The sequence below is a fragment of the Leuresthes tenuis genome, unplaced genomic scaffold, assembly GCF_036924035.1.
Source record: "Leuresthes tenuis unplaced genomic scaffold, fLeuTen1.0.hap1 SCAF_12, whole genome shotgun sequence".
NCBI lineage: Eukaryota > Metazoa > Chordata > Actinopteri > Atheriniformes > Atherinopsidae > Leuresthes > Leuresthes tenuis.
In genome coordinates this window covers 25369190-25441278 of record NW_027325366.1, presented here as the reverse complement: position 1 = coordinate 25441278, position 72089 = coordinate 25369190, and the positions used below count along the sequence as shown (strand labels likewise).

Here is a 72089-nt window from a genome sequence, read left to right as displayed (position 1 = left end):
CCCTCTACTTACTGGTATAATATAGCTGGTGTGACTGACAGGGAAACACACGGGCAAGAATAATGCTTAGAGAATGCATTCAGAAACAACTCATTCTTCCACTGAATTTCTTGCTGTGTTGTTCCAGCTCTATTCAGCATCAATCAAAGTCTGGTAAAGTATTGCTTTCCCAGCTTTCAGGTGGTTGAAAGCTTAACTTTCACTTTTAATTTCTAGGACTAAATGGAATAAGAATGATATTTTATTTTATATGTAGAAAAGTAGGCCATTACAGTTCAGCACTGACAGATTGTGCAACAGTGTTTGTATAATCAGCACCAACAACCTCTGTTGACATTTCCTTTAGTCTTGGTAAAAGCCCAGTTCTGATCTGCTTCCTTATCCCTTCTGGTCTCCTCATCCACACCCTCAGCTGACACCCTCAGCTGAGCAAGACGTTTCACTTCTCATCCGAAAGGTTTCTTTAGTTCTGAACTAGATGGTGGGGAGTGTCAGCTTATAAGCAGAGAGGGTAGTTGCAGCCACGTGTGTCATTGAACCCCCTGACCAATGCATGTTGTTAGAGTTATTATCACCTATAAGTTGTCTACCTGCCTGAAAAGGTGCCAAATCAACTTCAGCATTGGTGGGTGTATTGCTAGGAAGTCAAGGAACTGCAGTTTCTAGCTCAGTATCTTTCCAGTGAGAAAATGTTTTGTGTTGCCGGGCAACATTATCAAATACACTGTGAACTAGACAATGTCACAATTCAGGCTTTAATTCCTGACTTGTGAACTCATAATAATGTCAGTAGTTCATATACCATGTTCATGCTCTAGAATTGAAGATTTAGAATTCTTCTTAAAATACACCCCTGTGCTTGCTCACTTTCATAACACAGACTATATAAAATTATCTTCCAGAAATGTACCCTTGAGGTAAAGTAAACACAGATCCAAAGAAGTGAGCTGGAGTTCACCATCCTGTCCACAGTAAGGTGGAGATCAAAGGCAGTTGTTCCTCCTCAGCGCCTGGGAGCACATGCTTTGATCCTCTATTGGCTTGACCTCCATTCGACCTCATGATTTCAAATAAAGGCCTTTGTTCTCTCTCTCAGACCTCAGGAAGGACTGAGGCGAGTACAAACTGGAAAAGTTTGAAGAGTAGGAAAGATGAGTAGAATCCAGTTTTGCGCCAAAGTGAAACATTAGGTTTGGACTGGAACAGGAATACTTAAACTCTGTACAGATGCATTACATTTAGTGTAAGACTAGACAATGCCTTTTCTTTTCTTTTTTTCTTTTGATGTCATAAACTAGTGAGTTTCCCTGATTCTCTTCACAATACATCCTTTAGGCCTGAATCCACAGTACTGTGCTAAAATGATTTTTGAAAAGCAATATTCTAAAAATCAACTAGCATTCGTGTATCTAATTCCCAAATTAACATGCATTTTTATGGATTTTAATGGTATTTCAAACAATGGCATCCATGTCAATAGCTGAGTGTGTAAGTGAAGACTATGAGACATGACATTCAGGCTGAGGCTGTCTACATTTCTGAAAGTAATAATCATTCTAATTTTCTAATCTCTTCCATCAGTAGTTGTTCTTACCACCCCATAATGGTTATAATGACAAGTCATGTTACCTCGTGCTGGCTAGCTAGCTAAACTCGAGTGGTCATTTGGGATTTCAGTCTGATCGGGGTAAATGTTCTAGATTCTTTGTTTCTCTGAATTGGTGCTTTAACTCTTGCAATCACATCAAACTCAGCTCTCACCACAACACAGCAATCATTCTGTAGACTTTCTTCAGTAACCTGCTTTTTCTTACACATTTGCTTTTCAAAATATGCAGTTAGAAAAGGTGTTGCATTGTTAATTAAAATCTAAGTTTAGAGGTTACAATATGTTGATAGATTATTTTCTTCTTTTTGATGAATTCCTCTGTCTTCTAAGTGAGATTTCATGTAAATTATTCACTTCTCCAGATATACTGGACATCAGTGAGCCCCTAAAAACAACACTCTTTAGGGAATTGCAAAAGCATATTTTTTTTTTTTATCAACTGCCCATCATGTCAGAAACACTAATGTAATGGCGCCATGGAAACAAGCAGTGAGTACATTTCGCAATGACAACTTCCAGTTACACTCACACCCCTCCCTCTACTCTACATATATTGTAGTACATAATATCACAAACTTAATATGAAACCAACTCCACAATTATGCTTAGTCATGTAACAAATTCCATATACAATCATTACTGCCCCCTTATGCCAAACAGTGTCAGGGACTCTGTGGAATGACTCTGGCCTTGTGTCATACCACTTAAGTAAAAATGGAAGAGAAATATTTATACCTCCCAGACAGACAGACTGATAGACTGATCTTTAATTCATTGGTTTTAGACTTTGGCCCTGCTGACCCTGGACTGTGAGAAACAGAAGTGTTTCTGGGTTCATAACCCCTCATTAAAGTCCAATGGGGACACACTCCTTAAATTGGTTAATTTAAGTGCATGTGTATGTCTGACTGTTTGTTTAAGCAAAATTATAATAGTTTGTGTTGTGTGTATTGCTATTCTTGTTTGAGTTTCTGCATGTCTGTTTACTGTATGTATAGAAGGCTGAGTGCCATAAAAAGGAGCAACTGGAAAAGTATCTATTTGCCTTCTTACCAAGCTTCTGGCTTCCTCGTCAGTTGGTACATACCCTATTACTCACCAAACTATATATAGTAAAAACCTCACCATTTTAAGTCATATTCTGTGAAAAAAAAAGCATGATAAATGCTTTCAGTGATATTTTGTATTGGATTATGAGAGTGAGATGCACTAAGGGTAACCAGAGTAAATAGATGTAAAATCCACTTCAGCTGATGATGTTCTCTCTTACGCTCAGGTTCACACTATTGTTGGAAAGCCATTCTTTATCAGATCAAACTAAGCAGGCTTGAGCAATGTTTTCTTTTTCTTAAAAACATTTTTTATTTAGGTCTCTTCTGTTTGCAAGACGATTTTCCCATAGCATTCTTGCTTGTGCATGTAATCTTGTAAAAGAAGAATCGAACACCCTGTCAAGTGTCTTCTATCAAAAGTATATATATAAAAAAAACAAATGGAGGAACTAAGCTGGCACCCTAAGATTGCCTAGAACAGATGACCGCCGGTTTGGTTTGGCAGAAGTAGAAGTAAAGTCCCTAAAAAAGTGTTTAAAATTGGATTCTTTTGTTGCAGATCAATAATCTTTGACTAAAACCTTTTTATAATCAATAAATGAAAACATTTTTTAAATGATTTTATTAATGTAACTTGTAAGAGTGTGGTTGAATAAAATTAGATTTACAGCACCAGAGAAAAGCTGACTAACACGTTTCACCATGTTCTCATTTAAATGTTGCTGTGTCTGCTAGATATCATGGAAAACATTGATAAACACAAATTGTATCTGTATATCTATATCCTGTCCACTTAAAAGTCTTTTTGATATGTTGCTGATAGTTTGATAGTCTCGGACAAAACAAACATACTTTTTGAACGAAAAAAATATTGTTTGAAGCTTTAGCCCACAAAAATGACAATAATCAAAAGTGGTGGTTATAATGTACACAACACATTCTCACACAAGCACACATGCATGGCAAGGACTGTGTCATTTATAGTGGGTATAGATATGAATAGCAGCATAGATATGAATTCAGCAAGACAAATGTAAAGGTTCAATAGTGGAACAACTGCTTGATTTGCACGAACTGCTATTTGCTTGTCAGTCACTAAGATGTGCTAAAATTCATAGTACTCTGGCAGCTGAAAAAGTCACAACACAGTCATGGCCATGTATCAAAGATAAAAAAAAAAAAGAAAATGTGAGAGCAGTATGTTTGTCATGGCTTTATGAATATGTAAGGCTATATTGCACCATGATAAGACTGAGACAGCATTGTCAAGGTGCAATTCAAGATAAAGAACGACAATGCTGCTTGTTCAGCCACAAAAGTCACTCAAGTGGATATTTTAATTTCCGCTTGTTTATGAGAGTAATGTGCAAGTTCATTCATGCTAACTCTAAGGGGCTAATTTGTCCATATAATCCAGACATTCTTAGTCTTAATTTAATGACTTTAGTGCATTACTCTACATTTATCTGTACACATGCACCATTAATTTCTATAACATTTTACTGGCTCTTGCTTGGTTAAGAAAGTGAAGATATCTATCTATCTATCTATCTTCTGGTTGGAAATTACATTGCTATGATTGACAGGCAGAATGATACTATTATAATAACATTTAGTGTAATAACACTGAAAACTTATGGTGGCTGTCAAATCCAGGATGCAATGACAGAAAATGTGTAAGAAAAGAAAATTCAATAAAGGAAGACAATCCAGAATATGTGAAGGAGAAAAAAGGAAGAGAGACAAACTGGTAAAGGGGAAGAGGAAAACAGATAGGACAGACAGATAACCCATTAATCTTTGTACATAGTTAGGCAGCTCAGAAAAATATCAACTTTAGTCGTCAGCTCTGAAAGTTTTACAAGTATTACGCGACATGCATAAGAAGGAATTGGGGCTGCACGGTGGTGTGGTGGTTAGCAGCTGTTAGGACTTTTCAGTAATGCCATTTTTTTTAGCTTTATTGTATGTGGTACCAAATAACTGATACGGATACTTTTTTTTTATGACATCAATCCAGGGCCCAAGCTTGCCTCACTCACTTACTGAAACTCACCCAGTGCAATAATCTTGCACTTTATAGTCCTCTGTAGTCATCACTTGTACTTTCTATGGATAAAAATGTCCACTAAAAGTATCTCTACAGTATGATGGAACAAACACACAAAAAAGCCTTTAAGAAATGTGTCGAGTTGAACTGTACTGTGTACCATGTTGAGGGGAAAAGAATAACATAACTAATTGAAGCAAATTACCTATGAAACAAGTCTTGTTCATGTTTTTTCTGTTTCTTTAGACAGATGCTGAAACAAGTCTGAAACTGTGACTGAAAAGCTGGACAATAAGACTTTCTATCTTTGCAATTAATTTTAAGCTGTATTTATGCTACTGTTCTCCTCTGACTAAATCCTGATTTTTTTAACTGCATAATTTGACATTATCATCTAAATACAGCGGCTGTGTTGTGATTTCAGTCCTATTTAGATATACGGCGATCACTCAAAGAGACATTTAGAAATGTTAAAACGCCTTTGACATACTGAGCCATAGCAATGTGTTTTTCTGTAGCAGAAGAGAAACCTCTCTCTGTCACAAGGTGCTTTTTAAAAATAAAAGGCCAGATGTGGTGATAAAAGTTGGCAGTTGGCAACACTACAGCTAATTGCAAGGAGAAAAGTGGAATGAAACTGACTGTAATTAAAGTGGCAGGAGTTACATAAGACAATAATACTTTCAACATAAAATCAGAAATGAAGAATAGATGAAATGCAAATGTTGTCAGACATGTGACTCTATCTGGTAGAAAAGATGGCGAGCTCAATGGCCATGGACGGTGTGAATGGCGGAGAAAGCACGACTATGACTGTACCCAACAGATTTTGGAGAGAAGTTGGGTTTTTCTATTTATAATTTTTTTCTAAAACGTATTGAGAAGAGAGCCACATAGATTTCTGTTACTGAGACAACTGGAACTGCAATAAATGTAATAGACTATTTAGCACCTCCAATAGCTCGTGTATGTTTGAGCATTAGATAGAAAAAGTATTTCTCAATGTCCATGTGAACCTTTGCAAAGGTAAAAGTTTATTTGAACATGGAATCATGTTATTTTCTTGATGATGTTTCCTATCAAAATGCGATAAACTAGGTTCTAGCCTAACCATAATACTTACGCAGAACAGAAGAATAAGACCAAAATAGGACTCCAAAAATAAGACAAACATTGTGCTGGATGATTTCAAACTAAACACTATACTCAAGTCCTAAGCAACACATCTCCCATGTCTGAAGAACAAAATTTGTAAAGATAGCTAAAGAACAGACAGAAATAACGGTACTCCATGATAAAATTACTGAGATTAAAGCAATATCCAACACACACACACACACACACACACACACAGAGAGACACACACAGCAATCCTCTATTAATTTTCTTTACATCCATAGGCCATTCATGCATCTGCTTTAGTGTCTGAGTTGATTATTGCTCATTTGAGCATTAATGTCAGAGCTGGTGAGACTAATAGTTTGTTCATATTATCTGAGTTAGGATAATGGGGCTATAAAACTATGTGGCTCCCTGCACTTATCACATGCATGGCTTCAGCTTCCTAAACGGCCAAGTGGGCACAAACCTGCACACAAGTATAAAACTGTGCATGAAAACATACAAAAAAAAGTCCCAAAAAACCCAACTAAATTCTGAAATAGATTTCAAAAATAGTTTATGTCTACAAACAATAATCTACAAGAACATCACTTTTATTACAAAACAAATCCTATTTAAAACAACTGATCAACAGTGTATTGAGATGAAGAAGATGATTAGTTGAAGAAAGTGATTTAATTACGCAAGAAGTTTTAATGAAAATCCATTTCGTTTGAAAAGATAGACCCTTCTTCCACACTTTTTAGGGTGCAAATGGTTTTGAAAGCAAAAATGCATGGGACTGATCAATTTTTTAGCCACAACAATACAACAGTAAACTGCAAAATGGCTGCAATGTAATCCAGAGAGGGGCAGTTGGCTCAGTAAGAGTACTTATTTTTGTCCTTGGCTAGCTAAGATTATTATATAACTGAAGGTAAACAATTAAGTAAGCTCCCTCAAATTGCCATTTGTCTAACTATAATGGGGATTTGAATACAGAGTACTTGAGAGCTGATGACAAACACTTTCTTAAACCTCTGCACATTCCCTGCCAGGCAGGTCATTGCTGTGTTTACCTTTTATTACATAACGATCCGTTAAGGACAAAAGCAGACACTTATTACTTGAACTCAGATAATTACTGGTTGACACAACTGGTTGCTGTGGTCAGATATGGCTTTCTCTCTTAATATCAGAACACTAGGCTACAGCCAAACATTTTTTCTTATTATCCACAACCTTTCACCCCTTTAAGAAGCTGCCTCACACTATGGAACTTGAAATGAATATATATGCAACATAAAGATGGCAGTGATGCCTGAAGCTTCAGAAGCAGGTCTCAGTCATGTCATAAACTTTGGCAGAAATTTCTTCACCAACAATCAGAATTTTCTCATGCAATTGATATTTTTAGCTGGATTATATTTAATGTGCTGAACAAAATGGTTTGTTCTTCATAATAGAGAATGCCACGGTGTCCCTACTCACAATGTGGTACAGTATTAACCAGATCAATTTCTGAAGTTATTGCATGACTAATGCAAAAGTGGCAACCATTCAAACACTGCTCCTGAAACGAGATCTCTGTCTTAATGTTCAGGGATTTCTTTTTTCTCTAATGATGAAAACACGCATGACCTGACAGTGAGTGAACACTTTGAAAAAAAAGTAATCTAAACTTAATTTTATCAATGTCTATGATCATCTGGACCTCTTTCATACATTTGTGTTGATCATCATCTTGAACCAATTGAGTTAATTTCTTCTTGGTCTGGATCAGTTTCCTTGAAAGGGTTCACCGATCTGCCAACTTCAGCTCCAATTCACGATCTGCTCCCAGTGTATTGTGGTCTATTTTCATTTATTGATTTGTTTAATTTATGCTGGAATGTAATCTCATAGACTAGTTTTTGTTAGTAACCCTTTTAGTGGTTGTTTTTTAAAATTCATCCCTCTTGATGTGATCAAAGTAATTTGAATAAAATTTTAAAAATGCAAAAAAAACAAACTGCTGATATGTTTTTTAACATTTTCTCAAAATGTTTTACACTCTGTGATAGTGACTTTTCCTTCAACTCTTGCACTTTAATAATTCATTGACCTTTAATAAAATTTTGCCTTCGCATTGTTAGCTGTAGCTTCCCTTGTGTTCAGCTGTAGTAAATAATGCAGAATGTCCAACAATATGTGAGGAGAAAGTTACATTTATTGCTGACAAAAATGTCAGCAATACATACAAAATGTTTTCGTTATTCTTGTCATAACAACAAATGAAGGCGCTTTTAAACAGTATGCTGTTGGCACTGTGCCATAACCCATTCATGTCTGTGTGTTTTATACAAAGAAAGATTTGTGGTGTAAACATTGGAAATGTGCATGGATTGTTCATGAGCACTTTGCTGAAGTTAAAATAAGTCCATTTAGATGCAGTACTTTGTGACATCAATTTGACCTGTCCTATCAGAGGACCTCCTGGATAAGCTTAAACTCTCTGAACACCTGTCTTCCCTTGAGGATATTATGAATGCACACCTTCTTAGCTGCTGCTAGTCTTTTCGTCATCATCAAAAGTAATGTTAGCGATTTCCTCTTACTGCTTCACAGACACAACCTGCACCCAAACAAAAAAAACAAAAAAAGTAGCTTTACTTTTGGTCCCCACATAACTGGTGCCAAACTCTGACGCAATTTGGGCGCCCTCACCTACTGCTCTGCGTCTTAAGGCCAGTGCACATCATAGCCTATGCAAAAGCAGCCTTATGCTTTAAAGGAGATTTCCTGAACAATTTCCTGGGATCTGAATGACATTTATGTCTGTGACATATTTGTTCAAAATAACAAAGAGATACTGCAGCAGCTCAAATTTTCCATTAATTTACAACTCTATTCAAGCAGGAAATTTTAGGGCATGGCGTGTCCCACCCCTCTCTTCCTCAGGGTCTGCCTCTTTTGAGATCTGTTGTACTTAATAACCCTTAGAGCATGTTAATACAGCATGAGAGAGCATACAGTAAATAGCCAGAGTGCTCAGACACACCAAAAAATACTGTACTTTCATGATACATGTCAGTGTGCCATCTTTTGCAGTTACAGCCTGACTAATATATTGTCGAAAACAGTGTCGCCCAAATTTTCACCTAAGAACCAGTGATTTCATCTCATATTCATCCTCACCTCAAATATACTCAGGCTTTGTGTTCATCTTCACGCTGAGGACACTGTTATTCACACCTCTAAGTCTGATAAAGTACCAGTCTAAAATTTCACAGTCTGATATTACTCTGCTCCACATTGATTTCTCAACAGCAAATTCAAAAGGAAAACAGTCCTGCAGCATTGTACTCAGTATGCAACACAGTCGCTCATACTAGTTTGTTTTGTTTATCAATTTGATGACAGTTCAGCCCTTAAGAAAGTTGAATTGAGAATGTGAAAGAAGGGTAGCAATGAGTATGGTAGGAAATGTTTCTTTGTTTTTCATTTCCTAAATACATCTAGTGCATGTATAAGGGATTTTATCTCTACAGCTGAAATCATGAGGTGACAGAGTTGTGCGATATTATCTTTGAGGTCACAAACCAAGCATAAAAGTTGGGGTGAGCATCTCTTATTTAGAAGATGATCTCACACATTTAGAGTGATAAGGGGTACGGTATTATTTGAGTATATAATAAAGGAACAATATCCCAAAGGTCCAGCAACTGGTCTTCTCATGTTCCAGGTGTTTGTTGTGAAAAGAAGAGCTGATGCCACACAGTGGTCAACATGGCCCTGTCCTAATTTTTATAATATGTTTTGCTGCTATAAAAATGAGCTAATGTAGATCATTAGCTAATTGATCGACATTAGCAAAATGTCTGTGTTTCAGCATCTGATGTGTTGTCTGTGCTCTATTGTCAACAACATACAGGTTTATAAAATTAGCAAACCATTTTAATCTGTTTTTACTTCATTTTACATAGCTTCCCAACCTTTGGGGAATTGAGGTTGTCCTTAAATCAATGCGCTACAGACTTTTGTGCAATATCTTTTTCCAATTTCCCGTCCTTTTTATTAAACCATGTCAGCATTAGTCACCAGCCACTGATAGATCTTAGAGGGATATCTGGTATGTGGACCAATATTTATAATGGTGTGGAATCTGCTTATCTGTAGAGACCCATGTTTACATTTCACTCTTGCATTGATGCAGAAATCTCAACCTGAATCTGTAGAACCTGCAGATCAAACTTATTAAAAAGACTTCATACTGTAGATACAGGCCATTATATATTTCATGGAACATTTTTAACACTTTTATCCAGGGATTAATGTATTTATGTCTCTGATATTAAAATTGTGTTCTGATTTGTGTCAGTTTATTCTTTCATCCATGATAAGGGCCTTAACTGTGACAGTGTCAAAGGAATAAGTAGTTGGCTAAACAGACAGATTCCATCATTCATTAAAAAGATATGCCCACTAATGATGCCACCACACTTAGTGCTCCCTGCCAGGTAAGTACCGTGAGTAACCAGTTTTTCAGGCTTCCAGATTTCTTTCCCTCTCTGTTTCTTTGGTAGAAGGTGGAGAATGGCTCAGTAATAGATTTGCAAATCAGAACAGAACCAGTAATGTGCTGGTGAAAAAAAAACTTTAAATAAAATTATAGGTTTAACCATAGCTAGCCGTGTGAGACAACATATCGTGTCCTCATTTTTGTTCTATATCACAGCTTTCAATAATGTTGTAAAATTCCAAAGATATCACTGACTTGAAAAAATACTATAGTGAAATTTTGAAATGGTTTATTCTTACTTATTCGATGGAGGTCATTAGGCACCTAGCAGCTCTTACAAGCTTGTAAATCCCAGTTTAGCCTACCCAATAAATAAGGTTCTGTATCCTGGGCCCACAAACTTTCACAGCAGCTCCTCTGAGACTTTCTTATTGCAATATCTACATTTAGAAAGGTGACCCTTAGTCAGATTACGTCTAGGGTTAGCACAATACTCTGTCTCTCCAGCTCTCTAAAGCAAACTGCAAGAATACAGGAGACAGCTGAAAAAGCAATGCAGAGGACCAGTGGGGGTGGAGGATGTTTGAGATATGTGATACCAGGGATGATGGGATGCAAATGAAGGCATAAAATGTTTACATATGGCTAATTGCCACCTGTCAATCAGGAAGGAGATTCAGGAGGTGGTAAAACCTATAAAAACATGAAAGGGATGAAAAATAGATGGATGAGAGGAAAAAAATCAAGATGCAGTCATGTGAAACAGAAATTGCACCCTTTTTTCACAAGGTTTTATGTATAAGAACATCCGAAAAATATATCTGGTTTGTGCCAAGTCTTAACATGCGCTGGGTACAACCTCAAATGAACAAAAACACATTACACTACGTCATCCGTTTCACAAATACATGTCAAAATGGAAAAGTGTGTGAAAATGTAATTACATCCCATTATTCAACAGTACGATGTTACCACTTTATCACGTCAGTGTGGCAGATTTCTGAACCACTCTTCTTTAAGAAGTTGCTCCATTTCATTGAGGTGTCCAGGCATTCACACACACAGAGTTCCTACAACATAGCATTTTAATCTGAATTAGGTCTTTTCATGTTCAGTCCTTTTCTAATGTCACTGTTACAAACTTTACTTTGCTATCTAGGACTGTAATGTCAGAAATGTAGCTCTTAGGTTTTTTTGCAGTTTCTCTGTGCACATCACAGTCTGACCTCGGTGTGAATTGTTGCAACATCCACTCCTGGGAAGATTAGCTATCTTGAATAATTCTGCTTAATTTTCTTTATCCATCCATCCATCCATCCATTTCCCATACCACCTTCATCATATTCAGGGTCGCTGGAACCTATTCCAGCTGCCATCTGGGAAGAGGCACACCCTTGACAGACTGCCAGTCCATCACAGAACCCGTTTTTAAATATTCAACCCTCGTAAATTGTTTTTCTCACTGTACAAAGATAGACTCAAAATTGTTTGGAAATTACTGTAAAACCCTTCACATATTGATGGACAATGTGTGCTATGTTAAGATATTTGCTGATGCTTTCCCCCTTGGTATTGCGTTAATACAAGTACTGTTTCAGGTGAGCAAACTGCCAAAACATCTGCTTTCGTAGAGTTGCTCAACTTGCTGATGATTAGTTAATCAAATGCATTTAATTAGCATCACTTATCTATTATTTACCATCTGAATTTCCATAGAATTGGTTTAACACAAATGGCTTTTGCCTGCTGGTATAGTTTTTGGCAAATAAACAATGAGATAGTGTAATCTGTCATGTGTTGTTATTTATCTCAAGTTTTAATCACTTGATTTTAAGGACCAGATTATTAATGTATTTATACCTAAGAATTAAAAGTTGATGTACATAATTTTTTACATAATTAAGTTAGAGGAAACAAAAGTTTGTCATGGCAGGGATAGGATTCTTAGAAATCCAGGAACTACTGTTGTTAAGCTGGTAAATCTACTATTATTGTAAATACACATTGCAATGAGTAATATTGACCAAGCACTGCCAAATGACTAAAGGCTAATAGAACAAAAAACAAAAACAAAAAAAAAATTCTAAATCCTGATGGTTACGTAACATTGCTTGCCCGATGAACCGACATTTATTCTTATTTCCCCTTTAATGAGCATGGGTACCCTTTGCTTAAAAGACACCAGCCACTAAAATTCACTGTTTTCTGGAGGCTGCTCAGTTCAACCCAAGTCTGATGCATTGGCTGCAGAACAACCTTTCACTTCAAAGCTCATGTAGTAATCGATCTTGCTATCACTCATATCGGCCTGGCTCCAACCTTTGTGTCACTGCTGCATCTGTTTTTTTTTTTTTTTTTTAACCTTTATTTTTCCAGGTTGGGTTTGCTGTCATGGATAATTATTTTCAAAAGATACATATTTCTTCGGGGAAAACAATTATTTCTCAAAATCAATTTTTTGGGGTGAAATTGAATTAAAAATAAAATTGGAATGTTTAGGAGAAGACAGCATTCGTATGTGTTGAATTAAAAAATTCACAAAACTTAAGGAGATTTCACTGGTTAGCAAGCTTTTTTTTATATTTCCCCAGAAAAAAGCTCATTAGATTTAATTGAAATATTTTTTCTTTGCTGGTTTGGATGCTGTACTGCTGGAATGAGTTATGTTGCTAATTCTGGTACTTTTGTACATCTGTGCAACTTTCCATTCCAACTGAAAAGTTGTGGGAGCAGCTGACTTAGCTTTCAAAAACCCAAGCAATGTCTGGAATAAGACCCCAAATCCAAAGTTGACGAGAAAACATTTAGGATGCAGAGTAGGAGGAAAACAGAGTAAAAGGAGGAGGAAGCTGAGCTTATTTCTTCTTTTGATCATCATGGGAAAAGTGATATCACTGTGTAATGTTATCAGCTAGGTAGCTGCCAAGCTAAGAAAAAAAAAACCCCACCCCAATCCATTCATGGGGATCTCTAAAGATTTAGACCACACCTCTCTCTGCAGCATTTTCAAATTGATTTTTATTTAATTTTATTTCAGAGAATCACTGCAAACCATAAGCTTCAAATGGTCAGTTTTAACTAATGATTAACTTAAAAATAAAACAAATATAACAATCTTAACATTAAGAATAACTGTTGTAATTAATGAATTAATATTTCTTATCTTACCACTGAAACTTTGAAAACAAAGCTAAAAATTTTGTTCTGTTCAATCACTATAAAAAATATTTTACCTTAGTTTATTTCTCATTTCAGTCATTTTTCAGTATTCAACAATAGTTCATGCCGGGGTAAATCTGAAAGAAAGTCAGAAAAGCTGCAGCAAATCATGATAGGAGTTGGCTGAAGTCCACTTGAGATAAGGTTTTCAAAATGACCATATTCTGAAAAAAAGTGTTCTTTTCTTTGACAGTTTGGCTTTGGGAAGCATTCATTGTGTCATTTTCACTATTTACCTAAAGGCTCATGAAATGTTATGAAATTGATTGTCACTGACTGTTAAAAAAAAATAATTTTATTCTGTTTTCTTAAAAGTCAAAGTCAAATTTATTTGTATAGCACATTTCATGTACAAAACCATTCAAAATGCTTAACATAAAAAAACGGAAAGCCAGATTGAAAGTTATCGAGACTTTCACTTTCATTCAGAAAGTCATTGAGCTGGTTAAATGCAACTTTCTCAATAATCTTGGATATAAAAGTGAGGTTGGAGACAGGTCTGTAGATGTTCAAACTACAATGTTTAAAAGAGTTTTTTCCTTTGGTTCTGGGTCTTTAGTAGGTGGGAAAAACAGCTACCTGATTATTTAGAGGTAAAATTGCTGTTTTCTTATAAATTCTGATGATTTTTTTCAGACAAATTTGCCCTGTAAATGTTTATAAATGGGTCAGACAGCTCAACATTAAAATCAACATTGATGAGACCCCTAAAGATGCTGAGAATCATGGGCATTACATGCTTCTATGAGAACCGAGTGCAGGGTTAGATTAGAATTTACAGAACACGTGATCAAACGTGACTGTTGTGTCAGGGACCTGAGGCTTCCTGTATATTGACTGATTGATTGAGAGTTCCAGCATCTTTCTTCAAATGTACCTGGTGATGAGAGCACACTTTTTTATGCAGTTGCTCAGAGCACTTTTGGATAAAAATCTCTGATCTTCTCAGAAAGGTGAGTTTTACCCCAGTTGCAGTCAAAAAGAGAACAGAAGACAGACAGCTCTAGTCATGTCTATCCATCATGAAATGTGCCTGAATGATATGTCAGGTAGAAACATAACAACAAAGACCACAATAAAAAACAATTGGCAGAGTTCTTCACATCGCTGGTGATTGTTTTGCTGTTACTGCAGTATGTGTTGCAAGGTTTTTGGTATCTGTGTAGTCACCCCTCAAATGCATTGGAGTGCTTCATAAGTGAGGTGCTGACATAAACTCTCTGTACTACACTGCCCACTGTTTTTTGCAAGTGAAAAGAGATTGCATACAGACACACGTATTCACACACACACACACACACACATAGCTTTCATAGCACATGCATTTCAGATTTCATCTGTTTTTTACATTTTCTTTTCCTCCAGAAAGTCAGCGAAAATTAACCTTGATTGAAGTTTGACTGGTTTTGTGAGTCCACTCTTTCACATTGATGGAAACAGGCTCTGCCTCTGCAGCTGCTGATTGAACTTCAAGTGCGAAATTAATGATATAATATTAATTAGTACAGAAAATGTATAAAAACAGCCCCTGCCTGCTGGTAACAAGTTGTTGGAGCAGAGATTGTTGGAAACAATCAGTGCTGGAGCACTCTGGCAGGTCAGTTGCTTGTGTTTACTGATAAAATCTGACTACTGTTGAGATATTTGGGGTCTTGAAATATTAAACAGTCTTAAAAGGTTTTTTTGTGGATCTGTCTGCTTTTTAGCTTCGTTGCTAGTCTCCCTGCATGTGAGTCAAGGCAGTTTTAGCTCAACCTATATGGCCTCCACAGAAGGGACGCAATTAATCTAGTTTTAAATAGTTGCAATAAACTATAAATTGCAAAACTTAGTATAATGAACTTCATGTTTGGAAGCTTCTTGATTCAGTCACAAAAGGAGTAATTGAGTATGTCTCCTTCAGCAGGTGGGCATCCTTGGAGAGATTCTGTCAGTACAACATGCTTTTCAATTAGACTATAAATAGAACAATACAAGGACAGAAGATTTAAAACTCTAAAAAAATTCCTTTAAAACGGTTCCTCATTTTTTGCCCTGATCTAAGACACGTGTTCATGCCCAAGCATGTGAACCATGCAGAAGTGGTCATATATTCTGCTTGGCATGCATCCCACATGTACACACACGCGCGTACACTCACTCTCTCTCGTCTTATACAAATTTATACTCTATTAACAACTTCAGCAAATGCCATGGTTAGAGGATTCTTGTGCACTGCTTGTAACACTTTTAATATGCTTTGACTGAATTTACTGGTCTATTTAATGTTACAAAAATGTAAATGTTTCCAGCCTTTACCATTTAGAGCTTCAAAACTATTAAACCTTTACTAGCTGTACACCTAATAATCTTGGTTGCAGTAGTTAATCTAGATATTAATTACAGTTATAAAAAAATTAAGTTTTTTTCTTGTCTAAGACGAGGCAACACAAGAGAAATTCAGTTGAATTATTTTGACAAATGAACTTGAATGATAGCTTGACATTTTGATAGCAGAGATATATTTGAAAAATGCTGTTTATATAAATAATCTGATCAGTCTAAGGGAAGGGCCAGCAAAGGGGATTTTGTAGGTGCCCCTTCCTCCCCCACTCTAGCTCTGATTCATCAGACCATTGACAAGCAGTATCAGGGAGTGTTCTGTGGTGTTTTACACTGAGATGTTGGCCACATAATTTCTTTGGTCTTTTGAGTGGCAGGTTGGGACATCTATTGATCTGGCTTGCTTCATAGATTCACCGGATTCACCCTTTTGTGTTTCTCAAGTCATTTTTGTGAAGTATTTGCAGAGCGCAAGGGCATGTTAACCTGCTCTAAGAGAGGGCTGTTATGCATAGTTTGCTTTGTCTACAGCACTGTTTATGTGCTATGTGTCAAAGTGACATCCACCTAAATGCGAGGAACCAAGATCTCCTAACAGAGTATTACATTATAAGATGTTATATCACTGTTGCTCGCTTCACCCATAAGAAAATTTAAGAAGTGTGATCTTTTTCACAGTAAAGTGAAAAGTTCATATGTACCATGCATTTATCAATGACGAAGCCAAAATGCAGAAACAGTATGTTAGAAAATAAGTATATCCCATGATATGATAGCTTTAGAAATAAGTTTCTGTCTCTCACATTGTTGTGGATAACCATTTTGGCTCATTGGCTCATTCCTCTTCAATGTTGCTTAAATTAATCTAAGTTTGCTGGAGATCATCTGTGCCTAATATGTGATGCTTTCTCCTGTCAAACCGTCAGTCTTTGTCTGTCAATTGTACTGTCATGAACTTTAACATCAAGGGTCTGAAATGTAGCTCTTGGGTTTTTTACGGTTTCTCTGAGCATTGTTCAGTCTGACATTGGAGTGAACTTGCTGGGACTTCCACCCCTGGGAAGATTGGCAATAGTCTTCAATCTTTTTCACTTGGATAATACATTTTTTGGAAATGGCCTTATAACCCTCCCCAGAGTGATGGACAGAAACAATTGCTCCCCTCTGATCACTGCTGCTATGTTTCCTCCTTGGCGTTGTGTTAACACACGTCTGCAAATTACAGACCAGCAAGCTGAAAAAACTTCTACTTTTAGAGGTGTCACATTTGCAGATGATCAGTTAATTAAGTTAATTAGCAGCTATTTACCCTCTTAATTCCTATCAAAGCAGTAAAGCTAGACTTAGTTTTTCACCCAATGCTTTTGCTTTTTGTCTATTCTTTGTTAGATAAAAATGAGACCGCATGACATGTCATGTGTTGTTCATCTGAGGTTGGATTTACATAACTTAAGGACCTGGTAATGACCAGATCTTTCAAATATGTCCCGATATGTAAATGCTCTGAATTAGAAGAAGATGCACTTTAGTAGATTATCCATGTTCGTAGTTTGTTGTAAGCCATATAATTAAAATAGCAGCAGTATGGGGGCAGAACACAGCAGAACATCACAGAAGCCCATTGTATTAACATGTGAAATGAAAGTAGAAAACATTTTAAAAAAGAAAAATGAGGGTAAAACCTGATGAAAAATTCAGGAAAATGTATTTTTTGTTAAACCCTCTAGTATGTAGGAAAATATGACGTCCCGATAGACATGAAAAGCAATGACTATTGTATAGATGTGTTTAAAATTGCATAACAGGCCTGCAGAGGATTTCAAAAGAATTCAAATGCAGGGTTCAACCAGAGTTTAAATTAGAATACTGCCCCCCTTCTCATCTCACACACTTTGTTCAGTAGAAGCCATGGTGTAATTTAAGGAAACATGAAAGTCCCTTTTCATCTCATGAGGACAGTGTTTTTTCCATTGTTCTTTAACCAAGATTATGATCAGATATTGTAGTCCCAGTATGTTTTTAAAAATCCCATCACCTGATAATTAATCACTATATATAGTGAGATACTTTCTCCATAGGTATGTCAGGTTAGGACCTTTCTTGAAAGTGATGTCACTGAACTCAATGCTATTGCTGGAAAAGGCAATATTGTGAAACTGTGGCTCGTTTAGTTTAGTGCTTTAGTGCTCTGAAGATGGAAAACTGAGACCCATAGAGAAATGTTTGCTATGCATCATTCTTTTTATAGAAGCTTTTTAAGTTGTTGTGGTTTGTGCAAAGTATGTGTCTTTGGACACCAATGTTTGAGTAGAGATTGCTTCTGCTTTAATGTGCACGTTTCTTTCAAATATCCTATCCTGGGACTTGAAAATCTTTTGATTTATTCTCGTGCTTTAAGTTAAAAATTTAAAAGTTCTTTTCACAAAAGCATCAGAGACCAATCTCAAAAGTGAATCCCACTGGGTGAACGTACTCCGTTCAAAACCTTAGACGTCTGCATACTAGCAACATATCTGACAGTACACATCACAGTGGATAAAATCACAGCGTCAATTTTTAAACAGTTTTAATTTGCTTTATCAACTCAATAATCACCAGTGGACATCACACGATGAAATGACCTCTTTTATTCTCTTTTCTTACCTCATTATTGCCCCGGTCCTAACGTGTTTTGAAATATATGTACATTAACAAATTAAATGAAGTTGATAAAACAAAACGGGAAAACATGTGTTCATACTCTCTACAATTAAATATACTGGAAGACTAGCAGATCTGGTTTGTACTGAGATCGTCACCAATGTTAGACACAGTTGTATGGACAGCAGCCAGAACAGTAGTACTGCCTTAGGACACAGCACTACTCAGATGGAATGAAGATTGTAGGGTGGGTGATAGTTACCCACTACAGACTGGATGAACAGAATATGTGCATAGCATATTATGTAAGAGTTCAGTTTCAGGGGCCCAAAAGAGGAGAGAACAATGGAATATCTGTCTGATGAGACAAGAAAAGAAAGCTTCTGACCGTTGATGAGACCAAGGGATAAGTCTTGGGCAACCTGTAAAGGATGCAGGGTGTCATGCTTCAGTCATCAGTGAGGAACTCTCAGCTGATGAGTAGAAAGCGGAGTCAATGTGTCATATAGTGATGCCATGCAGTTGGTGTTCTTAGCTGTTTCATATGTGCTTGTATTTGTACTATTTTAAACAACTGTCGCACATTAGACTTTGTTTCTTCATATGATGACATTAATAATTAATTAATTGTGAGTTGCTAATGCCTCATAAAACTATATGTGAATAAGTGAAAAATGAGAAGTGCTTGAAAAAAAGAGTCTAAAAAGTGTATAGAAAACAGAAAAATAGAATCAGAGAAACAGCACACCTTAATGTCCTCTTTGATTAATCCTGCTAATGTGCTAATCTAGCCTGGTATGCTTTCACAGTGAAACACCAGTCTCATCAAGAGCCAATTAGCTCCTTTGAAGCCCATGGTCATCCATCATATCAGGATAGACACTCTCATCTTCTCTCCTAAATGCTGCAACACACAGCAGCCTACTGGAGTCAATACACTTCCCCATGCGGAACTACAATAGAATAGTGGCCTCCCTATGATCAATAGACCACAGAAATTGATGTCATGTGAATTAAACTCATCTACTTATTCATAACTACTGCATATAAGCTGAAACAAATGCATGCAGGGGACTTGTTTTCAAGAATCATAGTTGTGGTAGGAAATTTTTGTTGAATTTAAAAACAAATATTTAGTACCTGACATTCACAGCTTTTACTCTGGCACAGTGACAGCTCATAATGTTGTAAATCAGTTATTTTTGGTGCCAATCTATCTTTATGCATGGAGGAGATTTCTGTTCTCTTCAAAGACACCCCCAGTATTTTTCTGGCTAATGGCCTAACAAATTGCAAACTTAGTTGTTTACACCTTGCATTTTATTGATCAAGAAGTTTTTCTTGTTTCAGCAACAGTGCATGCTCTGCCAAATGACGATGGGAAGGACTTAACATTACAACATACGTCAACTAAAATGCAGTAGATGAACAATTATTTATTTGTTATAGTAAGCAGCAAAATGCTTAATTTTTTCTTTGTGATTCTTTTATTACTAAGTACTAAATCCTCCTTTTGATTCCCATCACTTCCACAAGGTATCAGATTAATACAGCAATCCACTTCACTCATGGTTTTACCTTATCCAAAAGGGAAGTGTGTAAGTAGATGTGTCCAAATACATCACCTGAAATTCCTTTAGAATCTAACCAAATGAACATATGTTGCAAGAAAATAGTGGTTCTCATTCTTTTACTGAACTGTAATGAGCAATATAACAACTATGTTCAAAGGAGAGAGATAAGCTTGAAAGCAAGAATCTTCCTCTGTATGCTAGTATGTGTTTAGTCATTAAAGGTGCAGTAACAGGGGGAGAAGGAGCAGCATATGCTGTAGCTGCCCTGCTGTCTTTGGAGGCCAGTGCCATGGGTAAAAGAGTTTGTGCTTCTGATTTGCAGTATCATGATGGTAGAGATGAGTGACACCCATATCCAAACCCAGAAAAAGTTACGTCAACAATGTGGAAGTTATTTGGAACTGTGATAAAAGTGTTTTGTAGTCTGCAGGGAGTGCCGATCAACAGTTGGAGCCAAATGGTGGCAATACATCTAGCTTGGTTATCCACCTTTGCAGCTCATGAATTTTGCTATGATAGAGAGGGTAACTAGCATACCCTGAAATGGGAAATGTTACTTTGGAGTCTCAGTTGTGTTGTTAAAGCTATTACAGTACTGAATTTAACAATGTTTTCACACCATGTTTATGTATTACTTAGAAGTCAAGGTAGTTTTGGATTTAGGTCAGGTAACAATGAGAGACACTGAATATGAAAAGAAAATAAGACAATATCACTTAATTATTGGCCTATTTGCTGACAAAAGTACCTATTTTATGTTGTTCTAATTGTGCCAACTCTGACAGTCCAAAAAGTTTTAAACTGCAATGACACAGAGATTTAAAAGATAAAACAGGCCTTCATGTCTTGGCAAGAATTGGTACACTGTACAAAGCTTTAAGCGGGACAACTATAACATGACATAAAACAAAAGTAAAACCTTTATGCTGCTCAAAAAAACCTACCGAAACCCACCAACATCTAGCTTTTGAGCAAAGTGGGAAGCTGCAACACCAGAAACGACTTGATTGCAAGAAAAGACTAGATTAATCAATATTCGTATCCTCTTAGTTCATCTATACATGTAGATATCTTGGTCCATTAAAAAAGCCCAATTATCAAAGAAAAATCATGATTACTTAAAACTGTGATCCAACACAGCCTGCAGGACACAGTGTAATATTGTCCCTTGATGTTGCTGTAGCTTATGGGCTTGTGGTCTTGTAAGTAGGGGTAGTTACTGTCCATAGCTCCATTTCTGTATAGAAGTAAAAGCAACATACGTGATACTGTATGACTTTGGCATTCACCATATTCGCAGACGATCACTCCGATAAAGTTTTCAACACAAAAAGCCACTCTTAATCATATCTTTTGTAGCACAGGAGTATTCAAAGGGCTCTGAATGCTGCAAATTCTGAATACACTTACCACCTGGGAATGAGTTGCAGTAACCTGTACAGCTCTGCTGATGATTCTTTTGAATTTAAAGCACATTAATTGGTAGACAAGAAAAGAAAAAAAAAAAAAAGAAAAAAAAAAATCACTCACTGGGCGTTCTGATATACAGAGGAAAATCTTGAGTTGGGAAATTAAGGAAATGGTGATGATCAATATGAGTGGTGCAGCACAGGACCAGCTGTGTTATCCATGATTTTCCCTCTCCATCTGCTGACACTACAGCTGAGCTGACACACTCCCACTTCACTGGCTGTTACTTCCTGAGACATACACATACACACACATCACAGCTGTGCTTAGGGCTGTTTATTTTCAGGACGTCACTTCTGATTGATGTAGCATCAACACGTTTCATACTGTGACAGTTCATCTGAGCAGAAAGTTTAAATGTATAAAATTACACTGTACAATCACCTTTAGGTAAACCTAAATACTATCACCTGCATATGGAGCTTCAAGTATTTGTCATACCTGATGTTGGTTCAACCATTCTAATGCAGAATAAAATATCTCAAAACCTATTCCACCTTACAAGAGTCACATTAAATTACTTTTACTGAGCTATTCGCATAGTCTCAGTCCAGTTGTTCTTTAGTGTAAAGTGACAACTGAAGCAGTAGTCAAGCAACATTATATCCTGCAGTCACACAAAAGCAGAACATTTGCTGAATTGAGCCTTCAGTAAAAGTGAATCAATTTAAATCTGACTAAAAAAAACAAACAGAAAAATCTCTGTCTGTAGGTGTTTGTCTGCTTTTGGGTTATGGTGACAACTGTGAATGTGCGCGAGCACAATGTTGAGTATGATGATGGTGCAATGAGATCTGGTTTCTCCCTCTGATCTGTCAGGGTTAGAACAGAGTCTAAGTGCCCTCTGTTGCTAGGGCAACACCGTCAAAGGAATTATGCTATCTACACATATAATGCCACCAGTTCATGAAATGTCTATGACAGTGAGAACATAAGCATAAGTAATTATTTAAGAATATTCATCCTATAGAGCAAAATATTTTGTATAACATCTGTTCAGATATAACAATTGATCTGCTGACAGGAATGAGGCATCTTTTTATTAAAACAAAAATAAAAACAAGATGCTTCATTATTTCGTTTAAGTCTCATATGCATCTATGACATAGTAAGCCAGGAGAGGGCCTATACTTTTTTGAACAAAATAAGTCTGTAATGCTTTTGAGTACTCAGGCTGTTTTTGTGCTAACTTGTAACATACATTGCAGTTTTGCATTCTAGTAATTTGTTACTAGTTACTTAGTTAAATAAGTGACCTGTTACTGTTGACATCTTACCATTTCCATTTGTGTGTTTTGCGATCACAATACAAATAAAAAAGAAAGAGAGGGAAAAGAATAGAAAATAAATGCAGTTACTCCTACACACAGTGTGCAGGGGCAGATCAGTCAGCTCATTAAAACTGCAGAGAAAGCACTCACATCATGGAACTTCTCAGAGTGTTTTGAATTTGTGGGTAGATGATTAACGTAGACTGCTTATTGCGTTTGGGTAATAATAAACTGCACGTCAGCAGTGAAGAACTCCACTTCAGATTTGAAGAAGCACCTGTAGGCTAAATAAAGCTCCTCAACGCTGGTCATTTTATCAGTGCTGCAGCCTCAAAACAACAAAGGCAAGCGTTCAACAAACCTATGAGGGAAAATAATGAACATGTTGCTCACTATGTGGTGAAGAAGATGTCACCAAAATCAGTCATCTTTTTGCAAAATTAAGAAAAAATTATCCTTATCAATGAGTTTTTTTTTTTTTTTTTTTTTTTTTAAAGAATCAGTAATGTCCTGTAAAGGGAACATTACTACTATTAGCCCACAAAGTCCAAACTCGCAGTCCAAAAACATACAGACTGGGTTGATATGTGATTCTAAATTGATCGCCTTTTACTGTTTTCCAGTGTTGGTCTTGCAGTGTGTACCATGCATCAGACCCAACAACAACTGGGATGGATGGATGGATGGTGTCACACCCAGTAAAATTATACATGACAGTTAAATGAAATGTTATTTGAAATATGTGCACCTAAATAAGAGAACAAACTGTTCTCAGTAAATGTATGTACAATGGTTTTCTTTGAAAATGTTTGTGTATAATGCCAACTACTTGCTGTAGTTGTACACAGTACACAGTACACAGTCAAATCCTATGCATAGCTCTAACTTTTTTTTATCTAAACTCTTAGTGGGCACACATGCTCATTTATTCCAGTTCTCTTTTGAACCTCCTCTGTTGTTCTTGGCCTCCTTTACTTTTGCAGTTTAAGGGCACACAACAGAAAATAACAAAAGACCCTCCTCTGGCAAGAATGCTGAATCAGCCAGTCTGGCGCCCCTACCTATGGCAAAGAGCTGTAAATGACTATGTAAACTTGTGTGGAGTGTCTGTTTACCTGCCATTGTCTCATGGGTGCTGTCTAATCCTGATTGAGCCTTGCCTCTTGCGTTCCTGTTTCAAGTTGACTGAATGCAAATGAGTTTGGCTTCAAAGTGAATCAAAAGGGTAGATGTGGATGTATGTGGAATCAAGTGCAGAGACAAATATATCAGCAAGCCAACAGTCAGCATACATAATGATTGCTGGTTTTGTTTATAGTGTAAAAGATGCAAATGTTTGATTAACTTTGAATCAATAGGCTGTTTCAGTCTCTAAATAACCTACATGTGATGGATTCCAATTAAAATAAATGTGTTTTACAATCTACCTTTACAGCATCATCTGTTGGAAGTAACATTGGCACAGAAAGATTTAATATATCATACAATGTACCCTGTCCCTGGGTAGACTCAGTTTTATTAACGGTTTTATTTGCAACCTAATTTATGGCATGTACCGTTACTGGCTGGATTATTTCTAGCAGCACTCATAGCTAAACATTTTTTATCACTTGGGAAATAGTTGGAATTGTATGTTAAAAGAGAAAGAAGACTAATCTACAAAAAGATGTTTATTGACAAGTCTTCAAAGTTGGTATAGAGCAGCTGTTGCCAGGCTGAGAACACAATGCTCCTTGCTGCCTAACTCGCACATACACTAAAATGCATACACATTCAAGTCTGTTCACCAGCTGCCATCCAAACACTCGCCAATTTATCATCAAGATAAATGTGAGTTTTTTCTCAAACTATCGTCAAGCCGTCACCTCAAAAAGACATAATCTGTGGAAGTGATATCATTATTGAATATCAGCTTGACTCACAACAGAAGTGTTCACTGCAGGGGACTGGAGTCTTTACCATCCTTCTTTATGCATGTGGAGGAGTGGAGATCAGAGAGAAAACAAGAGTTTGATGGACAGTCTGATGAAGTAGCCCAGCCAGGGGTTTCTAATGGAGATGTCCATCTGCTACTTTATGCAAAGTACTTCCTCAAAAGGCAGCAACAGACAGTAGAGTTGCTGGATTAAAAACGGAGGAAAATTAGAGAATTTTTAGTTGGACTGATGTTATGTCAATGGTGCATTTGTCTCAAAGAGATTGTGGATCTTTTTCATCCAACAGTTTTCTATAGTCTTTCATTAAATCTAACTGTTTGTGATTATTTTTGGTTATTTCAGACTTTTAATGCAATGTGACACTGAAGCAGTAATAAGCAGATATCAGCAGGAAACAGATCCTTACTGTCTATGAAAAAACTTAAGTGATGTATGGCACACACTTACGTATGAAAGATGAAATTACCTCAAGTGTAAAAATACCAGACCCTGTACAGAAACATACAATGACTCAATACAAATAAAGACTGGCAGGTCCATGAATCACTTCACTACAGAATCTCAGCCCTGTCCCTTTTATTCCCAGCAGCCTTGACAAACAGCAATAACAGCTGCAAGACTGTGAAGACAGTGATCAATCTGCATTACATTTACAAACTACTAAAACAATGCTCACCTTTTCTCCTTGTTGTGCAGCCATCACACTGTGGCTGCGGCCTCAGGCTGAGCAGAGAAAGCATTAAAGTAAAAGGTCAGCCCTCAGTTATTAGGTATGGTGCTGTTTGCTAATACGCTCTGGCTGGAGAAGCAGTTATTGATCAGGACCTGTCCCTGTGCCAACAGTGAGGAATACGCATTTTTTGTTTGAACTTCCTAATTGAGCAGGGTTCACCTTGTCATTAGTCCTATATGTCCACTTGCTGTTGCATTCCAGATTATAGAACATAGAACAAGAACATAACCAAAAAGGTAGGAGTAGATATATATGTCACAAGGAAAACAGATAAAGAAGATAACACATGTAATAATGGACTTGGGTTATTAGTGCAAAACTGTACTTCATGTGTGCTGAGGTAAGAAGATGACATTTTGCTTTTAGAAATCTAATCTTCCTGTTCTGAAGGAATTGTGGATAATAAAACATTTTCCTTTTGTTGTGAAAACATGTTTCTTTAAAGCAGTGTTTCTCAATTCCGGTCCCACCGCCCTGCATGTTTTCAATGTTTCCCTCCTCCACCACACCTGATTCAAATGATCAGCTCATCATCAAGCTCTGCAGTGGCCTGATAAGGAGGCATTCATTTGAATCAGGTGTGGTGGAGGAGGGAAACATCGAAAACATGCAGGGCAGTGGGTCATGAGGGCCGGAACTGAGAAACACTGCTTTAAAGTCTGAGCATAGAAATGTGTTCCGAGTCTGGCACATCACAGAAAAATGTCTAAATAACCACTTAGCGGAGCATTAATGATTAAAAACATCACCCAGTAAATGAAATTAGAGCTCTGAGATGCAGGGGGCATGTCCACTGAAGATCAAAAAGATCAAAAAGAGCTTGTTTTAACTGAAGCAAGGTGCTAAGATTTGAAAGCACAAATGCACATTGCAAATATTGAATATTTTGGTTACCAACATTGTTAAACTGCGCAGTTCTTCACATTCTTATGGTGGCTATGTCCAGCCAGGAGTTTCCAAGATGTCCACATATGGTCAATGGGCAGGGGATAGATCAGTCCATCTGTCGCAGTGGTGTCATTGTATCCATTTGTATCAACTGTCTGGTAAAAGCTTCTAAAACTAGCAGGTTAAAAATAAGATGCATGTTCATAGTGATTCTTAACTCTATCACTGTGACTTTGCATCAGTTATCAAAGTTTCAACTCACAGGGTCTCTCAGAACATATGCATCTCTTGAAACCCCATGATGTGCTGCTGGCTTCTGATAAAGGCACTTCATAGTTTGTAACTACAGAAAGTAAGCACAGTCCTACGACAGCGTTGTACAAGACTGTTAACTTAGAGCTTTGGACCAGATGAATTTGATTCTCTGAGCTGTTGTGTCGTCAGGTCTATGGTGATGAGTAATTTCAGCTTCACTCTTCACAAAATAAAATTCAGTTTTCTTGTGCTTGTTTTTCCTCTGCTGTTTAAATTTGTACAAGATGGAAAACTTTTGTTTAAATTTTGAAATAAATAATCAGTAACCCTGACCCGACAGGACAACTGCACCATTGTATCTCCTGTGAGCTTGATTTCAGTGAGAAGAAATTTAGCAGACTCTTCTCCTGGACAGGTAAGTCTCTAACTCCATGTTCTAGAAATCAGGATAGTGGTTTGTTGCAAGCTGTTAGACACAGCGAGTGCTGGTGTCAAGGCTATGCTGCTGCGATGGCTAATGTATAATTTAGTTCAAGTTAAGAGTGCAAAGGTCACAAAGTTGATCCACAGTATTTCATCTAAAAGAACACTATATATAACACTAAAGTATCTCAAAACAGCATGACCCAGTTGATACAATAGTTTTGTTGTGTGACATTACTGGATTCATGGATTCATGTTTCAATGCAAATCTCTGAATATATCACAACATATAATTCTTATTAGTTATATATTATAGCAACACCAAAATGTATTAATTGTAATTGTGGGTTAAAACAAACAAAAAAAAGCTCATGTGTATACATCACAGGTGCAGAACTGGGCTGCATGGGCTGTGTGGTGGTTAGCACTATCACCCCAAAGCAATCACCTGCTTCAAATCCCAGCTCAGACCTTTCTGTAGAGTTTGTATGTTATTCCAATGCATGCTTGGGTTCTCACCGGGTACCAACATCTTCCCACAGTCCAAAAACATGCACGATTTGTTGATTGGTGATTCTAAATTCTCCCTTGGAGTGTGAGTGAGCCTGCATAATTGTTTGTCTCTGTATGGCCCTGTAATGGACTGGCAACCTGTCCAGGGTGTACCCCAGATCTCACCCAATGACAGCTGGGATAGACTCTAGCACCCCATGACCCTGAACTGGATTAAGCACGTAAAAAATTGTCGGATGTCGGTTACAAAATGTTATGCAACAGGAAACAAAGATCAACTTAGTTTGTTGTTGAAGGAAAATATAAATGAATAATTCAAACTAAATATTCAAACTAAATATAAATGAATAATTCAAACTTTTAATTATTATTTTTTTCTCTTTTTTTTTTTTTAAATGGCGCAGAGATGTGTGATGTTTGTTTCCGCGCAGACATGGGCAATTTGGAAAGTTCACAGGTAACAAGTCTGCAAGTGCAATCTGTCAGCATTCAACATCCAACACACAGTCTGTTCAAGAAAGTTGTACATTTTCCATGTAAATGCTGTCTATCTGCCCCACAAAAAAATCCCTGGGGAGAAAACTGGGAAGAATTTTTCCTCTCACAACAGAGAAATCAGTAAAGTTAATTTTCAAATAGGGTTTCGTGCACGTCACATTTTTTCGTTCTGAACTGCACTTTACTTACAGCTATTACTTTTTCAGAGAGAAAGCAGAGTCATATGGGCCAGGAAACAGGACTAAGTTTCCTTAAATTCATGAATTCACATCCTACGAGAAGCCTTTTATCCCCAGTCATGAGGCATGTGATGAATTGCAGCTGTTCCACTACTGCCTCTGTTCTGAGGGAGGTCAATAACTCATCTATGATCAGTGAGTGTGACCATAGTGACGAACTCTGATCAAGAGAATATAAGACTCTCTGTGATCAACTGCAGATCTGTCGTTGCTATGCCAAGTGACTCACCCTTAAACAAATCTTCTACAGCTTGATGCCTTTCACAGTTTCATTATTGATGTTGGGTTTTTGTGAAGAAAGTTCTTTGCTTTAGGATTGTTGCACCATAAATCATTTTGTAATAATGAATTGTATGCAAGTCCCTGGCATGTTGACAAATCAACCAATCTTCAGAAGCAACAGTATGTTGGAGCTTCAAAAGTACCATTAACAGATAACAGTATGCAGCATACTGTGGTCCAAACCCAGAGATTAAGAGCCATTTGAGAATGTTATGTCCAGCATATGTACAGATACAATTAACAGTCTATGTGTGTGTGTGTGTATTAATCTCAGTTAACTGCTATCAAAGCTACTTGAGGGTAAATGTTAAAGTGGGCTGGTAAAAGTTTTTTTTGTGACTAAACCTGAGAGATGAGTGAGATTCTATTAGCCTCTTTTGGTGCGAGCAAAAGGGCTGAAAAAGACAAAACATAGGCTTACCATAATCTAATGATTAATACATCTAGATGTTTTAACATATCTCCCTGTGTGCTTTTAAAAATGAGATATAATCACCAACCAGTACCATCTCTGTTCCAGCCTAAAACTCAACTTTAACTGACTCACTCTACGAAACAAGACAAATAACCACAATAATCTGTTCAATACAGTTTTGCCATTTAATATCCTGTATGTGACCGAGCAGAATGGTATTTAATGAACAGCTATGTACAAAGTATATGCATAAGCGTGGGGATTCGACATTTGAGTTCTGATGAATTTCTTCTTCAGCTGACTGTCCACAGACCCCATCAACTATTTTTTACACTTTCTTGCACTAGCAAACAAAGGCGATTAGTTTCAACAGAGATAAACTTCTGTACAGGTCTTCCTATCCACACTGTATATGGGGACAAAAATAAAACAATGAAGTTAAACTAAAACTGTGCAGACCCATACATTGCGGCTGCACAGAATTCCCAGGAGCCTTGAAAATTATGATATTAAAGAAGTTTGGGGTCACCGGCACTCTCGTCAACAGCAGTGTTCCATTGAGCGAACCATCGAGACACAGAATAACTCTGCCAGTAGTTCCTCAGTCTGTGAGGTGGCAGGTGACCCCCGTGGTTACTCACCCACTGCTCCAGAATTCTTAATGTTTGTCCTACTTCTGCCTTTTTCACTAATTGTAATAATTCATCATGTTTTAACCTTATGCATGGGAATAGTCGTGGCTGCTGTGTCAGTCCTCTGTTGTACAGTTTAGTGTCTCAGACATGGCTATTAGTGTAAGGCACCATAATGATATTAAGGGAATTAAGAAGGGGAATTTTCAATGAAAATTATACCTCTGTTTTTTTTTTCTTTTTTATGTCAAGTCTTCCCTTTTTAAGTGTTTCTGTAGCTTTTACTGTGTTTTACATTGGCTGAAGAAAAGGTGCATTTATCCTTCTTGGAAAATAGTTTTGCTCTCCAGGCCTTTTAATTTGTTTAAAACTATCCAATTATTCTTTCATTGTCATCTCGCTTTGCTATTGGGGGATCTCTAAGAGTTCTTGGCCCATCTCAACAACCTTTTGTCCGATTTCTATCAGACTTTTCAGACATATTGTCCTCGGGCCTGAGTGAGTGCAGTGTTGAGTTGGAGGATATTCGAATGAGAGTTGGTCTCATGTTGAGGGTATTTTTCTATACTGTGGCCAGAGTTAAAACATGCCATTATGGCCCACTCATGGTTTTGGTACAAAGCAGATCTATCTTGGTTTTTGCGGTCTATGGCATCGTGACCTGTAAGTATACATCTGGGGAAGCACGAGACAGGCTGGGGGTATGATACACGGTAACATCATAGTTACAGCAAATATTTAAGAGAGATACATCATGAAGACAGGAAAACAGTGCAAATCAGTCAACTAAATTATGGGAATTAAGACTGCTTGAAAAGGAAAAAACACCATGTTACACCATCATATGTGAACAAAGACACCTAAAAACATAATATTGCTCGAGGTTATCAGTTCATTTGAGGTACTTTACTCACTGGTGGCTCAGCTGTATCAAACTTTCCATGATGAGTCTGATGATGGATGCATTCATTTAAAATTCCATTGGTCCACTGGAGAGTGAGAGACAGAGTGGTGCTTTATGCTGGTCAACAAACTAATTCAGTGATATGTTCAGGCAACTGTTTTTAATTACCCGAAAAGAAATCTGATCTTTAAGCTCACAGAAACAATTAGTCAGGCAGCCGAGCCATCTGAGACAAACACTCATCTTGTTGGGTTGACCATTGTCCACCATTTCATGTAATGTGGCTGTAATGATTATGAATCCTTCCTTTGCAGGGGTCATTGTACTAATTGGACAGATACTACTGGGCACAATGGGGATAGATAACTAAGGAAGTGCCTGTTCAACATGTCCTGTGTGAAATAGACAGACTGTTTCTTGTACACACACAAAACACACGCATACACACAGACACATTATTTTAGTTTTTAAAAGAGAGCATCTTGAAGCAAGGACAACATTTGGGTTAAGCACTACATGTATAGCTTCATAATACTGGCTAGATTCTTAGTGAAGAGCAGTAAAACTGTACAGTGTTCTATCTATCTATATATTTATTTATTTATTATTTTTTGTGCTGAAAACAGAAACATTTGGCTTCTTTATTCTCAGTGACATAAATGTGGAACCAGCACAACTGTCGTGTCAGAAGATGTAAATCATAAATGATAGTACTCCTCAGTAATGTATCTTGCAGTGTGATGTTAAAGCTATTCAGGTAAAGCGCAAGACATAGTATGAAAGCAACGTTTGTATTAGAGTTTATAATGCAGAGTTGAATGATTTGGAAATAAAATGCTGAGCTTTTGATGGAGCCACTGAACCTTGCAATTTGCCGTTCAACAAGCCTAGTGTGAGTGTTTTACTATCACAAAAAACCTGGGGTGGCATACACATGTACCCTGATGACAAAGGTCAGCTAAGAACAAAATAATCACAGCTACTTAATAAACACAGAGGTGCCATCCTGCCTATGACAGCCTTAAAATTCAAGTCTACCATACTACTAAGGAACACATTAACTGTGTTTTTTCAAAATGTGTTTTGAAATGTGATTCTTGAGAGATCTGATCCAGTGAAGAGTGGTGGGTTTTATGGTATGTCTTAAAGGGGAACTCTGGTATTTTTAAACCTCGACCTCATTTCTGGCATGAAATACTTTTATCTATTCTTTCTCAACTATGTGGTGTGGCTCTTCTTAAATGTACAGCCCCATGCAGTCCTATCAATGTCTCCCCGGAGACATATGTATTATATCTATTATATGTATTGTATGCATCTATAAATGTAGATCTTTACCATTTTTAGACAGGACTAATTGGTGACTCTAAAATTGTCTTTAGGAGTGAGTTTGCATGGTCTCGTTTGTCTCTGTGTGGCCCTGTGTCGAGAGAATTCACTGTTAAAATGATTTCACTGTTAAAAAGCATTTTTCCTGTTGTCTTAAGGTTCATGTCTTTGGTCGTGTCATTTTAATAAATGGTTCATATATACACATAAAATCAACCTGTTTTTGTGTAGGTGTTCTTTAGGTATATGTGAGTCCAACAAAACAAGAATTCACGAGTAGTGACTATATGAGACTGGAATTTATTGATTAATTAATAAGTAATAATTGATTATTAATTTAACATACCAGAATCATAAGATTGTCTTTTTTCTTCGATTGAAGGTGGTGCCCACAAACGAGGTTAAATAAGGCTTAGTCAGATTGGGAGAACTTTCGGATAAATCCTTATATTTTATCACATCATGTTACGATAGATAGATAGAGACTTATTTCTGAAAATGGCCTCTAACAGTTAGAATAAAACATTTCTTACTCTTTAAATTCCTTATATTGGACATTTCCTAGTTTTGGGAAGTTATACATTTAGAACAGGAATAGAAATTCTTGTAATTGAATGTACATGTTTTATTTGATATAATTTCAGTCAATGGGATAATGACTCAAACAAAAATAAATTGATTGCAGGTTGAATGTTTTGTCTCAATATACTTGCATTCCAATTTCCCATACAACACCCATCTTATGGGACTAATTTGGTGTTCACTGTCAATGAATAAATCACAGAAGGAATAAATATAGTTAATCACAGCAGTTTTATTGCACACATGGACAGGAAGAAATAAGAGTTTGGAAAGTGAGCGTTTGATAGGATGAGGAGGAAATGAGAAAAGATCCAGAGGAACAGAGGGCAGAGGCAGCGCTGTTGGGCTTATTAGGATTGACTCCCCCATGCTGCAGACACTTTAATAACTGTTCTTTATGTTATAATAACACAGGGCTGTCCTGCCATGGACGGTTTCAATTTCTCTACCAGTGTCCATCATATGCAAGGCAGATTAAGGGCCTTCTGTGGACTAATCGCAGAGAGAGCCAGATTGCCCTCAGCGTGGCTGTGTTGGCTGTTAATGAGGCCATTTTCCTGGAGCGAGCTTCACTCAGGGAGAACTAATCTTGGAGTGGTGTAAAGTACAGGGTGCAGAGGGGGCAAAGGAAGGCACAGAGCATGAAAATAGCTGCAAGACTGGTTGTTTTTTAGGCTTTTATATTTGCTGGCCTTTTGCAGGCCTCAGGGATAAAAAGATCACAGATACCCCAAATATTACTGACACAGTTGCACATTGTCTCTTGGGATTTTTATGTTCATAACCTCTGCTTTCTTATGCAGTTTGTCCATCACCATAATGTCTTGTTGGTTATCCATCAACATTTTATCAGTCTGGACCTGGAAATCCAGCAGAATCATAAATCTGTCGTTCTCCACCTCCCTTGGAATCGTCTCCAAGTTTAACTCTTGGACTTCCAATCAATACAGATGTTCTGTTCTAGCCACCCGGTTATGATGTTACATGTATGCCGTAACTACCTGCATCTTATACCCTGCTATGCTGGACTGTCTGAGGCCTTTTTGCACAGTCTGCACCTTGAGTCCCATCTGGTGTGGTAGACCTCGATCGGCCTCTCTTGGTCCTGTGCTCAACGCCTGTTCTAAAGTAATTAGTGTCTCAAGGCTGTCATTCAAACCAGTTGTTTCTAGCCACTGGCAAAACCTCTCAATATCAGAACTTCCTCAATCTCTCAGAGGTACATGGAATGGGGAAAGTGCCCGTCTTCCATGTTGGTTCATCCTTTTCCTCTCTCTTATTGTGTTTCACCTGCATGAGGCATTCACTTACAAGTTAATATCTACAGGATCATTTGTTGTTTTTTTCCTGTATCAGTAGTGTCACTCACTAGCTGCCAGACTCCCTCCTTAATGTACAGTGAGACAGTGCTGGTGCTTGGCTCCTCTGGTGTTATTTCCAGTTCCATCTTGGGCCCTGCAAATGTATTCAGCCTTGTACATACTCATCTTTGTCATTTTGATGCCTGACAGGACATACCCTGTTGTATAAAGCCAGCTATTGCAAGTAGTTGGATAGAATTGCCTTCTTCAGGGGATCCTTAATCATCAGGACTGTTCAGCCTTGGATGAAACACTCTGGGTGGAGCCCATCCATTTGAGGCTACTTCAGTTGACCTGACGGTGTCCAACTCCTCATACTTGAGACTCTTTCTTGGAGGACTGCCATCATGATGGCCATTGGTTCTTGTTCTTGCTCAAACTCTTCCACCCTCAGGATATGTATACCTTAAGCTAACAGTGTGCACATTTAAGTCCAAATTCATAATATAACTCAGATTTTAATATGTTTTGGTAAAACGACTGAAATAGAAAAATAAATGTGTCAGTGTCTACTTACTGCGGAATGTATTAGCATTAGACATTTAAAAACCATCTTTATACATAAAAGTGGTCAACTGCACAATTTATTGTTGATTAATTCCCTCATTAGCTCCTTAGATCCTCCCCAAGGACCTTAACAAATTATTTATGCAACCAATATGTTTCTCATCATGCATTGGTAGGTCAAAGATTAAAATGTAACACCAGTGACTTTCAAGGTGTTAACCAGCACAAGGTTAAATATACGGAACTATCCACAGGTCAAAAGTGATCAAGCTGCTCACATGACAGTAGAAAGTTCTTCAAGAACCAAGCAGACTCTGTTCCTTTCATATTGTACAGATATACTATTGCCTGGATGAATGAAAGTATTTACTCAAATTTTTGGGGCGCTTTTCCATTTCCTATTTTTTAAGCTCCCTGAGGTTATTTGCAATTTGTGAATCTTGGCTGTATAAATAAAAGTGACTTTACTTGCTGTGACCCTACCATTAGCATTATGGCCTTTTGCCTAGAGAAAGCACAGTAAAGCCTCATAAGAGGCATTTTCTCTGTGGGAAAAGACGAAAATGAGAAAAACGAAAACAAGACTGAACATGAGAGGAAGCAGTGACAGCAGCTGAGAAGTTCGCTTTCAGAATGATTTTTATTATTCTGTGCAGCTTCCAAGACTTAATTTATGCAAACTGGATGATTAGAAATGCACGGAACAGTATGTTTGCCAGTAAATTGAAAGGCATTCAGTCAAAAATAAGGATTAGACAAACAAAAACTACATTCTGCCAAGAGAAATAAAGAGCATTTGCAAAGAGACAGGATGGTGCACTGGTGACAAAGACCTTGACAGAGCAGGCTATGTCTTTGTGTGACAGATGAGAGTTTGGACACTTAACAACTGGCTACTTACATTCACAGACCTGCTTCTGGTGTATTTTGGGAAGTCTAATTTCCTTTCCCTTTCAAAAGGTTACCATATACATTTAGGAAATGTGATTTTGATGAGGCATTTATTAGTGCGAGTAAAGACAGGCCAAAGGAAAGACAAAGGCTGAGAGCAAAGGGAGGTGGCTGAAAGTGATTATTTCATTCCTAATTTGTGGGCACTCTTAAAGTGAGACGTCTGTCAATCCCTGCTTCTATTTTGTTTTTCACTTTTTTTCCCTCTACTTTCTGCTGCTCTGCAAATTTCCAATGTTTATGGTTTTTTAATACAGACTCAAGCCTTGTTCACTCTATAAGATTGTAGTCCTGATTTTCACATTTCAGACAGATATTGGAAGTTGCAAATAAATGGCCCAGATTTGAGACAAAGTTGCAGTTTGATAAAGCCACTGACAGCACAAGACAGGGCTCAAGGAACACAACAGAGTGAAGCCCAGAAAAGGAAAATATAATTTCAAACAGAAAATAAAAGTTTAAAAATCACTATACATGTTTGAGAGTATGGTAAAGAAACTATGGTCAACTGAAGAAACTGAGCCGCATTTGGTTACATGTTTGTAACAAAACCCATGCTGCTTTGATGTTTCTGCCATCAAGACAGACTTTATAGGAACTATGCATAAGCTGCAACTTATTTTCAACAATCAGGTAAGGAAAGCAGACTGAAGGATTAGGAGCTTCTTCGACCATATTGTAACATTATTAATGAGAAAAAGACATGTCTATATGACAAATGGAACTATTTGATAGCAATCAGAAAGACTAGTCAGCAATTAAATCTAGCAAAACATCTTGTAGTGACTCCCTGTCACAGATCAACCATGCAGTATGAATCCTCTGGAACTCTTAAACTCTTGGGGATGAGAGAAACGCTACATGCACTGTGAACAATACAATGATCTAACAACACTGAGAATCATATCATATAAACTTGGCCTTAGAACCTTGCCCAGCTCATCTAAGATTTTGATACTGTGACGCTCCTTCAAGGATAACATTCCTTAAAGTTAGAGTTATTTAAAAGGCAGACCACATCCTCCTGCAGAAAATGTTAAAATTGTTTTAACACTGCCACACACACTGTGTACCGCATAATTTATGGTGACAGAACAACCCTGAAAATACTTCATAGGAATTTAAATACCTTGAGCTGAATGAGGTCGTTTCAAAAGTTATATACATATCCCGGGAGGAGAATGTGCTTCCTCTAATGGTGCTGTACACAGCCATGCTTGATAGGGCATTATCTTATTAACAACAGTATTAAAAAGTTTGAATGGTTCAGGGTGCAGCAAGTGACAAATTTATTTACCCCACATGTAAAAGAAATAAGAGGAAAAAAACATGCTGCTTACTTGTCAATGGTCATCTACATCTGTAAATATCTAAATGAAGAATTATGGCAGCCATGTCCCTTCCATTTCTTCAAACAAAAGGTTTTTATGAAGTAGTTGCATCTTTAAATGAAAAAAATATTTTTTTCTAATTTTGAAAGGTGGGGTACGTAGTGGTGTTTCTTATGAGTGCTGTACAACCATCTGTGATGTTTGATGATGTCATCATCTCTCAAGCTGGGAAACAAACTACTCTAGTGTCAAAACTGCCCAATGTTAAAGAGCTGTCATTCCATTCAAACTCATATAATGACAAAATGAATGAATTAATTACATATTTACACTGAATTAATTACACAAGTTACCTTTTAGGACTAAGGGAATACTTGTATGAGTTACCGGGAAAATGTTTTGTCTACAAATCCTCAAACCCTTCTCACTGTACTTATTTAAAACTGACCCACGCTCTCCCAGAATTTGCAACACTCCGTCTCGACATCATTTCACTCTTCAAAACACAATTCCTCTAAAGGAACAGATCATATAGGTAATTTGTTTCTATCCTTCAAAATGGGGTCCTGTAAACAACCACCCCTACAATGGAAGAAGGAAATATGACTCATGAGTGTTTCCACATCAGACCAGACATCATCGCAAGCCTTTCGATTAGGAACCCACAAAAGATGAGAGGAGGGGGATTTGATGAAGCAGTGAATCGATGGTGCTTTTAACTACGGGCATATGTGTGACATGAGTTGGAGACCAATACAGTATATGTTCTTTCAATAGCATAACAACACTTTATTAAAAACACTTGTCACTTCCTGGTTGGTTTAGAAAATAACTTCGGTTGATTAAAGTAAGAAAATATCATGGCTGAGTCTAAAATACATTAATTTTACAATGTGACTGTAACCATTATGGATGCCATTTTACTGGTTGCCTTGGTTACATGTAAACACAATGCAAACACATCAGAAAAAAAACTTTGTCCCTTCCTGGTTGCCTTTAAAGGTGCATCATCATTGGTTGGTATTAGAAATAAACAATATGTGGGTAAGGTTAGAAAAGAAACCGATTAGGCAAAAAAAAAAAAATAATAAAAAATACTTTTTACAATACAACTGTCACCATGGACTCAGTTTTCACCCTTTACATACAGTTGCTCTCAGTACTACTGAAGGTTGCATATTCCACTAACATAGTTATTGACTACGTCTGCCTGTAGGCAAAAATGCCACAGGGACATGTTTTGAGGAGGACCGTCTCAATTATTGTTCATATTAATGCCACAAATTTTAAAAAATATCAGTGTTTCAAATTTCTCAGTATTTCTTTAGCACCAAACCTTTATATAAAGTATTCTATATGTTTATGTGTGCTCTCACAAATTGGTCGGCCTTTAACACACTTGCGTTCACGCATACCCATGCAGTCCCAGATCACTGTTTTGCCCTGTAGGTGAATGAAGGACAGTGTGCACCGGAGTGAACTCATAGTTGATGAGAAAATCTGCTCGGATGGTGGAGGCTTGTCCCAAATGAGCCAGTGCATGAGCAGGTGTGAATGAGTCAATTAAGAGTTTTAATGAGGGGAAGGCTTAGATGAAGGAAGTCAGTGAGAAGATGGAGAGAGGAGTGCTGAGGAGGGAGGTAGAAGTGGATCTGCATACCTAAGTGAAGGCAAGATTCTGATCTGAAGAGGCTCTCGTGTGGATCAGATCTTTGCCAAGCTTCACCTCTCAGTAGTGCATGCGTCTCTGCTTTTGCCAGTTTGCACTTGCCGTGTTTGTGGAGTCTGCATTTTAACTTAGTTAAAACAAGTATGAAGATACGGACAGACTTCTCTGGTTTAGTTTTCTGGTGCATGAAGTTTCTAATATTCTTTTAATCATCATCTGATTGAGAGTACATATATGTGCTGCTCCTATGCTGCACGCTGCTTTTGCATATTGTGAGACAAATATGTTTTCTGACAACTTTAGTAGTCGTATTTTCAGAACCTGTATATATTTTTTTGACAAGTCTACAATGCATTTTTGATAACCCAAGTCTTTTTATTAGACTACTTCCAGGTATTTATCTTTAAATATATTCAGGTAAATATTTCAATGAGCCAATCCTCAAGAAACTATTTATTTTTATATATATATATATACACACACACACACTCACGTTAACTCAGATCAGGAAAATTTGAAAAAGACCAAATCAAAAATGGCAGGTAAACAGTTTGTTAGCTGTGACATGTTCCCTTGCATTAGAATATCTCGTTATATTTAGTAAAATTATATGTCAGTCACTTTTTTTTTTCCTTTGTTCCATTTTCAAATTTGACCAGCTTCTTTCTCGAGCACATTGAGAGGGCCTTGTTCCCTAGGCCAGTTGGGATAATTAGATTTGGGATTGCATAGAATAACTCAGTGCTCTTTCCAATTTTCCAATACACACACACACACACACACACACACAGTACATTCTGGATTATGCAAATCAGAGGCTGATGCTTCCTTTGAAATGTACAGAATGAGGATGGAGGAGGGTTTGCTGCAGAGATAAACACTGGGTTCAGATGGAGGACACAGAGAATGAGCGGAGCTTCACATGATGTAAATGCTTCTTCTAAAATTAGGCTCTTCTTTAGCAGAGATGCAACCAACAAGCCATGTCGTGTGTTACCTACTGGTTATAAATTCAGTTATTTGTTCTACCAAAGTACATTTTTGATAACTACTGTTTATTCAGAAAAAATACAACATCATGGACATGTCACTAAAATGTACAGCAGCACTGTACATTTCCATATTCTAAAACTTCAAATTTTCACTTTAGTACTAAAAGAGTTATAAGGATAACCTAACTGTAGATCCTGTGTTTACGTTGTCGTGAAGTCTAGTGACACAAATTGCAAACAACTGAATATCTCCCACAAAAAAAGTGAAAGGCCCACTTGAGAGTCATTGTTTGCTCAGTTCATGCTGGGCAGCTGCTGCAGTAACTATGCACTTTTTTCAGCACTACGTGACATATGGAATAGAAGACCCACTGCGTCTGTGGGTATGGATTGTACATTTTAAGGGAATCCAGGCATTATGACTCCCCCACTAACTAAAACACAACTATCAATGGCCATCATGTGGCCTTTCTGCTAGAAAAGTTGCTGTACATGTACATCGGGACCATTTACAAATCTCTCAGAAATCTTATACTTGTTACGTGGTAATACATGGTAAAAATATGGATTTGAACCCCATCAATCTTGGTGACATAAATTTGACATTTAAAACCATTTTTGCCCTCCAGATGTAGTTGGCAAAGATTCACTCCAAGATTTAAAAAAAATAAATAAATAAATCATTTCTGAAAACCTGTGTGCCCATATTATATTGTAAAATGGCTCCTTGGTTCATGCAGGCAATGAAACACCCAAGGACACCAATGCACAGCAGAGACCTGCTATACAGGGCCTATTGTAGCCATGAAATGACCCATATCAGAATAATAGCAGTTTAAGTATGCATGAATTCCAAAGAATAGAGGCAGAAAGAAACAATGAATTAGCACAGTGTGTAATTATTATTCATATGTTTGACGAACAGAAAGGAAGCTGCTGATATGCATCCAGCCAAAACACAGAAAGAGCAAGACAGACAAAAGCAAAGAGAGAGTGTTATTAATGTGTGTGTCAGCACCCCCCCTGCCTACACCTCCAAGGTGGAAATCCATGCTTATCAAGGCTCTAGTTTCTCAGCCTAAAACAACTATACCTGTCTGCACTGAGGAATGAGGAAATTAAAGGCAGGAACAGGCAGAGAGATAGATAAAGACAGGAAAAAACAAGACCTCGGAACAAGATGTCAACATGTAGTTATGCTGTTATTCATGAATCATCGAAACAATATCTATCAAAAGTTTCAGTAAAATTATCTCTAAAAGCCATCTGGTCAAATTCTGTTTGGCTTGACAACATTAACAATAGCTGCTAATCTCTGCTAATACAAGACAAACCTTGTTTTTGATAGCCAGTTTTGACAAATCCTACCATGCCAGTTGAATGGAAGGGTCTATAGATAAGTTTACAAATTAGAAAACCTGGCAATATGAATTTGTGTTTAACACTGCCTTTAAACAAGAGTTTCTAAGGATTCTTCAGCCATGTTGCTGACTGTTTATCTCACCCATAATATGATTCCCAGCACATAAATGTATCTGCCACAAGCTTTTTAACCATTGAGGACGCCTTCAATTAATGTTTTACCATTTTTTATATCTCTCAATTTATCTATTGACAAAATGGTTGACACATTGATGAACTTATGCACCACAATTGGTTCCCTAGCCTGAGAAAATGTAGCTGGTGAGGCACTAAACACCCCTTAACAAACAAAGGACTTCAAAGAGGACGAGCAGGGATTGAAAATACTTGTGACTGTGCAGCTCACAGTTCAAAAGTGTTATACGTTTGAAATATATAACTTATCACAAAGGGACAAGGGGCTTCATTGGTTGTCTGAATAAGTATAGTTGGAAAATTATACAGTTAAATTTATAATCTGCAAATGTCTTGAGTTTTGAATGTCATGTGTGTCTGAAGTACACACTATACTCTGCACCTGGTCCTGCTTGGCAGCAAAAAGTGCACAATTCTTGGCAAAATGTGTTCCCTAGTGTATATTTTGCTCCTTAGAAGCAGATAATAGTCTGGTCTCTGTCATCTATTAAGCAATCTTATTAACCGAAACTCAAACATCATGCTTCATCATTAGGCCATTACAACTCTGATATAAGCTTGGCTTATGAATTAAATTACCTGTGTCCTACATGACATTAATAGAGTCTGAGCAAGAGTTTTATGCCTGCACTGGGGCTAACGATGATAGGAAATGAGTAATTTCTCTGGGACAGCAGTTGAAACAGTCTTAATGGTTAAAGTTGCAGCGTAGACATGACAGGATATTTCAATGGAAATTTTTTATTTATTTATTTATTTTTTTTTTTTTAAAAAAGAGCTCCCACACAGTCCCCATTATAAGATTAATATTTTCCAAAATCTTGATTCGCTTGTGCCTTTGGATATAAGATATAGCTGAAAGTCAATACAAACCAAATACATTGACAAAATACACCTTCTTGGTTTTTTTGTTCCTTTAGTTTCAGACACTGGTTTGGATTTTTCTTCGGCATTCCGCTGGAAATATATCACATTGATGTTATTTGTCTCTTACACAAGTGGGGTTTAACATTGTTGACACTTAGCAAGAAAACTGCATCAAAAGATTCTCTCAACAAAGAGTCTTCTCTAGTTCGAGTTCACGAAGAGGGCAAGACGACATACCCCGACAACAACAACATATCAAACTATCAAAGAGCAGCGACACAGAAGACATTTTGCTGCCAAACACAGATAAGGTATAAACAGCTTTAAGGCATCAGTTGATGAGCCTTTTTACCTGGGTTAAACGAGGGCTGGGATGCAAAATTTACTTTTACAACTGCTGCTTTGTTTTAGAAGCTGCAGACATCTGTCTTGGCAAAAAGATGGATGTCTACAGGGTTAGTAAGATATAATTGTCGTGAAGTATCTTCGGTGGCTCCTATCATGGTTGAGATGGTTTTCGATGTTTCTCCGAGAACATTTGCACAGATAACAGTGATTTGAAGTCAAAGTACATGGGCATGCTTTTTTTTTTTTTTTTTTTTTTTTTTTTTTTTTTACAGCTTCAGTTCTGTGATTAGCTCTTGGTTACATCAGTAAAATGAAGAAAACAGCTAAACTAAGGGATCTTTTTTCAAAGGGGGAACCCTTTGTGCTACTTTTAGGTTATTTCCATCTCACCAACTTGTCAATTCTTTTAATAAATTTCAAAGATGATACTCTCTTTTGAAATGACTCTGGGAAACAAAGCTTCATAAAATGCTAGATATAAGCAAGTAGTGAAGAAAATGTGCCATATCTGTTTCATAGACCAGAGAAGCACGCCTGGCAAAGTAGCCACTGAAATAAAAAAGGAAGAGAAATATGATAAACTTTGTCATGTCCATTTGGTATGTATCTTGTGACATTTTCTCTCTCCTATGTCTATTTAAATGTTTGGATTCCATAGAGATGTAATACAGAAAAGCTAAGCGGTACCACCCCCTTTCACTTATCAAGGGAACAGAAGTGTCTTGAATTTCAACATAAATTAATTAAACTTTGGAAAATTATTATGAAACAAAGGTTTCCTAAATGGGCAGTTACAGTTAATATGTACTCTAGGTCCCACAGCTTTTGGCAGTGAAGTTATTCAATACTTCCCAAACTCCCAAAATACTCAAACCCTAACTGCTTCAGATTTTAAACAGGACAAGTCTTTTTTAAATTGACAATCCCACTTTTAGTAGTATCATTTGGATGTTGACTACATTTGATTCTTCACCTCTTGTAATTGAATAATTCACACATTTTCCCTTTCATCAGCATGAGCTATTAACTGAAGGTGTCCCATCTTCCTCATTATATGTATATTGATTTATTTGTAGAGGTCATTCTTCTCTATGTATTGCATTTACTTCTCTGTGCAGGTACATTATGTTAAGACTTAAATTACAATGAATAACAGTCTCACAGTTGAACTCAGAGGGTCAACTGTGAAACACACTGAAATTGTGAAAGACACTCCATTAAATTGAGCCCCAAGAGTAAAACGAGTACCCATTGACTGTAGTCATCAGCTGAGCCTGGGAAGTGTGTGAGGATTATTGAGGCCGTTAATGTCCGCTATGTCAATGCTGGTGATAATCTTTGATTCCAGAATGGTGGTCTTGAAAGAGTATATTGCCACAAGTCGAACAAAACATACTGAAAACACATTTTAGTGCAAGGGGATCTAAAAAGCCCCAATAAGAGTAGCACATGTGGATTCACCATGTTTTTTTTTAGGTTTTTTTTAGGGGCATTAAAATTGTTGGGGCCTATGTGCCTGAAAACATCTCACAAGCTTACAAGTTGTTTAATGATTAATATGACTATGCTTGGGCACTAATTTACAGCAAGCACAGCAGAACAGTCTTTCAAAATGCATCTTTTTCACTAGAGAGAAATACTCAAATTTTGTCTTCAATAATTTCTTCTCACTAACACTCAATTTGACTGTTTCAACTTATTATGTATGTGCAAACTGGGCCATTATGGAACAAATTGTTATGAAAGATACATTTTGCCTTTTGGAGAAGCCGTTTGTAAATCTCTGGATTTCTAACCAAGTGTCCCGTTACAATAAATAACAACGCTATGACGTGGCCTTGTGAGAAGATGTGATGTAAGCTGGGTTGTGGGTTGGTGCTTGACTGATGTATACACATATTACAGACAAGGGTATACTGAGAGGGAGACAGATTTTTCCGCATAAGTGCCTTTGGAGGTGCGAAAGGGGATGTGAAGGCCCTTGGCATTGGCTGGCGCGTCTAACGGACTGGAAACAAGGCTTTATTTTCAACAATTTATGATCTCAATGCAGGTGAAGGAGTGTAAAAGGGAGGAGAGAGAAGGGAGTACTGCCAGAGACCTCAGGAGGTGAAATGAAGGACACTGTCTTAGACAAACTCTCATCAGTAGTGGATGAAATGTGGATGAAACGCCCAGTTAGCAGGAACAAAGGGTACTGCTTCAATTTGACATTTATATAGCCTTTTTGTTTTGCATTCACTTTTTTTTTTTTTCTTCTGACATCCACTTGCCATGTACATATTAGAACAAGCCTGCTAGTCTGTTTTGGTGACAGGTCACAAACAGCAAAATACTGCAATGGAAAGGGCAATAAATCCAAATAACTTCTCAAAACTGTCTCATACTAAGATCAAAACACATGATTCCACCAGCTGAAATGATTGAAATCAAAAGCACAAGAAAGTGAATCTGTTTTGTTTTCTTCTTCTTTTTTTGTGTGTTCGTGTGTGTTTGTGTGGTATTTAGTGATTGCATGCCAAAATGCATGTGGCTAATTTCTCTTTCCCCACAAAATCTCTCCGTTTCCCCTGCTGTCTCCCAGGTTTGCTGTTGGCAGAGACTCCCTATCTCTCTGGGATGATTATGTTGGCATTTGGCAGGTAGTTATAAACCAGGTGATTAATCCCTCAGGGATGGGGAAACAACATTAACCTGCCTCTCCATATTTGCCACCACATCACCTTAGGAAAACATACCAGTCCAACAGCCCACAGTGTGTTAACCAGCATAAATTGGATCATATATAAAGTGCCTTTTTCCATAGAATCCTTAAACTTATCAAAAAAAAAAATGTCTCTGTTCATCAAGTGTGTTGTCAGTAACAATGATACTAGTGAGTGGTATTGCTTATATTTCCCAAAACTTGTTTCAGTTGAATTTAATTTCTATATCAAACATATATAACTTGTGGCCATGCATGTTTGAACAGGAATAAACATAAAGTCTAAGAAGTATTTCTTCTCCAGTTATAAAGTACTGTATATCGTCCCCATTTTAATGTCACATATTATTGACCAATGTGTTGTTTAACCCAAGTGAATAAGAAAAAATATCCAGCATCCATTAACAACAATTGATGATGGTTAAGAATGGAAAAGTTTTTAAAAATCAGTAAAGGAAAGGGAAAGTGCCAGTCAATCACAATTACAGTTATCAAATGATTCAAACTGCTGTTTCCTCTCTGCAGTTTCAATAGGAAAATCATGAGTGCTCTATTTAAACTGTTCTTGCCTGCATAACTTTGCCCCTTCCTTAACAGGACACCTCATGACCTACCTCCACCTCGTCCCCTTCATTGTGACATGGTTGACACTGATTGAAACATAAATTTGGAAATAAGAAAATAAGTTATCTGAAAGCTCTTTCTGCCATCACAGCCACAAGCCCATTTTTTTTTTTTTTTATTCCACAGTTTCCTTCTATTGTATAGTAAAGGCCTACATTTTCAGCTTCCAACTGGAAGCAATTAGCCTAACATTCCACCTGGGAAATTGCACCCAAATCCTGCATTCATTGTACCAGTTAGTGGCAATATGTCTGTACATATATTTTTAAGTAAACTGTGATTGTTACGTTTACTTGAAGGGGCATGCTGTAGTATTTGACACTTGAATTGGCTTTACTGTGACTATTGTTTACCCCAAAAATGATCTCATAGGTAATTTTCTCATGCAGGAAATACATAACTTGTAATATTAAAAGAATATGTAACCCACTTGGATAATCGATAAACTGCTTGTGAGGTATAAAAATGGTGTAGATTAAGGTGATGTGGGCATAGCACAACATATGTATTTTAGTCCTAACCATGATTTAACCCTAAAAAAGTAGATTTGACTTCTTTTTTATTTTTCTTGACTGTAGTTTTTATTTCTAACCCCAGGCACGATTATTACCCAAAGCCAACCAGAACATGAGATATTGTCATCTTAACATGCTGTTGTGTTGACTGTCACCAAAGGAGTCAGCCAAATGGCTTCCATTCAGGTGACGGTGGTGTTGTATGAATGTATTTTGGTAACAATCATAATCGTTATCTAACCCTAACAAAGTAATGTCATTGACTAAACCCAACCAGGAGGTGTCAAAAGTGTGATATGTTATTGTGTTATTGACTGCACAATTGTGGCATCGAGTTGATAAATTCAGGTTCCACTGTTGAAAGCGCTGCACATTGTGGGTTGTCTTTAAGGGCATGAACAGACATCTGTTCAATTGTTTTAACTGGATAACCTGTTGACTTTTAGTATAGCCTTATCCAGAACACACATGGTTTAACAAATCATGATAAACCACTCAATTTTTTCTCGAAAAAAATTTTCTCAAAAAGTATAGAGCGTCTCCAGTTATTTAAGGTAAACACAAGAAATTTGTGCTAAAAAATATAAATAAATAAAAGACTTTAACAAGTGGACCACACGCAGTGAATAATATAAGCCCTATGTAGACCAGTGAGCAGTGCTGGCCAACATGTCATTTGGGTCATCAGGTGGGAACCTTTCATTGGTGTTTCGTCTAGTTGGGCCCACAACACCTCCGGGAGGCTAGACAGTGATCACTGGCGTCCCAGAGTCACTCCCCTAACGCCGGCCATCACTGCTGCTCCTCACACCACAACAACAATCTTTTTTTTTTCCTTTCAAACCACAAACTTCTCCAGCCTCTCACCTAATGCACATCAGTCATAGCGGGGTGAGGATACAAACTCTGGTTCAGGAAGGGGGTGGAAATAGAGGAGGCAAAAATAAGTAGGAATGGGATACAAACCCTGTTTCGGGTAGGGGGTAATGAAAGTAAATAGGGTGCCAGAGGTGGTGGCAGAACAAGACACACTAGCAGATTTAGCAGGCACATTCAACTAAACAGTTCTACAATCACTATAAATGTCAGCAAAAACAAGGCCATACAGGCCAACTTACCTAACATGGCCACCTGGTTTCAAAAGGCTCACATGGGCCACACCCTCCACTTAAATACATCCTGGATTTCTCCTGGAGTCTGCTTACCCTAAGTGCTCCCCCTGCTGGGCCCCCAGCTACTACTGCTTCTTCTAATCCAAATCCACTGACTGGAATTTACTACCTCATCTGACACTACCTTCACTATTTTCCTCACACTTTGTCCACTTATACCCAACTCCCTCAACAATGAGACAACAGACTTTGCAACTAATCCTCTACATCCTACTTCCACTGGACAGATACTAACTTTCCATCCACGCTGCTCTGCTCCGCAACTCCACATACCTAGGCTTTTTCCTTTTATATGCTTCCGCCACTAATGCCTCCCAAGGAACAGTCAGCTACATGAAATAGACTCTCATTCTACTCCAAGACCACAAGACTATATCAGGCCTTAGATTTGTAGAGGCTATTTCTTGGGGAACAACAAGCTTTCCTCCTAAATCTACCTGCATTTCCCAATCACAAGCATCCTCTAAGCTGCTTTGCCTCCTTATTATCTTATTAACATTCTCCCCCTCCTGAACAAACTGAATTGCCACTCTCTTTAGCTTAGACCCTCCTAGATTCACCTGCCTTTGTTTATCTTCAATACCTGCAGCTAAGCTTCTTAATAATTGGTTATGTCGCCACGTATACCGGCCTTGTGACAGACTAACCTTACAACCTGACAGAATGTGCTTTAAAGTTGCAGTACCTGAACATAACGAACATAACGGGTCTCCATTTACCTAAAGAAACACTGTTAGTCTGTACACCCATCAAACAGATGAACTTATGAATGATTTACTGTCTCACAGTTTTTTATTTTCTCTTGAAATTGTTTCACCCCATCACTTTGTGTACCTGTCTGCCTGTACCACCCAGCCGTCTGCCATGGAATCCATCCGTCTTCCTCTCTGTTTGGTGTAGATGGAACAACATGACAAGGGCATGGGAGCCAATCCATTCCCACCTTGTCATTTGCAGGAATTTCGATCTGCCACAGCACTCTTCCATCTCGATTAGGGGTGTCCTGCTGGAGGGAGACAAGCGCATGGAAGTGTATGTGCATGTATGTGTGTGTCTTTGTGTAAGTGTGCATGTGTGATGGGGAAGTGGGAACATGTGGTCTGAGGCTTAGCCTTTACTGTCAAACATGTCAAAGCCAGCACTATTGTCATGTTGTGGATCTGAAGAGCAGTGTCATCTTTCCATCACAGTGACAATTAGTGTCCTCTGAGGATGGAAAATGGACACTAACTAAACTGTTATCATTGACTTTAAAAGCAATCTCTTTAATTATACAATAGATGTTACATACTTAAACCCAATACGTGTATGGACACGTGTCCTGTTTTTGTCCATCTCAAAAATGTTGTATTATTGTGTTTGACATTGACACTGATATTTCATCATTTTCTGAGAAAAAATCCTTTCTGATGTACAGTGCATGTTCCCCTCACGACGGGTCACATGAGCAATCAACTGTTTCTACCTTTGAAAAGTAAACATGACCAATGCTAGCAGATTAAGTAAAAAATATAATAATAAGTAATAATAAGTAATTTTAAATAGGTGAAGAGAAATTCCAAAAGCCTCTCACCATTTTTCATCATATATATCTGAGGCAACTAGTTTTGTTTGCATTCCCTCCAAGTTTTGTTGTTTAGTAATTACAATTTTGACCTCTTTTACTGCCATGTGCGACTGTGCCTATACTGCCACCTGCTGGTGACACTATACAGTCAGTTTATTCACTATGAGTTTGATGTGCATCGTCTATGAACCAACAATTCATTTTCATCTTGCCACCATTTGGAAACCTTTTCCAATTTGTGACCTCAGAAATGTCAGCATGCATGTGACACCAATTACACGTAAAAGCCATTTTTTTCTCCTCTTTACATTTCTCAACATTCTTTCATCTGATCTACTTAATTATTAATGGGTATTGCTGGGAAAGTGAAGAAGCATAGTGTGCAGTTAGACCGTTTCACAAAAGCAATCCTCACATTTTGACTAAAATGTTGCTTTCAGTTCATAAAAAAAAATAAATACAACATGCATTTAGGTTGAGCCATATGGGCTTATTAAACTTGGTTGTAGACATGCATAAGATATATCTGCCTCCCTGTGGATGTCCACCTGTTCCTATAATAGTGTCCCTATAGAATATTAGGTTTTAGTTTGTCATCTACGTAATGAAATATACTGTGTGTGTGAACACCAAAGAAAGAGCTGAGTACATGTCGTCTGCGGGGAGCATCGGGCACACCTTCTCATGACATCGTTTACATCACTCTCAACCCAGTGGAACCTCTTGTGCTTGCATATGTGCATAGTATACACTACTGTAAGTCACTACTGTCCTTCCACAATATGAAAGACACAAAGAAAATGCCATGTCATGATATGACAAAGAAAGAAAATAAGAAGATAATAGGGCAGCCAAATTTCAGAATCCTGTCACTTTACAGTTTTCATGACTCTGAGGTCTTGTGACATAATCAGAACACTGGAATTCATTTGGGTTTATTATATTAGTCCCAGTCCAGTTTGAACTTTACAGAAGCTGTGTTAATATGCCATTCTGCAGGACCAGTGTACCCTTTTCAGCATCTTGGCCAGTCAAATTATATATCAGGGATCGTAAGAATCATTGTGGACATGTCCACAGAGGGCTCCACTAGTAAGGGCTCCACTGGTAAGGACTCTGACGTAGAGGATTGTTCTGGAAGGATGAAGACTTAGAGGTTTGTGATGAGGTCCCTGAGGGAACCATAAGCATGGCAGAGGGAAATGACAAGGATCAGAAAGAAAGAACTCAAACACTAAATCTGCCATCATGCAACACACAAATGACTCCACAAGTGTTGTAAAAAATATGTGGGACACAGACTATTGGTACAGAAATAGATTTGAAAATGTTTTAGTTTAACCTTTTAAATATGAAAACATTTGGAATGATAAGCTTATTTTTTTCTATATAAATAAGCAGTGAGCTTCAACTGTCTCAAACAACAGGCACACATGAGTGTACCCTGGTTACAATCATCAGAGGACATATGTTTCATTACTTTACACACATCTCAGGGGTGTTTAATCAAGGTTTAGTTCTATCAAAGCTTGGTGAAGAAACATTTATTGACAGACATGTGGCAGCTTCCAATGTTTGCTTATTTCTATCAATTCAGTCTCCATTGTGGTAAACATGGAGATAAAGTGTAGAATTGAACGCTGCCTACACATTCACACACACACACACACACACACACACCAAGTTTGCCTCTTTTATTTCTCCAAACTAAATATGTTTGCTCTTCTCCTCAGGTAGACACAAATCTCACCAGTCCAACATATATCACACCATCGGCTGCACAACAATAACTTCTATAGTTTATAGTGGAAGTCTTGAAGTTATTAAAGACATCTTTTTAACTGCCTGAACAAATACTTCATGACATTAACACCAGAGGTTCACTGATAAGACACAACATACTGAATAGAGTTTAGAGGTTTAATAGGTTTAAAGCTGTAATTTATTATTTGATAGAGGTTTATTTAGTAGTAGTTTGTACAACCTCAATTTCAAAAGACTGGGGCACTGTGCAAAATGTAGAACTTACTCGGTGGCGCTACTTTCCGCAAACATAAAGTTACACAAAGTCAAGGAAACAATATAAACTGAAAACTGGGAACAATACAGACTGAACCTAAGAGTGATCACCAAAACCACACCTAGTTATTGCACTGGTCAGAAGGAACACTTATTTAAGAAAAGAAAAAAAAAAGGACAGCAACAGCAAGTTTTTTTAATCAAAATTAAGCATATCAACTATACAGTTGAAACAGACTGCAGTTAATGTCTGGGAGTCTGGGTAATGTGTCATTCTCAATCAGAGGTTCATATGAATTCTGGGTTACTGCACTACTTGTTTCTCTAGTACTGTGCTACATAGACCACAGGGTGATATAACCTCCTCATGACACTAGGGGGTGAAACAAAATCACTTTTAAAACCAAGCTTAAAATGGTGAGCCAAAGCCTGGCATCTACATACTGCTTAGTGTGCGGAGCAGCAGAGCTTTGTTCAGACTGTGTTAACTTCTATTAGTCCCATTTGTGTTCACGTAGTGACTTCAGGTTCACAGCCAGTAATTGACATCTCAACACAAATATAAAATGACAAATCAAAAACCAACATGGAGTGACTGAGTAATGTGTTGGGGCTCCTTGTGCTGCTGGAACAAAAGCCTCAGTGAACCTTTGCAATAACTTCCACACATCTTGATAATGAAAGTAATAAAACAGAAGAATTCAAACAGACATTTCTGAATGTGTGTTTTTTTTTTTGATGTTGTTGCCCAACACCTTTTAAAAGTGTTTGTCCAACCAATGGGCTCCATGGAGTTTAGCTGTGGTGAAGGATGAGGATAGGAACATTGTCATTACTCCAAGCGGTACATGAATATTTAATTTTGGAATAAAGGTGAACTCATAGAACATGTGCTGTATGCTTTGCATTAACTTTTCCTACTAATGAGAAAAAGTAGGACCAAGCCATGTTTACTGGGGCTCCAGATCTTCTCAATGTAGAGTTGAGAGTTTTGTATAACCTGCCTGGAGTGAATAGAGCCTGGAGGTGAGCAGTCGCTTCTTAAGGCCTCTAGAACATACAGGAAGCCACATTCATAGACTTATTCAGAAAAATCTTTCCATATGAGGAATATCTAATTCTTCTTCTTTTATTTACACCTATTAGCTCTCGAGACTTTGGCATCTGTCCAGTTTTGCTCACTCCCTTATAGGAACATGCATTCTTTAACAATAGTACTGTTAAAAGTGCTTGTTTGAATCCAATTTAATGAGCAGTTATAAACAACTGCAGGACATCCTTTTCATCCTTTCCACTATAGATGGCAAGAGTGTAGCTGAAAAAGGGAGCATTTTGAAACTAGTAGTGCTTCTGTAGTAAAAAAAAAAATTGCAGAGTTAGCAATTAAAGTATGCTCAAGTGTAAATTAAAACCTGAATGACTCAAGGCACAATATCATACAGTTCTCAAGGGGACCATGTAATTTCCAGGTCACCGATTGTCTCATTTTAGTAGTTAAAGGCACCGACCTCAATATCAATCTTACCGATTGGCTTAATGACAATGGTTTTGACCTCATTATCCTTGCCCTGCTTGACCATCTTTTTCACCTTCCTCATTTATCTCCCTTCCATAGTATTTCTCCTGGTGTATGACCCATATATCAGGCTGAGACTTGTCTTCTTTTAAAAGTTGGATATTGTCCTGCTATCACATGAGAGTATCATACGGTATGATGAGAGTCCCCCGTGGCTTCAGATAATTGATCCCAGAAGTTTAACTTTTAAAGTTACTATCCCTCACTTTAATATTTTGACTCTTATTAGATAACTTTGATGGGGTTTGTTGGTTTGTTTTTTCTCAGCATGCCAATATTTTCACATGATTAAAATATTTTGAACCCCAATTGTTCAGTTAAACACAATCTAAGTAGCTGTATGTTAAAGATATTTCTACATCAATAGCCTTTAGCCTTTAGCCATCAATTGTCTTCTCTTTCACACACAAGGTTGTGACTCCAAAAGGTAGCTTTTTTTTCCTTCCTTCAGTTCTCTCTTTCTCTCGTTCTCTCCCAGTGAATAATATCAAAGCACTGCTTCTGACATCCCTTCAATTACGAAAAAACCCAGAGAGCCCTCGAGCAGCTTTATTGTGAGAAAAAACTACTCTTGATACAGTGACTAAGAAATCCTGACATGCCCTTTTAAATTGAATATGTTTGAGATAAATCACCATGGGGATATTCTATTTGAATGCTTATATCAGATCACTTCTTCTGCACTTACTTTCTTTAACGTTGCATGCTCTTGTTGAAATACTGTTTGTTTATTGTGCTCTCTGGCCTCGTTTACACCATCCCATAACCAGTGATTTCCTCTAACTGCCCCCCACGCACACATTCTTACACACACACAACTGCACCTTTGAAAAAGTAAGACTACTGATGTTGCTTTTCATATGGCTGATTTATATTTTTATGAAAGAAAACAACTTAAAAACAGAGATTTGCATAGCTCATAAACCAAGACTTCATTCACAACAGAAAAAAAGAAAACAAATTGAATGTTGAATATGAGTCATTGGTTTATAAATAATATTAGTTTCTCTTAAATTTGATGGCAGCAACAAATCTTAAAAAAGCTGGGGCAGTGGTAATAAAAAACTGAAAATGTATGTGGTACTAAAAAGAAACAGCTGGAGGAACATGTTGCACATTATTTAATTGGAAACAAGTCTGTAAAATGACATGGTTTAAAAAGATTACCATAGGGAGACACAGTCTCAGTTTGCAATTATTTATATAAGTGTATGTTTATGTATATAATCTGGAGACATCTCTGTGAGCAGGGGACACAATGTGATGATCTTTGTGTGCCTCAGGCATTACTGCATGTAAAATAGGCTTGATTATGTCATGGAAATCACTGCATAGGCTAAGGAAAAAGTCCACAAACCATCCATTTTGGTATTTTTTCTTCAGTAAGTGTGAACATTGTATACTTAATCCAGTCATGGTCTGTTTAAAAGAGATTACCTCTGGTCTGAATCAGATGTACAACCTCAACAAAAACATTTTTTTTTTTACTTAATAACTGAAAAGGCTTAGTTAGAATTGCAGGAAAAGATACTTTGTCTTATCTTTTGCTCTCATCTTTCTCGTGCCATAGCTCATAAAAGACACAGACCATTAGAATGAATGTGCATCCCTGTTTCCCATTTTGTCATGTGACTGGGTGGTCTTTTTTTATACGTTGTATGCTTCCTGTTTGGAGACAGAACAGTACTTGCAACTCCGACAGCACAACCACTGAAGTTGAGGTAGATAGGGCAACAGTTAGGTTAGGGTAACAGAAATTCCATGATTTATTTGAAACATGGAATTATGAACATATTGAGGTTTGTTTTTAAATCATACCTTGAGACAGCAAATTCTGTTTGGCGGTTTACACATCCTCTCTCCCTCAGTGAAACCAAAAAGCTAAATGGAAGCACTTGCTGGGTGCATCCTGATCTCTATCCACCACATGGGAGGGACGACCTTGGCAAACAAACACTTACTCATACTTAGTCTGGTATTGCTTTCCCAGTGTTTTGGTTCAATAACATTTAGAACAAGGCAGTAAGAATAAAGTAATGTTAAGATAGGATCAAATTTGCCAAAAGGGTTGGAGAAGTTAAACTTTAATTAGTGGTTTATAGAAGATGATCAAAGAAAAACAATCGATGATTGATCATCTGCAGGTCACAGGCTTGCCTGCAGCATATTAGCTTGTTACCTGTGATGCCGATAAAAAAGTTAGTTCTGACACTCAAAGACCTGTTTTGTGTTATCGATGTACATATCTTGCCATCACATCATGTGCATTTTTAATTGTGCAGTAATATGTTAGTGTAAGTCACAGTTAACACTACTGCCATATTATAAACAGCCTTGACAACAGCATTGTAGTCGTGTGGTTAAAGGGCTTTTTATTTTCTATGGAGGCAGTTTACTGCTTACTCATTGTCTTCAGATGACCTTTTTATTTGTACTTTGGTGATTTTCAAATTTAAACTGCCCTTAACGGTCCAACTTCCTGAGATTATGAAAGTGTTTTGAACAACACAAGAAATACCTCATAAATACACTCAGAATGATAATCAGTGAAAGACTTGGGTAAATGTTTATTTAATATTTGACACATTATCTTAGCTCCAACTCTTACTGTAAAACAACCAAAATAGCTTTGGAAAACATGGTAAAGTGCACAGAACAGAGTGACTAGCTCTCTCCCTGTGCTGAAAGGGATCCTGGATTCAAGGAGCTTGTCAGTAGGAATCTGTCAGATGTATTTAGCACACTACCCACAGGCCAACAGGGCTTGCCTTAGGAACCCAGTCACTTTCCTTGGAAATGAACTTGGCAAATCAGAAACTCTACGCTCAGGTTTACACCCTAACCATGGTCCCCATTGTTTGACCTTACGCATGTACACAATGCACGTCTATTTGCTCTGCTCTATTTTTCTGTTCAGGAATAAGCCTGAGGGTAGGGTTTATGAGTGCTCTGTGCTCACCATGCTTCCTCTCTCTCTCTCCTCATTTACTTAATCACATCACCTCCCATTTCTTTCTACAAGCAAACAAACCTCAAAATTGCTGTCATCCTATTGGGCTGTTCTGGGTCTTTTTCTAAAGAAAGGAGGAGCTTGAAACTGACTTGACCAGACTTTCTCAGAGCTTACAGCTTCTAATGTAACTGTCCTGATAAACATCCGAGGGAAAAATAGTTGGAGATTCTTAAAATCCTTGACACAGCTGAAGAGCAACAGATGGATTTAGGGAACTCGAAGGGTGACAACATTGTCAAACAACATTCTGAATGGGACTTCCTTACAGACAGCCTCTGATGGAATACAAGCAACATTAAGGTAAAATCCTCATTTCAATCCGAATGCTGAAAGACCACAAGTGTGTCTAGAAGACAGGCCTGGTAGGTCCAGCATGAATAAACCAATTCTAAACTCATGTAGGCTTGGTATGTGTGTGCTAGTTTTCTGTTTTGTAGGGCATTTATCTATTAAAAGTTCATGAAATGTTCCAGATAAACAAACTCTCCAACTCAAGAAAGTAGGACCACTTGCTCATTCAGCTACATTTTTTGTGAATATTTCAAGCTGAAATATTTCAATTGGATTAAATTAAAAGACAATAACTTGTTTAACAAGTACAACATTTTGACATCCCTACTCTTACACCTGCATGGAAATAAGAGACTGTCAACAAATTCCTTCAGGAACACAGACAAAGAAATAGAAGAAAGAAGAATAGAAGAAGGAAGAAATATTTGCTTGTTTTTGGGAACAAAGCTTTCTGTCACAGAGAGGCTTGACTCCTTAAACCGTGCTCCATTTTCTTCCAGGTTTTTAGGCTAAACACTGCAGAATGTGCTCCTAAATCCCCTGAGCAATTTTCTAATCAGCTCTTCTGTGTTGAGCAGGTAGGGAGAGCAAAAAAGGGAGAGTCCAGCCCAAAAATTACCTTTACATTCCTAGTATTCTTATACATATTCTTAGGTACAATAAGTTTAGAATAGTTAGAACAAAGACACACACAAACTGGGAAGTTTCTTGTTTGAACTCGATCCAGAAATGGGATTGGGGTCTGAGATTTGAAATGCTTTCTTTCTCAAGATCCAAACACTCTGTTCTGCCCCTACACAATCACATACTCACAAACGATTATGTTCTGACCTTTACCCCCCAAATCTCTGTGTTGTTAAGACAGTTAAAAATGTTTCATATTCCCGTTTGAATGCAAAGACGTTATTGGCTCAATGCAAATGACTCATTAAAGGGTTCCAGGAAATTAAATGTTGTATTTTATGCTTTTAATCATTTTTGTGTCTCTTGTTCGCTTCAGCATTGGCAGAAAATACCATCCTGTAGTTAAAAGCACAAAAATTAAACAAGTTCACCACTTAGCAGTATGTGTATAAATGTGTTTCTTATTTCCACACTTGGTGAAAAAATCATGACATGTATGTCTATGTTGGACTGTGTACTTGTTTTTATCAGATTTAGTTTCTAATTTAGTTATTGTGTTCATTAAGGCTGCTTTTTTCTGAGCTCATCAGTGGGAATTGGCAATGACCTTGTCTTGTTTTTCTTGAGTTTTCCCATAAACATACTCTGTTTTCGTGGGAACATGAACTCAAGTCAGTTTGACTGATGTCACTGATAAACAAGCAGATACACTTTCCCTGTTGACATAATACATCAAGTTATTACTTGTTTCTGGACAGATTCTAAGAAAAGAAATCCACACTGCAGAACATATTGTTCACTGCAGCCACATCTGCCTGACCTGAAGTTATTTTGTACAGGAATTTGGGGAGAATCACTGTGGACAGGCAGTTTGGTGACAGCCTCTCTGTTGAAGTGTGAGGTATCAAATGCAATATCAAGTGCTCCAACTTAAACAGTTGTATAAGTAGTTCATACCTTTAGTTCATAATGACATCCTCTAAAGTACTGCTACTACAAGCGGCTGAAAGGGAAATATGACTCATACGAGTGTCTTCACATCAGGGACAGTATCGTTACTGAGTCTTTTGTTTAACAAGCCAAAGTCTTCTAAAGAAGGAGGGGTGGATGGAGGAGCTAAGCAGTGCACTTTCAACCATGGTCCCTTGTGTGACATGAGGTTGAGATGAATGCACATTCCATCAACAATACGATAACACTTTACTTAAAGCTACATTTTCCCAAAGAACAAATACAATTCTGCTCAATTGTTTAATATAGGGCAATGTTCAAATCAAGTGATAACACACCCTAAATATTATTATATGATTATTTTCACTTTACTTTTTTCCCTGATTAGTTTTCTAAATTTTTCTTTTTTAATTTAGCCAAAGCTTAACAAACATGTTGGAGAGTTGGAGCATGGAAAACCAAAGAACTCATTGAAGTTCTTTGGTAGGAATCTGATTCTCTTACTTTCAAATAGCAAAACAGGACTTTAACATTGGTGCTTTATTGGTCTCTATGATTGATTTCCAAGGTATTATTATTTTTTCATTATTCACTATTATCCCTTGCAATAGACTGGAGTGCCATGAGAAACTGATCAAATTTGTATTTCTTCTTTTTTCTTCAGCATTGTGTCATCTACATTGGCAAGATCAGTATATATATAATAACTTATTGTCCTAAGACAAGGGCACTTCCACAATGAGAGACCGACTGGAAGAGCTCCAGCAAAGGGCTCAGGAGTCTACTGATGTTGCAACTGACCATACCAATCCTTTCTCTGTGGAGGATGATGATGATGACTCTGTGGTAGTTGGTAGCCTAACACCACAAGCCGTGGTGTTTGAGGAGGAGCCAGTCATTGAGAATTTCCTATCCGAGGCTCAACAAATCCGAGATGACATCTCAGAACTTGAAACACAGGTAAGACAATCAAATACATTGCATTTACTTTACTGACTTTCTTATTATCTTCATTTTCACATTATATTATTAATCATACAATTTCAAACTAAATGTGACAACTGTGACATAAACATTTTAGAAGACATTAGTTTATGCGCAAGTGATATTTAACAAAAGTTATATCTAATCTTAATCAGGTCCTTAAGTTCACTCAGCAGCAAAAGACCCTGGTGGCAGCCATGCGTCGATTCAGTGTGATGAAGAAAGAAAGCAGCATAACACGAGACATCAAGCTGCAGGCTGAAAGTCTCCACCGACGTTTAGATGCCCTTTCCAAACAGGTCCAAAGAACTGAGGAGCAGCAGGGACCTGCTGCCATTACAACAAGAATACAACGCTCGCAGCATGCAGCTCTGCACCGTAGATTCCAGCAGGTTGGAAGGGACATTTCTTTTTTTGGATGGCAAATCGTTTGTTTTTGAACAGATGACTGTCTTTATAAGTAGGTCAATATGAAGAATAAATCTTTCAGTGTAAATATTTTGTGTAAACAGATAAGAGCAGTGCCACAACCAGGAGATGGGTGCACTTTTTGTGTAATATCTGTAATCCATGTCTTTCTATGCTATGATGTACAGTTATACAGTACATGCATGGTAGAAGGACGCTGAAGACACTAGACATAAATGAAGTTTAAGCTAGAAAGAATGGGAGTGAAATATCCCTCCATTCCTCATTTCCAGTCTCCCTCCCTTCTCATTCTCTCTTCCTGCTATAATTACTTCCAGGTGATGCGCCAGTATAATGAAGGTCTGCTGACCAAGCAGGAACGCTGTAAGCACTTCATTATCCGGCAGCTGGAAGTATCGGGAGGGGATAATACAGAGGAGAAGGTGAATGAGATGTTCGCCACAGGAAAATGGGAAGTTTTCAACGAGAACCTGCTGAATGATGCAAGAATCACCCGATCACAACTATCTGAGATTGAACAGCGACACAAGGTGAGAGTAACACAAATAATTCACTAAACCCAGACAGAACTTGACTCCTCAGCTAAATACCCTAAAAATCAACTTCCCTTTTTTGGTAAATGTGCACTGAATATTAAATCAACGTTTGCCCACTAACAGGAGTTGCTGAACTTAGAGAACAATATGAAGGAGCTGCGGGACCTCTTCATGGACATCTTCATGCTGGTGGAGGAACAAGGGGCCTACATTGAACACATCCAAACTAATGTTGAGAGAACACAGGATTATGTGGCTGTAACTAATGAAAAGTTTAAGATGGCTGCCCGGTACAAGAAAAAGAACCCAATTCGACAGCTGTGCTGCTGTTGCTGCCCTCCCTGGAGATGCTGTTTTTGAAAAAATACAATTTTTTCTTATCCTCAGCATTTTTTCCAAGTGAGGTTTTCTTTTTTTTTTTCTAAGGTTCTGACTTACTTTTTGGAAGCAACCACCTGTAACATGAAAGCAAAGGAAAAGGTACTGCAGTTGGTGAACAGAGTCACAGTGAGAAGAGCATAGAAAACAATTAGGTGGAAGGGCAGAAACTGATATGGGGAGCACTTGTTATTTTCAAGACGATGTGAAGTGACTGCTATTGAAAGAGACAGTTCAGTGAGAGCTACTCGCCAACACTGTTGATTATTGGAGACCTTCACTGTCATCCGACAGAGGTCACAAACAAGGATAGGCCACTGACACTGCTGGATCAGCAAGACTGAAATTCCACCATTTTCTGGAAAACCCTCTCATCTTTTCCTCCCGCTCTGTCTGCCACATCAGCTGCATTTAATGAGGGCAGAACTTTACACAGTGCATGCACTTTAAAATTTATTTTGAAACTAAAACTGAATATAATGGATAGATATTTATTTTCAGAGAGCTATAGAGACTGATTTTATATCAATTTCTTTTTTTTTTTTGTCCACATACTATGAAAATAACTAGTTTTACAATTAGTCATTAGTCTCATTTACATTTCAAAGTCTGATCATTTTCAATTATACACTTTTTTTCCTTTAATTTATGCATTTTCATAGAGGCAGGGATTCAAGTAGAATTTAATGAAAAATTAGATTAAAACATTTCCGTAATGACAGAATTGTAGGAAAATGCTGAAGTCCTTTGTTAAAATAACAGAATGGAATATATTTCAGAAAATATTAGAATTCTCTATATTTTGCATTTTGGGGTGCAATATCAATAAATAATTGCAATAGCAATAGATAATTCTACAGGAATATCGATAGATAATTCTACAGAAATTATTTCAATGTTTGGATGGATGGATGAGACAGTGTGCATCAAGGAAGCATTGACCTCAAAGAAGTGCTAATGCAAAATACAGGGAATTTTGTGTTTAAATCATAACTACAGCCAGCAGACTCATAGGAAAAAACATTCACTGTTGATCTCACTCAAAGGTAAAGTGGCTTACAGTAAACTAATCTCTAAGTAGCAGTGACAGCTATGTTCCTCATCGAGTCTGTGACCCATGGTGTCTGGTGTCCACGACAAAATACAGGTGCACTGGGTGTGTCAGAGCCAAACTGGAAAGTCTGGCTTGTCCACTTTTTCCAGGATAGCTGCGAGACAGCTACAAGTTGGGAACAGTGTGTAAACAGAACTGTTAACTTCGTGCAGATGATAAAAGGATCTACCTTGTTTAAATAGTCTTCTGTTTAAAGAAACTACTCCTCAGTTAATAAAACATCCACAGCTTTTTAAACAGAACTTTAGAGAGAACTTTCTCATGCATCTCGTAACATGTTGGAAATTACACATTTAAGTGAGTTAATGATCTCTCTAAAACACAACTTGTCACATGAAGTGCTTCTTTATCTTAAGTATAATTTAATTTCTCCCTCAAGTTCAGTGAAGGCATGTTAAAAAATGTTTTATGACTTCAGCAATGTGACTATGAAAAAGTATTTTCATGAATCTGCTCCTCAGTTTTGCACATCATTCTCTGTAAGGTTAGTATGACAAACTGAAATGAAAACATAAACACATAAATTATTTTGTTTTTGAATGTATAAATCAAATACCAATGCAATATGATGCATGGTTGATACTAATCCCCTAAGATACTGAAGACAAATGAAGGCCTGCTGCAATTTACAGGGTTCCTGAACAGCAACAATGCCATCCAGTGTTCACTGAGATAATTGCTGGTTAAAAATGGATTATCACTTACTGTGTAAAGGTAACAGGAGGAAACAGGAGGCTGGCTCTGGACATCAGACATTTTGGCCTGGTAAAATCCAATGACTTTTCCTCAAAATACTTTTTCTCAGCACTGTTTGCACATTTTACGATGTCCTTTATGTAACAAAAGTTTTTAAATGTTTGGAAACCCTGCTGTGTATTTGTCTTGTTTACTCATCAGTAAAGCTGCAATCCAATATATCACCTGAAACCCCATAGACTGGAACCAATTAGATGTTTGTCGATGTTCCCAACCAAATCAGATTTCCGCAGACCGTCAATGTGTTTTGACCACCTGCCCTATCAGGTTTACACATGCAAATCATCTGTTCCCAGAAGTGTTGACCTGAAAATAACAAGGCTTTCCCTATTCAATCATCAGGATCATTCTTAAGCAGGATGAAAAGAAAATAATGCTGTGTATTGGCATAACTCATGTAACTTCTGGTTATGTGTGTGTACCTGCTCCACAGGCAATATTGCAGCCGCATACAGTATTAATTGTTATACCTGACAGAGAGTCTGATTTTACAGTAATGTGAACTATTGGGACACATGAGAATTTCTGAACCTGATGATGGCTGAAAGGGTTGCAGTGTGTCTGTCAGTCACAACATGGATCCCAAAGACTTTTTCCAATTGTCTGTAGAACATCAAAGCAGCCCTCTGGTGAGTAACACCAGCTGTGGTTATGGAGAGCTGACATTGCTTTACTGCCTGGTTTTATCGCACCCATCAAAATATGAATGCAGAGATATCAGGAGTCCAGAAAGACATAAATTACATAGCAGCTGTACAGTGAGTTTGACAGCTCCAGTAACAGCTATAGTAGTAACAGAACAGTACAAGCACAGATTTAAGGCTTAAAATATGCATTGAATAGTTTGGTTGTTTTTCTATCAGAAAATAGAAATGCAAGACTATTTTTATTTGTCCAAATACATTTGTTTTATGAATTCTTTAATTGTTGAAAACATTTTTGTTCTTGTTTACAAGTCCCACAGTTCCTACCAGTTTGTGGGACTGTCTGAAACATCTAAAGACCCAGTTTGGAACAACCCTGCAGCAAATTTACACACACACTATCAGTGAGAAGTGAGAATGGTTATTCAACAAATATGAACCGTTTTGCCATCCCATCTTACCATCACTCATTCTACTTAAGTTGAATTTGTGGTTCCTTAAGAGCGCCACATCTTTTTCTTCCATCATAATTATTATAACCACTAGAGGGTGATGTCATGGTGTAAAGTGAATGTAGGTTATGATAATGTATTGAGGTGAATAAATGACACAGAGTCTTTTTAATGGGAGATTACATAAATCAAGAGTATAAGTGTGCACACAGAGGCTTTCACAGGGCTTTTATACTACCAAGTCAAGTCTAAAGAACCAAAATGTTTATTATCTGCAGGCCTACATTCACAGTCAAACAGTGAATAAAGGTGTTGGAATATAATAAACTTAATACAAGCAAACCTTTCAGTGACCACCTAAGATTCTAAGCAGGGCTCCTTTTTATCTGTGAAAGTCTGACTTTTATCACCAAGTGTTAATGTCTGCCATCACAAGATACTGCTACAATAAGGATATCATTAAATATACAAACCAGACCGGGTATTTCGGCAGACAACAGTTAAAATTAGGCACTACCTCGTAACTACTTGGTAAGGGTTAAGAATATATGAGACTGTCATCTTCCCCCGGACATGCCCATGTGGTGTTGGTTCATCCTGGCATATAGTCAATAATTCCACTCAAAGAATACGTGACCTCTAGTGGTCGTGAGAGCCACTGCGTGAGAAGGGTAGAAATGGTGTCCATTATGTGTGTTGTACAAAAGATGTAAAGAATGTATTTTAGATGTAAACTTGGTTGTTTTCTCACCCCCTAACTAAGTAATAATGTTGCTTTAATCCAACCATAAAGTGTCCAGATTGTTTTAGCAAAGTGCTATCGACATAACATATGTTGGTCTTGAGCTCAGATTACACGGCCTGTGGTTGGTACAGCACTTAACTGCTTCAACCACTCCCACTTCTTTCCTCCTTTTGTGGACTTAGTGGTTTCTTAAACAAAAGACTTCAGATTTATGTCTGCGCTGATGTGTTGCCTGTAGGGGAAGCACTTTAAAGGACACCATTATGAGATATACTGAAGGACATGAACAAATTACTTACATGACTGTTTCAGTTAGAGGACTTGTGGAACGGACTTGTGGTTCAGTTTTTTAGATTTGCTATGTTATTATGAGACACACTAGAAGTCTCTTGGTGACAAACGTTGAGACATGTATTCATACAATAAATGTGTATCCTTCAATATGACTGACATGAGGAAGCAATCGTGAATTATAAAGGACACAATCTCTAGCTAGTAATACTACTTCAACCTCTTATATCGGACTGTGAGCTGATTGGAAGCTCCCTACCCCACCTTAATAAACTTCACTTGACATCTCTGTAATCCACTAAGATAGAGATCTTTAAAACATCACTAGAGGATTTGGCAATTATTTGCTTTTTGGCTCCCCCTACAGTTGTGTGATGTAATACAACTGTTGTAAAAACAACTGTCAGTCTGAGCCCTAACTTGCACGGGAATTTTCTGGAGAGACTGGCACAAAACATGTTTCGAGGCTAAAGTCTGAAGAGACAATGTGGTATGATACACTTTTTGAACCATTTGAATTTGTAAAACAATGCACGTGTAACATAATTCACACTGTATACATTACAGTGCAATGTACTGTAAATGATTAAATAACATTTGAAAGGCAGCAAGGATCAAGACATGAAATTAAAAAGTCTTACCAAACATTTTCACATAAGAAGAATATATTTGCAAGCGAGCCTGAAACAGATAGAAGGTGACAGAGGCTTCATCTCTGAGGCAGAGATGATAATGATAAGGTTACAACTTTAATCCCTCCAGTTTCTTCCACTTATCCTTAACTGCCACTTATCTTATGGTTCACTCTGATAAATATAACAACACAAATTAACATGCTGCTGTTGTAATGTTGTGCGTTTTCCATTAGTCATGGTACAGCACAATATGGTAAATGTATGTAATATAGTTCATTTTGGGGCTGTGAACTGAATTTTGAACTGGTTTCTACAAAGTATGAATTTACACATCTTCAAGTGATGTAAAGGCTGGACCGTGTACTGATTTTTTAATTAAAGAAACTAAAAGGATTATCTGTGCTATCCCCATGCCTGTGACTTCCCTCTCTGCTCATCTTTGATGCTTAACTTGGCTTCCACAATAAATGAATTGGAGCGGGGGAGTGGACAGCTGCTCCACTGTTGTTTTGAATCATACAATGGTGTCTTTTAGAAAAAAAAAATAAATTTAGTCCAGTTAGAAGTACTCCTATGAATCAAATATGAGGTTGAGAACATGTTACTCAAATGACTGATTACATGAACAATCAGCTGTTCCTGCCTCCAGAGGATGAACAATAATAATACTCGTTGACATGAAACAGTAACTACAATATATTGGACTGAAACACTTTTTTGAAGACCACTCCATTATTTTTCTAACATACAGATGACCTTTTTATCTTTTTGAATGAAGCTTTGTTTTTTGGTTGCAACCAAGACTATTAACGACTACCCCTGTTTGTTTGGTCATATGTAACATGGCATGCACTGCTAGCTGATGATGGCACGGTTGAGTGCCGCCAGGTGATGGAAACAAACCTGTATAAATGTAGACAATGCTTTCCCAGATGAAGCAGTTTTAACACTTCAAATAAAACAATGAAATAATAAAAAATAAAAATAAAACAAGTCAAAGAACAAATCCTGAGGAGCTACAAAGAGTATTAGTGCAGTGGGTATTGCTTGGCTCCTAAGTTATCTAAGTTTTCTGAGATTTTGTCCAGTTAATTAACACCAAAGCTCTGTAATTGATATCTCCCGGTGGCATTCCAAATAAATTCATTCAAAGGGAGAGTGTCTTCTTTCATGCAATCTATTTTTCAGCCAGTGTTGCAATCACGCTATTATTCTGTGATAAATAATGGTGCAATCTGCACAGAGATGCACGGCACAAAATTTGGTAAATATGTCTGTGGGATGTATTAAACAATGGTAGCCAAGATATTTGCACTCTATAGGAAGCTCCCATGAGTACATATGCAAGAGGGCCAAACACAACAATCACTGTTTTCACAACTTTAAGGTGTTAACTTAGTACAGTGTCTCGTTATTATATGTAACTTTTCAATGGCAAAAAAGACATTGTGACAGGTCCAAAGCAAGATTAAAACTAGGCCTAAGGCTTAAAGGCAAACCATGGAGGCCTCAGATTTATAAAACGGCTAATGCCAAAAGTTTCCTGCTATGCATTACCCATCAAAGGAAAAATGTTCCATCTTAAATATTCTGTCAGAGTGATATATGACTTCCAGTAATAAGAGCTTTGGGAAGGTCAGTACGTGATTTCCGTATGAGAGCCATTTGTGAGGATCCCATACAGAAAGAATGAATGGTGATATGAAAATCTGTGTGTTGCTGCTCAACTTAAAAGATATTTTTATCTCTTTTGATGGATTGGTGGATTATCACATGCGATATCAGTGTAAAACAAAGAGGAGACATTTTTGGGCCTGCATCGCAGCTGACTGTCAAATATCATTGATGTTATGACCACTGTTCCATGCAATCATGGGTAGACAGGAATAGGGAAAATCCATCACTGTGCTGTTCATCGACACTATGACCCTGGCCTTGATATTATTTCCTAAATTATACGAGAAATGGCTTTCTTATTTGATCATCGTATCAGTGTTTGCTTATGTCAGTGTATTTTATAGATGCTCAATCTCTGAGTTCAAACAAAATGTTTCATTCATTAATTATTTTTTTTCGAATTCTTCTCCAAAATGATGCTGTGATATTGGCACATGTGCATGATGTGGGAACAATTTCAACCACAGTGATACATGCTAACAGCCAACAGCTGCAGCTGTGAGTAGAACCTACAATCTTCCCGTCAATCACATTCAGTAAATGGAGGGAATACTCCGTCTGTGTAGTGCCGTACTCTTTTTTTCCCTTCCCAAAATAAATGCAACACAGGAAATGAGAATTTAGAAGCTGATCCTCTAATATGCCAAATGTGAAAGTAATGCTCAACAAAAACACATAGATACATTTGAAGAGAACATGTACAATTTTCCAATCAGTACTTAAAATGAGAAACTTCTGAGAAATCAAATGCCTCAACATAATAGAATAATATGGTTTATGAACTGATTCTCATAGCTTGGAACCTCCTGATGATAATATATTGCATGTTTTTATTCTGATCTCTTGCTAAATGCAAATTTTCAGTGAGAATGTAGTTTTAGTGTGTAAACTATACGTTTGTTTCCCATTAGATTCTTTGAAAATTTGGGATTGGCCAGCAGAGGGAGCTAATATTCAATAATAATAATACCTAATACACTCCAGTGCCGTTTCTTCCCTTCAAACTACTAAACAGCTCTAGTCAGGCTTTGCCCTCTAAATGTATTTTTGTTGTTAATGCTAAAGAAAGTAAACACCTACATTCAGTGTTCCGTCAATGTGCCATTACTCCAACCTCAATAGCATCCTTTTCTGTTGCTTTGTGTTTAATATTGATTCATGTGCTCTGCAATGGAAGGTGAAGAGTGGGAGGGCCAGCCAAGGCACAGCTGACTCACACACGTCAGGACAGAGGAGAGGTGAAAATTAACTGAGACGTGGGTGAATAAAACATGTCTCTGAGGATGTTTCCTTGTTTTACCCATCTGTGGGCTGAGAGGGAACTGTGAGCTTTCCTGATGGTTAATCCTCTTTGTAATAAGGGGGCAAACACATTCAGTCTCACGGGGGAGACACATACTTAAACACACCCGCACACATTTAGGCTTACTCAGAAAGCAGTCCTAGGCTGAGTCACACCAATCTTAACATTTTGTGGAACTGCCTTCTAAGTCCAAGCTTATGCACGTATTATATCAATAAAAAGATTCCAAATTTATTTATGCAACATTTACACCTTAAGATCAAATATTTATAAGGAAAATAATTTACCAATCCAGTGTTCAGTAGAAGAAAAATGTCAAAAAAGGGAGAAAAGGAGCCAGCGTGCACAATTACTGCATTTTTTTGTGTGTGTTTTCGCAGCAGAATTTTGACCTTCTGAAACAACACTAACAAGCTATTAAGACCTATTGAGCTGATGGTGTTTAGGTTAAGTGCATTCTGTGGAGCAAGTAATATGATCTTGACTCCATACTCTAGTCTACCTTGTCATCAAACTCTGCACAAAGTGATTAGATTTCTCCCTAAGCTTCATAATTCTATTTACTCTATTGGATAACTGTGCGAGGGAATAGTTGTGTGGTCCAGCGCAGCAGCGGTAAGTGCATTCAGCACAATTTCTGCTATCATAATCAAAAGTGGAAAGTTCAGTCTAGTCTACTAGACAATATGTAGTGCACTGCTGACATTAAGATAAATTGTAATAACTGTGTGCTTGTGTGTAATGAGAGTTGTGTTGGTTCAAAAAGTAGAGCTATCGTATATATGATAGATTTTCATTGCAGTCCTAGGACGACATCCTTTGAGTAAAAGATTCTTGAGAATTTTTTACAGTTCTGTCTGAAGATGAGCTGAAATTTTGCCCATTTTGTTAAGCTGGTATCTGAGCACAGATGGAAAGTGTTTGTAAAGAAATGTAAAGAAACATAAGTTGAGGATTATCTTTGATGAGAGCTACATTTTTACATTGAACGAAGAAAACATTTGCATCTGTCCCATTTAAATTCCCTTTAATTACATGAAGCAAGCCCTTGTGTACATTTCAAATCTTCAATTATCTCAGTTTTAGTAGGAACGTGATGTTTTTTTTCACTTTCTCATAAAAGACTTTCTCATTATATATGAGATTCCTCTCATATTCTAATATATTACATTTAAACGTGGAGTAAAAATACATGTATTTCTGTGAATGTTGCCCATTATCAGACTTACATTGAACCATTGAAGGCAAATGCTTAAAGGCTCATTCACATTTGAAGTCATGTACACTACACAACTAAAAATGTGGTAGAACATGTATAATAATTTATTATTTCTTCAACTTTTATCTGGTAGTTTATTTTACCAGATCAAAATGTCGTGTATATCATTGTGGTTCACCATGCATTATCCTGAAAATAATAACCCCTGAAAGGCCTGCTTATCTTCATGCTTTTTTACATATGTTAACTCTATATGGAGACAAACACCATTTGATGGGAACTTCTCCTCCATCTGTAGCTTCAGTGATTGCTTCTCCTGTCTTGCTGTGTTCATGCCAAATTTTTTAAACATTAGCCTGACTTAATAAGCTACACTGACGGTAATTCAGAGAAACGTCCCTAATGGCCAGCACATGACAATAAGGCAACATTTAAAAAAAAACATCTGAAAACTGCACATCAGATCAGAAGAGACAAATTTGAAACGGCTTAAAGAAAAATCATGAGGCACTATCTAAACAAAGTTGATTAGAAATTCTAGTCTTGAGTGTTTTCTTTTTTTTTTCTCTCTATCAATGAAATATTCACTGTTGCTCGAGTGAGAAAGTTGAGCAGCCAAGAGTCGTAAGTGTCACTGGGTTATGGATTACAGGGGTTTCACCCAGTCCAGGACTTACCTCAGGGACTTCACAAAGTTCCTGACTCCTGGCCAGACTCTCATTAAACCCACACATCCCTTTGCCCTCTATCTGACAGCCCTTGGCAAGTGTTGTGGTAAATGTGTATTTGTGTTGAATGTCTAGTTTTGTGAAACCAAATCATATACTGTACATCACAGCTCAGTGACGATGACATAAACACACACGGTTAGAAACAGCGCAGTTCCTGAAATGATTTAGATCACTGAAGACAACCTTTGTGTGAAACGTGTCAGCTGAGAAGCTTAATCTTTCAAAATTCTGAAAAGTGTTTATTTATTGCATATCTTTGTTAGGGTAATGTAGGCTCCATAGAGTGCATGTGAGAATGTGAACAGTATAGTGAGGAGAATAACAGTGAGACTACTTTACAAACAAAGTAAAACTATTTTCTAGTGAAAAGATTATAACAGTAATTTTACAATCATTTTTGGTTGTGATAGAATAACTGTTGAAAATCAAACCACAAGATATAAACTCTTAGACTAACAGACAGATCTAAACCTACAAAACAACAGAAAGTAGATGATGACATTTTCTTTAAGGTTAGTGCAGACCAGAATGATAAGTCATTGCAAAGAAAATGGCACTGCATTTGTAAGCCTGCAGCAGTATTTTCCTAATTTTCTAAGCAAACAAAACACATTATTATTTATATCTTAATTCATTTTACTTTGTACAAATACTTCAAAGTCATATGATGGGCAGAAGTGCAGCTTTGCCATGACATTGCGTCCCTCAGCATAGATTTTGCAATTGGAAAACGTTCTGAAGAGTAAAACAATATATAAAGGTGATAAATTGATACAAACTGTCTTATACATAACTGCACACAGCACGTTCTATGACTTTTCTTATTCTGTTGGCAGTATAAAATGTTGGCAGTATAAAGTATTTACATACTGAAGCTAAATAAGAGGTCAACTTGTATGCTAAATCCATGTATCCCTGCTGACTTTTATATATTATCCCTTCAATTTGCCAATTAAATTGAATTCATACAGATACTGTTTCTCATCATGCTTGCCAGAAGAGCTGTCAGTAAGGAGGCAATGTCATTCACTTTCACTTTTCTTAACACATCCCATTTTTTGCTGTCTCTGACAGCCTCTTGTGTCAGTTTAAATACAGTGTATTTAGAGGAGATACTGAAAATGACTGCTGACACTTTACAGACACAAACTCTGTGCTGGGAATGGAAGTGGAAAAAAAGACTAATCATGAATACATTTTCCCTCATCCATGTGGCCAAGATATCCTATTTACAACCCATCTCTTTGGGTCTTTATAAGCAGTTAATGAGATTTCAAATAAATGTGAAGCGAACTGCATTTAAATTGCTATTCAGTCTGGAGGCATGGAACTGGAAAAGGGAGGGATTCCACCATATGACAGAAGAGCTATTACTAATGCATTTGGTGAAGAGGGCAGGTCTAGAACACACAATAAAAGGAAGGACTGTTTGACAATTTGAGACTTTTAATCTGGTGAAGATGTGAAATGAAAAAGAAGGAAGTGAATGTATGAAATGATGCCAGTATGAAGACAGTAAGACAAAGGATTTTGTTTAAACATGAGAATCTCAGTGTTATGGGCCATTCTTTTACATAAAAACAGACTACTTAATATTTCTTAATAAACACTTCGCCTGTAAATGTTGTAACTAAAAACAAACATCATTTAGGCAGTGGCATATTGGGAAAAACCGAATGCAGCAGTACGACAAAGTTATCCTTCAGGGCTTAAAAATCAAACTTCAATCTAAGATGGCGATTATCCAAATTCAGTTAGAAAAAGTAGAAAACAATGACAAAACAATAGTCCAGTTGATAAAATAATTCAAAAGAATATATATATATATGTATATATATACATATATACATGTATCTTTACATAGGCCCAAGAGTAAAATGTGCCACTGCGAAAACTTTGAGATTAATGTACGTCTGCTTGTGTCCCAGGTATTTTTTGTGTTCAGCTAAGTGGACGGGACTTGTCAGCCAGTAATCCAAGTAAAGAATCATTTTGATCATTTGGGAATCTCATTTAAACCAAATCATATTTTCCTAACATTAACAGTTTGTTTTTATACTTAATCTTAACTACATAGTTTCTAATGTGTAAACTTAACTAATTAATGGCTAACCTTAAGTATATTGCAGTCTGTAAAACCCAATGAAACAACAAATGCAGTAAAGAAATAAAAATGAAAAAGACATCGACATATCCCAAGTGGTTGGGATGAGAATTAAACTATGTTTTTGACTTGATGAATTTGCGGTGTGTGTAGCCCAACCACATAACCCTTTCACCTCCAGACTTTATGGCTCGTTATTTGTGATGCAACAATTGTTTCCTGACAATTGCAGGAAATGTGTTCCTCACTGTAGTTATTTTGTGTCCAGCAGCATGAAATAAATATGTAAATAAAAAATTATAATAGCAATGGTCTATGTAGGTTTATATATTTTTTGTTTTGGTGTTAGACTTCATTGCAAATACTGATTCCAGTATCTTGAAGGACAAGAAGTTAATGTAAATGTATACTCTGTCAATTTTATGCAATTCCTATAATGCAGTGATAGAACACAGACTATCCCCAAGAGACGCTTCTAATTGTAACATCTGTTCTTAAATGACATCCACAACTGAGTTTTTCATTTTAAGATTAATCAGAATCCTTGAACTGTTTATAGTAAGAAATGTCAACATGGATTTTCCTCTTTTATTCCTAATCATAAAGTAGAGTGCAAAAACACACTCCCACATGCATATACACACATCCAGCTCCAATTTGACATCTTCCTCAACAGAGGGAAGACCATCAGAGGAATGAATAGTGATGAGGCTGAGAGGATATTATGGTTTCCACACACTCTGAGAGCAAGAGAAGTGGTGTGAGTAAGATGTGAGTGAGAGACAGTAACACACAGAGTAAGAGAGAGAAATCAATTGTAAGTGAGATATGAGGGGCCACTGACTTCAGTGCGCAGCGTCGGAGGACCTGCCAAATGCTGACAGCACCCTCCATGACTCCCCATTAGATTTCTATAGGGACAGCAAGACAGGGAAAGCCAGAGTAGATGTCTGAATTCAGAGTAACAAGCAATAGTTTGCTATAGGAGAGATAGATGATAGATGAAATCTGTA

General features: G+C 37.3%; 1 protein-coding gene and 1 long non-coding RNA gene across 2 annotated transcripts; both read left to right on the top strand.

Moving 5' to 3' along the window:
* The first annotated feature begins 55341 nt into the window (after positions 1–55341).
* On the top strand, positions 55342–57449 carry LOC140319937 (uncharacterized). Its single transcript, XR_011917991.1, has 3 exons — positions 55342–55512; positions 56967–57028; positions 57223–57449. It is a non-coding gene; the product is annotated as an uncharacterized lncRNA (long non-coding RNA).
* A 313-nt stretch (positions 57450–57762) lies between these two features.
* Positions 57763–60257, top strand: stx19 (syntaxin 19). Its single transcript, XM_072397259.1, has 4 exons — positions 57763–58038; positions 58218–58454; positions 58809–59021; positions 59151–60257. The coding sequence occupies exons 1-4, from the start codon at positions 57817–57819 to the stop codon at positions 59385–59387; spliced, it is 909 nt and encodes a 302-aa protein (XP_072253360.1). The 5' UTR covers positions 57763–57816; the 3' UTR covers positions 59388–60257.
* Positions 60258–72089: the final 11832 nt, after the last annotated feature.

Excerpts from the sequence above, each read along its gene's own strand:
- stx19 (XM_072397259.1), top strand. The coding sequence starts at position 57,817 with ATGAGAGACCGACTGGAAGAGCTCCAGCAAAGGGCTCAGGAGTCTACT. Across the intron at positions 58,455-58,808 it reads TGCACCGTAGATTCCAGCAG|GTGATGCGCCAGTATAATGA; the intron begins GTTGGAAGGGAC and ends AATTACTTCCAG. Across the intron at positions 59,022-59,150 it reads AGATTGAACAGCGACACAAG|GAGTTGCTGAACTTAGAGAA; the intron begins GTGAGAGTAACA and ends GCCCACTAACAG.